Here is a 72,089-nt window from a genome sequence, read left to right on the forward strand (position 1 = left end):
TGTTTTTATAAAAAGAAATAAAAATTTTCTATTTTATAAAAAAGTATTAGCTGTTTAAGATGAAAGTTGACTTATCTAAAACTCTAGAGCTCTAACAGAAATTGTTAAAAGAGCATGGTTGTGGTTATATAATTATCTTAATTTTGAGTTAGGTTAATAAAACTCACAAAAAGGAATATAATTATTATCTAAAATTGTAGCTTTTCTTTGTAAGTAACCTAAAGCCAAATAAGCATATTTTCAGAGACAGTAAGTCCCTGGGCTTATTACCATAAAATAAATGATCTTGGAGTATATAAAAAAAGATGTGAAAGTGTTTTACTCAAAGAGAATTCAAGAACCTTTGTATATAGAACGTAGCTTCTGACTCTCAGGCATTGAGAGTGTTCTCCTTTTTACAAAAAAAATATGCAGGAGGGTGAATAACTTTCTGTAGTGGCTGATTTCATTTACCAAGACAAATTTCAGATTCCATTCCACCTGGACAAGGGGCATTACAAACCATACCAGGTTCTTTATGCTCTATTTTGAAAAGATTCCCTGCTGTAAATTGCTTTATTAGGAGTTTACTTAATGAGGTTCAAATTGTCTTCTTTGTAAACCTTTAGAACAGGATATATAATACACTTTGCTACATTAGATTTTAAAATAAAAAAATTCACAAAGAAGACAATGGTTTTAAGTGCTAGTCACACAGGCCAATCAATACATTCACAATTATAGCCTTGAACGGAACACAAAACTTCTACAACCATCCTTTTTAGTTACCTAAAACTAGGGGCTTCACAATACAAGAGGTGAAATAAGTTGTCATGATTATCAATGTCTGTACTTATTGTTTCATTAATCTGTGTACCCAGTTCTATTTACTCAGGATTCAGACAATGAGCAATGGAAGATGAAAACCACCAACAAGAAACCTTTCTCTCATGGAAATACTACTTATACAAAATTACTATTTACTATTACTATTTCTTGCACACAGGATAGAGAGCGCTGTGACTTTGGAGCCAGGTAAACCTGAAATTAAATTCGGACTTGAGGTGAGTGAGTGATCACATTTCAGTCTCCTCATTCTAGCAATATAGGGATTGTGATTTTCACCACTGAGAATTATTCTGAGAATTAACTAGGACAATGGCAGGGAAAGCCCTGACAATAAGCATTCATATCATTCACTTTTCCTCCCTATCTGCCTTTCAGCTCCCTTATTTTCTACTCAGATAAAACTGCATGACAAGAATTTGGCAGTGCAAAACACATTTCCTCTATTAAATCTGAGAAGTCATGGGCTTTTGCAAGCAAGAATAAAATATTTTTTAGTTAATGAACAAGTTTTCAATATGGAGAATAAGTGTATATTAAATTTGGTTGTCAAATTTTTAGTGTATTCTGAGAGTTCACCCAATTTCCTTACCAGGGAAAGCATTTACAAAAAAAAAGAATAATGTTTTCAGTTGCCTCAGGGACAACTGGATTTTATATTCCAAACAACAAAATCCAGGGGATGGGAGAGAAAAAGTACACACTTTCTGAGTTATTTCCTTTTAGGTATTTGGAAACCAAGTTTATGGAATTAAAACTGTTTAGGTCTGTGCAATCAATATAAATTTGAACAAAGCTAATTCAGTTAAGGCAATCATCAATAGTTTATAAGAACAACAAATATTTTTGCTTACTAGGGCTATTGGCCAAAACAAAATATTAATCTTCATTAGAAAGTCTCATGAATGTTCAAATTTCTCTAGGGCTTTAATGCTATTTCTAAGACATTAAATAGAGGGCTTGATTTTGCAGGTGATATTACAAATAACAAGCTAACTCCTTGCATCTCTTTAGCTTTTTTAGCTCTTTAGCTAGTTAAATCCTATAGACTTCTGCACACATTTCAATTCACCACAATTCCTTCAACCATGAATTTCCTTGGAGGAAGGCTTAGAAATTTGCTTATAGTCTAAAATTTCAGTGTGGAAGAGAATCTTGCTGCTTTTACTTTTTGTTTTAAAAAAAGAAAGCAATTAGATGTGGTGGTGTACATGTGTACATGTAAAAAGGAAAGGAAAGGAGGAGGGGGAGGAGGAGGGGAGGGGTGGGAGGGGAAGGGAAAGAGGGGTAAAAAAGGGGAGGGAAGAAGAAAAGAAGGGAAGGGAAGAAGAGAAGGGGAGGGAAGGGAGAAAGTCATATCATATGGATAACCATACCTTGGATCAAGAGAGCAACTTTAAAAAATAACTATACTGGTTAGGAGTGTGGTTCTGGCTTTGATTCCTCCATACTACATACACAGAAAAAGCAAGAAGTGGTACTGTGGCTCAAGTGGTAGAGCAATAGCCTCGAGAAAGCTCACAGATAGTGCCGAGGCTCTGAGTTCAAGCCCCAGGACTGAATAAATAAATAAATAAAAATTAAAAAATTAGACCAATTCCGTTAGCATAATAATGAAGCTTCAGGTACTATTTCAAGTGAGCATCAAATCTGTGGGCCAGATGTGATTGGTCTGTGGGTGTAGTGCGTGTGTCAGTGTCAGGGACAACTGACTGGTAGGCAGGGGTCTGCAGGGTTGTTCTAGCTTGTCTTGCTGTTTCATCTAGCTATTGAATACAAATCAAGAGTTGACTTGAGAATTCCAGCTGCATTGAGAAGAGGGAGGAAAACATTTTCCTGTTTATTTCAAAGTGATTTTGAATCTGTATCATGAAAAACCTTTTATACTTCTAATCTGTATCTTTTAAACTATTTTAAGCAATGATTAAAGGAATACATCACACAATAAGCAAACATGCTATAAACAAAATTCTAACCCAGTAGAGACCTCCGAAAGATAAATCTTTGTTGCTTAGTTAACCCGCTTTAGAATAAGTGACTGGGGCCGAAGACATCCGTACCTACAGTGCAGACTGAGGGCAGTGTCAATGAATGGGACAGTTCACTCACAGCAGAATTTTGCCTGAGGAAATACAGGTCAGTGTGGCAGGCCTTAGTTCTTTCAAGGGAAGAAGAGAACTCTGCACCATTATGAAAGTACTAAGAAAAATCACTTAGTTAAGGATTGACATTGTGACTGGCTTCGTTACTACCTGTTCTAATGACCTATCACTGCCAACGATAAAGTAAAAACATGAAATTCAAATAAAAACGGAGTTACACATTTATTAAAGATCAACAACTATTGGAAAAAAATAAAAACAGAACTGAAGAAATAAAGAATATCTCTAGGAAAAAGTTCTGGGGTTTAAAAGTACTCTGGAATTCCAAGGAGCTTACTTAAACACACAAATAAGAAAATAATTGGCCCTGCTGTCATTCACAGCTGGGTTACTCTGCAAATGTTACTTTGCTTCTCTTCAGGAACATTCAAAAATGTAGTGATATTCTGCAGTCTGCTGTTTAAAGGTAAGTGTGCATTTGCATTTTGTTATGCCTGCAGCCTCCTTTAGATGTTACACAACTCCCTATTATGGAATCCATCTTTTTTGAAATGGACACATTTAAAGACTCCGTGCCAGGGAATTTTCAGAATTGTTTCTCTCTTTCAAATTGTCTGATCATTTCCACATGGTTAAATCCATGTTCAATATTTTTGGCAGGGAACTGACACTGGTGACATTGTACCCTTCTGAGAGCATTCCATTCCATGGGACAATGGTTATGTGTCCCAGTACTAGTAGATTTTTATCACTAGATACCCACTAGATACCCACTAGATTTCTCTATTACCATCTCTGTTTTCATTACCATTTGTAGTCAATATCAACTACAAAGTTTTTGATCCTATAGAGAAGTAGCATAGATTATGGATGTGGTTATAAAACAAAAATTCATTTCTCGCCTCCAAGTTCAAGACCACCTGCAAGTCCTTAAGCCAAAGTGAACTCAGTCTTCATTTGTCAAGCAGAGAGCAATATCACCTCAGGGGACTAAACACAATTAAATGTGGTAATACAAGTACATGTTGTGGCCAGATGCAATGCAACTAGTAAATTCCTTTTATTGTCATCATCTTCATCATCATTATCATTATCTCAGAAATGGGGGGGGCTGATTCTTTACAGTAAAACTGCAGATTCAATGCAATATGTAATCCCATTTACATGAATAAATTTTATATAAAAGCCAAATAATAGATTCACAACTATGTCTGTCTTGCAATGCAAGTGTATTAGATGCATTAAAATAAGCTTAAATCTTTGAATTTATTCAAGGTGTTTAAAATTCTCATTATAATAGCCACATAGTATATAGAGACAATTTATAGAAAAGAGAAATTAAAGCTTTTCTATTGATATAGAAAAGAGTAAGGTTTCTACTTTTACTATTTATGAAGTAATTAACATCACTTGCCTTAATTCTCTTTGAAACTGTAATAGCCATTTGCCCTGTTAAAATCTAAAATGGTTTTCATTTAAAGACTGATTTTTCTATAGGCATGTGTTTGTGATTTAAATTTTTTTTCTTTATCAAGGTTGAACAAGGCTGGGCATGGTAACTCATGACTGTAATCCTAGTTACTCAGGAGGCTGAGATCTAAGGATTTAGGTTCAAAGCCAGCCCGGATACAAAAGTCTATGAGACTCTTATCTCCAATTAACTACCAGAAAACCAGAAGTGGCCCTGTGGCTCAAGTGGTAGAGGACTAGCCTTGAGCTGAAGAGCTCAGGGACAACACCTCACTACTGACAAAAAAAGAAAGAAAGGAAGAAAAAGAACATTTAACAATTTCAGGAACTTTCCTTTTTCTTACTAAACTACCGTGTAGTAATCTGGTCTAACAAAGTTTGCTTGAGTTCAATAGAATTTTATTAGCATTAAACACTCAGCCCTCTGGGATTGTGTGTGTGTGCTTGCTGTCGTTCAAAATTGTGAGTGATTCTCTACACAGTAGAAATGACAAAATACACTCTCGTGTCTCTGAATTTGGAGATAATGTCTCTTGAAGCCATCTATAAATTTAAGCTTCTGTATATAATAAATACAATCTTAACATATCTCCCTAAACATGGATTCAAAAGGTTTTGTACAGCGTGATTGCCATTTTTATTAGCTTCCAACGCATTGCAAATTGTTTGCTTTCCAGAGGCACACATACTTCACATTAGTCATTACAGCAATCAAAGGGAGAGAGGCCGAGAAACCCTTCCTTTTGCAAGGTTCAGAGGTCAAGGAGACAGGTCTCCACATGCTCAAGGACCCTGGCCTAAGATAAGCAAGATGAAGGTGGGCAGGGCAGGGTTTGTGTGAGGAGGGGTGCCCGTGTTCCTCTTTTTCATTTTTAGACAGAAAGCCATATTTTCCTTAGTCTCTCTCATGAAAAGTTCTCAAGTCTTGAGCATCATCTTTTCTTCAAAATGGTACCTAAATCTGAAGGTCATAGCAGAAAACCTGTCCAATCTAAACGTCATTGCAGAAAAGCACCAAGTTCTGAGAAGCCGGACCTCAGGGACCACAGATCCGTTGAGTGATTCGACCAGAGAAGCCTGCACCAGGAGCTGACTGACACCCCCATTCCAAGACCTCCATCCATCCCCCCCTGCTCTGCGGCCTGGCTGTCCCGGCCGGCTAGGGCTGACCTCCGAGTCTCTACCAGATGCTTTCCGAGGGCCCACCATGCCCTGTTCACCGCGGAGGACCCTGCTGTACGTTCAAGACGAATCTCTCCAACTTGGGCAGGGCTATGCCCGCATGGACGGGCCGGCGCTCTCCCACCCCGCTCACCCACCGCTCTGTAAGGCCACACAGGTCAAAACACAGCCTTCGAAAACAGTTGGGGAGCCACTTACTTCATCAGAGCCCCAGGCTCCAGACGCCTCTCCCGTCCATCCATCCGTCCATCCCTTCAGTGCAGGAGCAGGCTGGGGAGCGACCAGCTGTGATCACTTGGGGGTTAGACTGAGCCGCACGTGGAGGGAGGAGGCGCGCCCCAGCCCGCCAGCCATCACTGAAGCCTTCTGTACCCAGCTGGATCATGGAGCCCTGGGTTTAGGGTGATCACCCGTGTTGGTTTGTTCACGACTACAGGGATTTGCAGGGAAGCTGGGCTTTTAGTGGAAAAACTGGAGCCAGCAGTCTTGGGAAGCGAGATAAATTCATCGATGTCCCATGTGTTTGGAGTATTGTAGCTCAACAACATCTTGAAGGCCTTGTTTTTCATCGTATTTGAAGGCACTAGGAGACTCCTGATCATATTTGAAAGGGAAAGCTGGAAAGAAGTCTATAAAAGAAAGTTATTTCTTCTTGTCAAAAATCTCTTTCTCATGACTGCTCCCATTGCTCTTTTTGTTCACAGTGGTCATCACACAGTTACTTGTGTTATCCATGTTCCCTCATAAACTTGCATTATAATCTCACTCTAACAGTTGTCTCTGCTATCTTTAACCTCCTGGCACCTTGTCTATAATATGTTGATAAAACTGAAGCCAATCGAAAACCTGTTACTCTATACAATGTTAATTGGAATTTACTGTTCATCTCGGTTCACCACTGCATAATTATTTGGTGTGCCTAGTAATTATTCTTCTGGTAGTACATAAAGTCAAACATTTGGTGGTTTTAAAATTAGGGGTTCTACAGATGTCCCTCAGTTGATGAGTGGATCAACAAGATGTGGTATTTATACACAATGGAATTCTATGCTGCTGTCAGAAAGAACAACATCGCCCCATTTGTAAGGAAATGGAAAGACTTAGAAAATATCATATTAAGTGAAGTAAGCCAGACTCAAAGGAACATAGGCCCAATAGAATCCCTCATTTGTCATCATCAGTAGAAACCTTGGGCTCTCCTAGCAGAGATTTACAATAGAACAAAATCTAGAGACATAAGGCCATATAGAATGACGCTAAATGTAAGGACCTCCAGGATAAAGAAACAAAAGCCATATAATGAGTGATTATTGTCCTTAATGTACTATGTTATCTCTCATCTCTTTTGCCATCCCTTGGTTATCGCATATTGTTGCAATATTTCACCTTGTTATCTGATATATTTTATATGTGCTTAATTGGTTATTTGAAATTGGATAGGGAAGGGGGAAAAATCAAGGTGAGCGGGGGGAGGGTGGGAGGGAAATGGGCACCATGTCATGAGAAAGGGTATCAATGTTTGTGAAGTTATGCACCCTCTATCTGGTGAATATAATGTAATCTTTCTATTAATCACAATAAAAATACATTAAAAAATGAGGGGTTCTAGGGCCAAGATGGTATGGGTTCACATCCTAGCCTTGCATTCTCTTATCTACTATCAATATTAACTTTTCTGATTCTCAGTTCCTTTATGTACAAAATAGGAAAACAAACTATGTATCTTATAGCATTGCTATAAGAATGAAATGAGGTATTGTCTAGAAAGCATCTAGCACTGAAAATACACCTCATGCAAGTAATACATTCCTGAAAATCTCAGATAATGTGAAGTGGTGCTGTGGCTCAAGGGGTAGGGTGGTAGCCTTGAGCCAGAGAGGTCAGGAACAGCACCCATGCCCAGAGTTCAAGTCCCATGACTGACCAAAAAAAAAAAATCTCAGATAATGTAAGACTGACCCAGAGGATGAGTTGTGCTTCATTTTCTGCCTAAGGAGGAGCTTCCTGAAGCCAGGTTATCCACTCATTCCCTCACAGTTCATAATCACTTGTCTGACTAGAATTTGAAATGGTGATTCTTGAAAATTACTGAGTTCTTGGGCTGATTTTCAGAAAGCAGCTCCTACAGGGAGATGACCATCCCAGAGGCTCATTAAGGAAATCATGATGGAATTGGTATCTTCAACTTCCAGATTTCAGCAACAGCAACAAAACAATAAATAAGACAACAACAATAAACAGTCACACCATCAAGATGTTCTGAAACTCAGTTGGATCTTTTAGGATATCTAATGGCAGGGCAAAGACACTAGATTTTTCACAGTCCTCTTTCATGCAGTCTTCCAATTAAAACAGGTCTGGTTTTGAGGGGGCGTGTCTTTTAGCTGAGGCAATCTTGGGAGAGATGCTCAATGGAGCAATTCATATATCTTCCAGCAAGTGAGTGGAAAGCATTACCAGGATCACACTTGGTCCCCTACAGGACTGCTTGTCATCATTTCAAATAATTGACATGATTTTAAAGTGATAGACTTTGCTACTCTAGTGTGTACATTCCTTATTACTGTTAGTATAATACCTTTAGATAATTCTTGGATTTTCATGTACAACTCATTGTGTGTTGGTAAGGATTCAAAGTCATTTAATGTATGGAAAGTACTTCGTGTGATTCCTAGCAAGTATGAATGCTGGTTTGAGTGAGCCCTTTTCCTTAAGAGAAGGTCTAGGAATACAGAAGGACTCGGTAATAAATGGAGAAGAGGATGTTGGGAGTTAAAACTTACAGACTGACTTAAAGCACTGAGCTTGTCTCTGGCAAGTTTACATTATGGTATTTGACTAGTGGGTGTCTTGGTTTAGCTTTATGTCAACAGTAAATGCAGGTCTGGATTTTGGCACCTGGCAGGAAGCCTCAGCTAGACTGTGAGCACTCTTTTCTCCTTAGAAGGAAACTTGAGAATGTTAGAATTAACACTCTGCCCATATGGAGGATAAAAACATAAATAATTATAACAAGAAAGGAATAAAGATCAAGATATAATAAAGAACTCAAACTTGAATTACAGGTTATAGTTCCCCAATTAATCTTATATCATGCCAACATACAAATTTCTGTTTAATATTCTTATTTAAATCCTTACAACATGAATTTTTTTACTAACAACTTTTGTGTGTGGGTGTGTGCATATGCACACTTGGTCCTGAGGCTTCAACTCAGGGTGTGGGCATTGTCCCTGAGCTTTTGTGCTCAGGGCTAGCGCTGTACCACTTGAACCACAGCTTTATCTTTGGAGTTTTGGTGTAAGAGTCTCATGGACATTCCTACCCTGGCTAGCTTTGAACTACTATCCTCAGATTTCAGTCTCCTGAGTAACTAGGATTAGAGGCATGAACTACTGGTACCTACCTTTAACCACATTTTTTTTTTAAGTTTTGCTTTTACTCTACAAGTACTGAGTACAGCACCTGAATGCAGGGGATATTCAATATTGGTTGAATAAAAGAATGGATTTCAGAATTGGGTAGGGCACTAGAGATAATATAATCTTCATTTTTGACATGGTGAAAACTTTTCATAGTCTTCATTCTAAAAAATGTTCAATTGTCTTGAAAATGGATAAGGAATTCACAGGAGCATCTAGAGCTGTGGGTGGGCCAGTCTGGGAATTTCCTGGCTGGGTCTCTTTCCACCATAGCATGCCTCGTTTTGAACTCTAAGGACCCTGATAAATCTGCTCACACTATTACTTGTCCATCATTTCCACTCAGAGTTTACTTCCTTAGATATATTTGTTTGAGAAGCTGACAGATCATTTACAATTCAAAAATTAATGTGAATTTGACCTACTCACCTGCACAATCTTTTCCTCCTAGATGTTTATGAAACCTTTGTATGTATAATGTGAAAGATATCTTCTTGGATCATTCCTTATAATTTCAAGGTTCTTAATTATCTATTAATTCCACAGATTTGGAGTTGATTGTGCCTTCAACAACAAAATGAAGGTACCTAAGTTCAAATTTTGGAGTTAAAGTAGATCAAAATATTTTTGTTGTAAAGATATCCATCATTTAAGAGTAAAGACTTTTTTTGATCATCAATGATTTGTTCTTATAATAACATCACAGCATCCTGATGAAATTCTTTCTAGTCTTTTTATTTAGGCATATTTTCTACAGTTTAAATCAATACTCACAACATGGGCACTTGTTTTCGGGACATAATATACGGTTCCATGTTTTGACATAGCTTTTGCAACAATCATCCTCTTTCATTGTACAACATTCTTCCATTCAATGCTGAGCCAGCAGATGACTCAGCCATACCTCTAAAAGTGGGCCCGAATGCTTTTTCCACTCTGTTGATTTCTTAAACCAAACAGGAATGAGCATTTGGAGTTGAAGGGTTTCCCCCACATCTTTTCCATTGTTTTCTCAAGATAAGCTCAAAAATTAGAAAACACAAGTCATAGAAATGGGTATTTTTTTTTATAGCTCTTCAAGATCATATAGCCGAACCCCTACCTGCTTGGGGAATAGAATAGAATTGAATGAAGTAAGGAAGTAGCCATGGAAATTTCCTGCAATCAGTATTACCTGGTAACTATTTGAGTCCAGTAGTTTAAATGTAAAGATATATTCTGAGTCAGAATCCACCTTTTCAGCATAGCTTATGGAGGGAGAGTCATTAAAATTTTGCTTTATGGGAAGTTATTTCCACCAATCATGATAATGCATGCTTGGTAATGCCTGCTATTTGGAAGATGGAGATTAAAAACATGTGAGTTGGAAGCTGATAAACCAACTGGGAACTCATACACACACAATCATAAAAAGTGTTTTTCCCTTTCTCTATATAAACTCCTCTTCTCTTCTCTCCTCTCCTCTCTTCTGCTCTTTTTCCCTTCCTTCCCCTCCTTTCTTGTCTCTCCCCCTTCACTCCCCTTCTTCCTATGAGATGACAATATTGTCAGCTGGAGTTTAGATAGTGAAGCCTCCTTTTCTACTATCTACTTTATGTATGGAGTTTTTGTTTATTTATTTTAATTGGAAAATTGTCTAACCCATGAAAGTCATACAAAAATTCTCATAAATGTACTAACAGATTAATATTTTGCCACATATGCCTCTATGCATATGTATGTACTTTAGTACTTAATATTTGAGCCAAACCATTTACAATAAGTGGTAGAAATCATGGCCCATAGTTGCTAAAACTTGAATTTGCATTCTCTTAGAATTCTCTTGCAAATTCTCTTTTTTTTTTTTTTTGATTGATTGTGGGGCTTAAACTCAGGGGTTCTGTTCTTGAGCTCTTTTGCTTAAGGCTGACACTACCACTTGAGCCACACAGATCGACTTCCTGTTGTCAGGTGGTTAATTTACAATAAGAGTCTCAGACTTCCCAGCCCTGGCTGGCCTTGAACTACAATTCTCATCTCAGTCTCCTAAGTAGCTAGGATTACAGGCATGAGCTACGAGTGCCTGTACAAAAGTCATTTATTTAATAAACAGAGGCCAGGAATTGGGAGGAATGGCTGGATTCATCAAAAACAAATGTGAAAAGCATCTTTTTAAAAAAATAAAGTTTATATAGCAATTAAATTTCTCCTAAACCTGTGGAAGCTCAATAAATGACGATTTCAAACTGTGTTAAGATATGTTCCCTTGACCTGTCTTAGCCTGAGTAATTAATAAAATATTTAAGTTATATCTATACTACAAACTTCAACTCCTAGAGGAGTCAGTGGGATAACACAGTTGGAAAAATGAGCAGTTTATTGATTCTGTACATTCCAAACATTTTTGAGGCTTTCTTAAACTGTTTCTTAGACCATAAGCTGTGTGCAGTCCTCAGCTTGATCAAATGAACTTCCTCTCAGCCATTAAAATTAACATATGGCCAGCCAAGGTTTGCCTTCTGATTCACAAATTATCAAAAACATCATTCTGCTTATCACCATATCTTCAGCTCTGGAGCCATTTTTTCAGCAAGCCCAGACTAGTAAACAAAACTTGCTATTAGAGAAAAAAAATCTTAAACCTATTCTATTACAACTTGATTCTTAATATGATCAGACATGAGTTAGTGAAGTACACTTGTAGATTCTTACCCTTTAAGCAAAAAAACTCCTTCCTTATGTCTTTTGCACCTGCATTCATTTGTTTGACAAAGCTTGTCTCACAAACTCAATGAGAATACACCCGATTTCCTCGATCCTTTACAGTCAATACCTTCCTGATTGCTCCTATTATGATAGACATTTCTTAGGAAAATGTCTTCCTGTTTCAGACTCCTCACAGTTTTTACATAAGGCCTATTATCAAATCACTGGGCAGTAGTTAATTATATGACACATTTATTTTTTCCTTTGAGGCTAGGCTTGGCTTAATCAAGAAATGCATGCAGAAATCTATGTGGGGCTATCGGTTTTAAATTTGAATCTAAATGTATTGTCAAAGACAAAAGACATCTAGTCTCTTCTTTGGAGCTCAAGGTGAATGTCCCAAATCCACACCGGAATAAAACTCCTGTAAGCCTGACCATGAATTGTATGATTGTAGAGCACTCGGGCATGCGTGCTGGGACATTCAGTTTGGACTGTAGGCATTTCAGAGACATCCTTTTCATGTCCATAGATTTGGGAATGTGTGAGGAAGGAACAGTTTCTCTGTCTCTGTATTGTAGATGTTAGGAGCTGGATAAGTTGTTGTAGGAAGCCAACCTATGAATTGGAAGCTATTTGGGCATATTTCTGGCTTCTACTCATAGGTGTCCATAGTAACACCCACATTCCAAATGTGACAACCAAAAACTGTCTCCTACCTTCTCAAATATCCCTGGAGGTCAAAATCAACCTGTGGGGAACTTTTGCAATAGATATGTTGGGTCATTTTTTCATATGCTTGGAATAAACCAATCATAACAATACTGAGTTTATTGTCATATGTGTGTATGCCACAGATTGCCTATGTACCTGCAAGGTCACTTCACTCTCTTGGATTTGCTCATGTCTCTGTCACTATGAGTGGCTAGTACATGTGTATCAGTGTTGATTGTTAAGTATTTTTGGCTTTCTTCCTTCTGGAAATGTACATTTGGGCTTTGTTTAATGTTTCTTCAGTTTTGGTGGCCATATGAAAGGTGAATGGGACTGGTGTACATCGCTGCAGGTAGAAAACTTAAGCCAGTGTGCAATTTACCACAGCTACTTCCTAGTGTGGTGGCCCAGAGCTGCCCCACCAGTCTGGAACTGAGTAATTACAATGAACAAAGCTCCTGTATCATTCTCAGAGAACTTTCTATGCCATGTGAGAGCTGGTTCTGAAAGCAAAGACCTTATATGACTATGGATGAGGTCTGCAGGCCTTAGTCTCATTTGTAACAACGTCCTTATAAAATTTAATTAAGACATAAATTTAAGTGAAACAAAATAGGCAACACATAGCTATTATTTCTATTTCATTGTCCAGTTCCTCAATTAAGTCTCATCAATATTAAAGGAGGAACAATGCTTTGCCTCCTAGGTCAGGTCAAGTCACAGCAAATAGGCAAGAAATTACTACATAACTTTGATAAATATTTCTGTAAGGTATCCTCCTCTGAAGCACAGATAAAAATCTTATACTAGCTAAGTAGAATCCCTTCTGAAACCCTTAATACTTAGTTTTTGCTAACTAGCATCTACCTCTCATTTTTTATTTGCTTTTCATTTGACTCCTAAAGTCAATGACAATCTCATCTCCCTCCCTCTTTCCCTTCCTCTTTCCTTCCCCCTTCCTCCTCTTTCTTTCCTTCCTCTCTTTCATCAGGAACCTTACCTTATGCAATGTTTACATATCATGTAAATGAAGAGATGCCAATAAATATTTGGGGGGAATTAAATATTCATTCCATTAGCTTCACAGTTTCTCATTCATGTATATATTAAATTCTTAATGCTTTAAAAATGAATATGCTTTTATATCCCTAGTATGATCAAATTCAGTCATATCCATCAAATGCAGTCTTCCAGCCATTGCCATGTTGCATCTTTAAATCACCTCAGAAGACACTAAAAAATACCACAAATTCAAAACTGCCTAGTAGGAAAAAAAAAGTAAATTATATATAATATATAGAGTTCTAGAAAATTATAAAAATGCTTTCATTATCTTCTATATATTAAATTTATATGGAAATAACAAGTGCATTGTTTTATTTCAGGCAGGAATCCATACAACACTGAAGTATTTAGCAGGGAAAAATGTCACACTGAGCACATCAAGGAGGTTGTAAATGTATAAGCTGTCATTTGCTGAGAGGTAAGATTCTCAAGCATTCTCTTTACTTTCATTTATTTATAGCTCTGGTCAATTTCACAGCTTCAACCAGTACTGAGCAGGGAAATTGGAAAACTGCAGAATCGATTTGTAGACGTGAAGTCCTATTTTCTTTTATACCTCTTTCATCAGAGTTGCTATCATTCTTGTGTTGTGTGTGTTTTTTTATCAACAATAGTCTGAACACAGCTGATAACTGTTAGAAAATTATTCCCTTAAAGAAGAAGCAGAAAAAACAAGGTGACTGCAACTTTAGCATTTTTCAAAATTGCTGCTTTCTTAATCCTTCATCTTTGTTATATTTAAATATAAGGCGCTCTCTCTCTCTCTCTCTCTCTCTCTCTCTCTCTCTCTCTCTCTCTCTCTCTCTCTCTCTCTCTCTCTCGTATACAGCAGCCCTCTTCGTTTTGGGTTTCTAGGGAATGAACATTATAGTAAAAAGTAATAAACATTTAATTTGGAGTAAATATAGGCTCTTCAAATATTCTGGTTTGGTTTTTCAATCTTCATCCTTCTAAAATATCACTGTAAACACTAAATATAGGAGAAAATGGTTTTAAGGAGAAATCCAACTTGTTTTTCTGTTGCCTTTTCAGCTTGGCAATAGGTTTTCTTTCTTTCTTTCTTTCTTTCTTTCTTTCTTTCTTTCTTTCTTTCTTTCTTTCTTTCTTCCTTCCTTCCTTCCTTCCTTCCTTCCTCCCTCCCTCCCTCCCTCCCTCCCTCCCTCCCTCCCTCCCTCCCTCCCTCTCTCTCTCTCTCTCTCTCTCTCTCTCTCTCTCTCTCTCTCTCTCTCTCTCTCTCTCTCTCTTTCTCTCTTTCTTCCTTTCTTTCTTTTTTGGTTGTGGAGCTTCAACTCATGCCTAGGAACTCTTCCTGAGGGTTTTTTTTTGTTTTTTGGTTTTTTTTGTAAAGCTAGCAATTTATCATTTTGAGCCACAGCACCACTTCTGGTTTTCTGGTGGTTATTTGAGAATAGGAGTCTCACACACTTTCCTTCCTGAACTGGCTTCAAACCACATTCCGAACATTACAGCCTCCTAAGTAGCTAGGATTATAGGAAGAAGCAACCAGGCTTGGCACTAGTTTTTAATAGATTTCACTTAAATTTGAAATTAGATCAACCTTATTTGAAAATGTATGTGAATTAATGCACCTTCTATCTGGCAAATATCATGTTACCCTTTTATTAAATACAATAAAAAAAAGATGCTTCAAAAAAGAAAAAAAAGAAAATGGGAGAGTCTGGTTATTTATGATCAACCTTGAAACACAATCTTCTTTGTATTTTAAAAGAACATTGAGAGAATAAGATTATTCTCTCATTTTCCTTTTACTTATTCTAGCTGTTTTTTGAAACGTGCCATAGTGATAATGAAATCTTTGCTATGGAGTCCATTTATAGTGTGTCAAGTGAATGGCAAGCTTGTAATGGGAAAATTTTCATTTCTTGAATTTATATTCATTCATATATTCCATTGAGTTTATATTATACTCTTTTGTGTATTCTGTCCATTCTCACGTTTATTAATATTGTGGGTCAAATAATCAGATCATGTTCTTTTCATTAACTTAGAAATATTACCAACTTAGTTGTTAGGTAGTTGAAACAGAAAACTGTTCTGGGCATGGTGGTACATCCACACCTGTAATCTCAGTCCTGGGGAGCTTGAGGTTGAAATTTGAATTTAAGCCAGTTTAACAGACTACATAGGGAGATCCTCACAATTAAAAAAATAAACAGATAATTGGCCAACTGTCTCTTAAGCAGTAAGAGACATTTTTGCATAGTTGAAAAGATATTCAATGAAATCTGAATTTGGGGTAAATAATAAGATTTAAGTACATCTAAAATGATGCATGCTCTAAATCTGAGAACTGATGTCATAATATTTACCAATATTACAAGAAAAATCTTTACTATTTTAATACACTGAACTAATAAAAGTGGAAATTTAAAGTTATGATTAACAAAAGTTAAATCAAATTCATCCATGCAGAACTATACTGTAAAGGTTTTCATAAAGAAGAATGGTAAGTGTATGGGAATGTACATAAACTCCAGTCCCAAGTCTTGTTAGTTTTTGTAAAACTTTAGTATTTTGAGCTTTAAATTGTCAAAGGACTGGGAACTAACTTGAGTTAAAGTTTTTGTCTTTCTTAATTATAACTTAAATTCCAGAATCCTTTATTAAATTCATCTGGGTGTTGGGGTTTAGCTCAGAGCTAGAGTGCATGAGGCCTTAGTTTCCATCTGTACCTTCACGATAAGGAGATGAAGAAAAAGAGACATTCAGCCAAGTGCAAGTGTCTCACACTTTAATCCTAGCTAGTCAGGAGGCTGAAATCTAAGGAAAGCCTGGACAGGAAAATCCTTGGGACTTTTATCTCCAATAAATTACCAAAAATACAGAAATGGAGCTGTGGCTAAAGTGGTAGAGTGCCAACTTTGAGCAGAAAAAGCTCAGGGATAGCACTCAGGCCTTGACTTCAAGCCCCAGGGCCTATAGGAGAAGAAGGGATTAAAAGATAGAGAGAGGGGGGAAATGAAAGTGGAGAGGGGAGAGAGAAGGGAGAAGGGGGAGGGGGGGAGAGAGGAAGGGAAAGGAAAGGGGAGAGGAGAGAGGAAAGGAAGAGGGAAGGAGGGAAGGGAAGAGGGGGAGAAATGTGTTGGGGGTGGGGGAAAGGGGGATTGAAAGGAAAAGTTTCATTGTTTAATCTTTTGAAGTTATGACCATGTGTCTACTAAAAATTCCTTCCTATTCACGGATAATTCCTTATATGCAAAGGCCTAGCAGTCTTCAATACTTAGTCATTTGTGCTTCATATCTACTCAAAAATATCAAGTATCTATAATATGTCTAACGCCCTGTTAGATGCAAGAAACAGGTAAAATAAATCAAAACGGTGGACAATACATGTTTTTCTTTCTTCTAAAAGGTTTTCAGCCTATGAAGTAGACGAAATATGGGTTAGTGTCCACATGTTTTAGGTAAAAACAACTAAGAGTTTAAGTCTTATCTAAGAAGGCACCTATAGCAGATAAAGAATCAGTAATCTTCCCGTCTCCAGGTTCAAAGTATTTTGAGTCATCATCATCACTATTATTATTATTTTGTTTGGTTGTGAGGCTTGAACTCAGGGCCTGGGCGCTGTCCCTGAGCCTGTTTGAGCTCAAGGCTAGTGCTCTACCACTTGAGCCACAGCACCAGTGGTGCGTTTTGAGTGGTTAAACTGGAGATCAGAGTCTCCCAGCGGGGCTACAAACCGCAATTCTGACATCTCAGCCTCCTGAGTAGCTAGGATTGCAGGTGTGAACCACCAGCACCTGGCTTCCTGAATCCATAGCTGGTGGGCCCGGGGGTTGTAGAGAGAAGTCGGGCTGGAGTGGAGTGGAGTCAATTTGTGGAAAGCGGAGCACCCAGCCAAGGAGAGGCTATTTCAGTTGGGTGTCACCGGTCACTCACCATTTGCTTTGGGGCCTTCTGGAATTTTCCTTAAGTATGGGATATTTTCCTTGCCTTTTTTGCACAGCAGCCCTCCTGTCCATTTCCATAATGTTCTGGTTTTACAGTCCTCACGCAGAGCCTGGATTCATAGCGTAACCTTAGTCATTGGCAGGAAGTTTAAGGTATGGAAAGGTTAAAAAAAAATGAGCCAGAGGCCAGGAAAGAGGCCAAAAATGGGGGAAATTCGCTCTAAAAGAGATTTCCCCTGCTCCAGCTCCTCAGAATGACAGGTCTCCTCTGCCAGAAGACTACCTCTCCCGGCAGACCTTGCGTGTTCCGCCCCTGCTCCGCGCTCCCCACCTCCGCCCGAACCAGCCAACAGGGATCCCCGTCTTGGGCCTCTGCCCGAACCCGACCACGCGGGAGCGTGGGCAAGAAAACTACATTTCCCGAAAGGCATATGCCCATACCTCGACCAATCAGCGATAAAAATCCGTAATGTGGAGGCGGAGCCAGAATGCATAGGACACTCTATTGGTCAGGAGAAGCTTGGAAGGGCCGGAACCCGGGAGCGAGAGGCACGAAATGACATTTCCTCTTTAAATAGCTGGAGCCGGGCCCCAACTAGAAATGGCTGCGTCGGCAGGTGGGTAGTTCGGTATCCAGGAGGGGTTTTGGAGGGTGGGCGCGAGGGGAATAAATAGGGGCGAGGCACAAACTGCGAGCTCAGGAGGTCGCCATGCGGACCCGGAGAGGATGGCGAGGTGAAGGTGGCTGGGGGGACCGATGATGAATGGCGTGGGGGCGCCCGGGTACCCGCCGCCGCCCGCCGCCGTTAGCGAGGCGGTTGTGGGGACCCCGGCGGCCGCCATCCGCCCGGCTTCCCTCTGGGGTCGCCTGGCCGGCGTGCGGGCTCGGGGCGGCTCCGCCTCCCGCGTCCGGTCCGCGAGCGCGGCGCTTCGGGCTCGCCGGGCTCCGGCTGCTGCGGGGCGGCCTTAGAGCCGGCTCGGCCGCGGGCTGTGGCGCTCGGCGTCCCCGGTCCTCCGACCCGCCGCGGTTCTGGGGAGACAGTCACCGGTTTGTGTAGGGGAGGGGCGGGGGAGACCCCACCGGACACGTAAACCAAACTCGAGACGACCTGACAGCCCCCGGCGACGCGGCAGCTGTCTGGAACTCCTCCTGGTGGTTGTGCGATTTCTCTCCTAGATTTAAATAAGTCTTCCCCAACACCGAATGGCATCGCACCTTCAGATCCAGCCGGCGAGACCATGGACCCCTTCCATGCTTGCAGTATTCTTAAGCAACTCAAAACAATGTACGATGAAGGACAGTTGACAGACATTATAGTGGAAGTGGATCACGGGAAAACATTTTCCTGTCATAGGAACGTTCTTGCTGCCATCAGCCCCTACTTCAGGTATGAAGACGGTAGAAACTTGTATTGCTCTCTGCACCGGGCTCCCTTCCCCTTCACGGTGTCCCTATGTCCCTATGTTTATAGGGACAATAAAAGGAAACCAGCGAGGATGTATATGTGAATATATATATTACATAGATATATATATGAAATGCTTAAATATATATTTTATATATGTTTAAATTAGTAACAGGTTGTATTTTAATAAGCACGTGGTTCTAATTCAATTAGTGGCCCGTCTGTGTGTGTGTGTGTGTGTGTGTGTGTGTGTGTTTTATATGTGCCATCGTAGATGGCTGTCACTAGTCACATGTGACAAAACTGCAGTTCTTTAAAACTAAACTTAAGCATTTAGTAACACGTGCCTCAGACATTTCGAGTGTTCAGATAGTCCAGGTGGCTGGCTAGTAACGTCCGTATTAAGCAGCACAACGCCAATTTAGAATTCGTTCCAAAAAATACCCCATGATATGTATTTCTTTAGTTTGTGTAACTCTTTGAGAATTCGCTCAGTAGAGGGTTTGCTTTTTCTTCTGTACCTTTAATTCTGAGGCTTAGGGCCTGGATTCTGTTCTTGGACTTTTTCTTTCAAGCTAGTGCTCTCCCTCTTGAGCTACAGCTCCACTTCTGGCTTTTTAGTGGTTACTTGAGGTAAAGAATCTCTCAGGCTTTCCTGTCCAGTGAACCATGCTCCTCAAATCTCAGCCTCTTTAATAGGCAGGATTACAAGTGTGAGGCACCAGTGCTTGGCTCATAGATTGTTTTTAACAGGGGTAAAAGCAGTGGAATGAAAAATGAGTGGAATAGTTTCTGTATCTATTGATTCCCCAAACCAATTATTTTAATGCTTTTTTTTAGCTTTGTTGTTGTTTATCTTCATTCTATATTATGTATTTTGCTTATCATAAAATACTGAGAAGTACACATTTTAAAATTTGGGGCTGAAAAATAACTTCCCAGTTTAAGAAGTTTGTGGAAAAAATAGTTTCCTGCCTGAGCATAACTTTTTGTTTCAACTGCTCTCATTTATAAGCCTTTCAGGATCCCAAAGTGGTGCATGCATGAACAGTAAAACGTTCTCAGCCACACTGTAAATGTACCTTTTCCTGCTGAAGGTGCTTACTTGATAGGGAACTTAGAAGTATAACATTCCAAACAGTAGTTTCTGGTTCCTCTTCTCAGAACGCCGGGTTAAATATAGCTACTTCATTCTGATCCTTTGTGATATCACCAGTTAGACTTGACGAGGATAGGTCATTTGGAATATTATGCATTATCACAAGATAGTGAGCTGGGAAGAAAAAAAAAAGATGAAATTCACATAAAGAGAAAATAATGCTTGGTCTGGCAATGAAAACTACTGGTGATATTTTTATACTTAGGTTAAAATTTCTTTCTTTTTTTTAGTATTCAATCTTTTTTAAAATATTTTTATTGTATTTAATAAAAGGGTTGCATGATATTTGCCAGATAGAAGGTGCATTAATTCACATACATTGATATCCTTCCACATGTCTTGGTCCCCATTACCCTCCCCCCCACCTCCCCACTTGGTTTTCCCCCCTTCCCTGTCCAATTTCAAGTAACCAAATACAAATGTATCCAATATATCAGATTAAAATTTCTTTTGAAACTTTATTATATATTAGATTTGAGCAGTAAAAATACTGAAACTTTAAAGTTACTAAAATTTCATTTTCTACATTATATCAGTTAATATAGTTGTATGTATAGTGGGCTATATGTATATGTATTGTGGGCTTTGAAGAAGTATGTGTACCAAGTATGTGTTCTTAATTTTGAACAAATGCTTGGAAAATCCGAGCATAAGATAGGTGTGTTCAGATAAAGATGTGTAGCTAAAAATCTGAAGAATTAAGTTTTAAACCTAAGTTTCTTGGAATTAGTTCTACTCCTGATGTAGAATCTAAAAATCATACTTCATATCTTTTAAACTTATTTTACTTTATTTAGTATTTTTTGGTACTTGGATTTGAACTTTAGGTGCTTAAATTTCTGGGCTGGTGCTATCACTTGAGCCACATTTAATGTAGTTCTGAATCTTGCATCACAGGCTGAAAAATTAGAATAGCTGGGAATCTGTCATGGCCATTTCATGATCCCAGTGACTTGACAGAATTAGTATTTATGTGATTATTAGAAACTTTTGCCATTCAGGATTTTGTGAGAGGAAGGGCTTCCACTGTTTAGAGTTTACCTGAGGAACCTATTAGAACAGAGAACTCTTTGGACACTAGACTACTTCTGTCTGGGAGACCAGCTTGCTTCAGGCTAGAGTATTACCATAATAAAAGGATGTGAGGTAATGTTCTCCTACTGGAGCTACAGAAGTTAACTCTGTCTAATGAAATACTTTATTTTTCTTTTTAATTGGTAGCTGTATAGATAAGTCAGCACCTGAATTGAAAGACCAGCTCACACATAAAAAAAAACTTACGTTTTTTGTTCTTTTTTTTTTTTCCCTGAGTCCTGCGCTTGAGTTCAGGACCTGAGCACTGTCCTTGGACTTGTCAAGGCTAGCGCTTTACCACTTGAGCCTCAGCACCACTTTAGGCTTTTTTCTATGTATGTGGTACCGAGGAATTGAACCTGGGTCTTCGTGCATGCTAGGCAAGTACTCTACCACTAGGCCAAATTCCCGGCCCAAAAAACTTGTGGTTCTTAATAATAAAATCCTGTGATAGTAATCTTAAAAATTTGTACCGTCAAAGTAAAAATAGAACTCAAGAGATGAGTAGTCATTTAGCAGGAGCAGGCTGTGTCCTTCTACTTTTATGGTTTTTCATACTTCTTTTTAAAATACCTCCATATATGTGATGGAAACTTTAAAAGTGACTGGAAATGTTCCCATTTAAGGATATTTTAAAAATATTTTAAATAATAGCTCTTTAAAATAGGCAGGATTTGGAATCAGTTATCTTGAGTATTAGTCTTAGGTTAACTTCCTCAAGAAACAGATTAATTTCCTCGAGAAGTATCTATTATACATTTTATAATAAATATATTTCCTGAAGAGATTCTTGCGAGAAGTATCTATTATGCATTTTATAATAAATATATTTCCTGAAGAGATTCTTGCTATATTTTGTTTTATATTTAATTTTAAGGATTGACTAGAATGAATCATTAAAGGAAGGGTAAAAAAGATAAATGATTTTTGTAACTGATTATTACCTTAAAGAGACAGGTGTTAGCTGCTTACTATTCTGGCCAAGAAGGTTCTGATATTTTAATTTTTTTATTAAAGAATTTATTAACTGATTTTTACATCATATTTCAAACGATAGGTTTAACAAACAAGTATTCAAGAAGGGAATCTCTGCAATCACTGGCACTTAGATTTTAGAACATAATATTTAAATTTTTTTTAAAAAGTTTGGCCTTCAAGGAAGACGTTGGCATTTTAAAAATCAGTATTTTCAAAGAATCAGTGATGTGTTAATGTTAGATTTTCTTTAGAAGACATATTACCCTGTGATTATTTTTATGTGTATATTTATGTAAATTGGTGAATATGTTAAGTTTGAGAAGACTTGAATGACTTCTAAGGAAGGGTTTTCAAAATGTTCAAGGGTAAGTAAATTTCATATAAGTAATAAGAGACCTTTCAAAACACAATAGTAATTTTAAATATTTAGAGAATATGCACTTTTGAAGAACATCTTGCTTTTACTAATATGAAATTAAAATAATTTATTTGGGGTATAAGTTGCTTTGTTGTTTTCATTAAGATATAAATGAATTTTATTAGATTATATTTTTAATATATTATTTTGATACCTCTAGAGAGAGGAAAATTTAAGGTCCAGTGTCTGTAAAGTCAGTTTAACATAGAAACCTGTACTCTATCTTCTTTTGGTTTACTCTACTCTAAAGTATATTCTTCTTTTGAGGAGAGATCTGTGATTCTCTTAGTAGGGTCTTTGACTGGATCTAGGGTCCTAATTAATGCAAAAATTAGCAAGAGAGTTTACTAACAAGGGTGTTTACTGTTATTATTTTACATGTATCTGGGGATCTGAATAGCAGAGTGAAGTCCAAAGAAAGGCAAAGAACAATACATTTGTGAAGGAATGAAAGGGCAAGTAGATTTCTGGACTAGGTTAGCAGGAGATATGGAAGTTGGAAGACACGGAGACTCATTGAAGATAAGGGTTAGTTCAGAATTTGTTCAGTCAGACTAACTGTAGCCACAATGATTCCAGTTACTCTGGTGATCAAGGCTATTTGTAACCTTGGTGTGTGAAGTAAATCCCACTGAAGGCTTCCCATGGCTTGTTTTAGATTTAGAAAAATGGACCAATAGCCCTTCCTGCAGTTACAGCTTTTTTTTTTTTGTCAGTCCTGGGACTTGAACTCTGGGCCTGGGGACTATCCCTGAGCTCTTCAACTCAAGGCTACCAACCTACCCTGGAGCCACAGCACCACTTCCGGTTTTCTAGTGGATAATTGGAGATAAGAGTCTCAAGGTCTTTAGTGCCTAGGCTGGCTTTGAACTGCAATTTTCAAATGTCAGCCTCCTGAATAGCTAGGATTACAGGCATGAGCCACTGTGCCTGGTGCAGTTACAGTTTTTTAAAATGATTACTGCACATTTTGAGATAGACCATCCTCACTTTCTTCGGCAACTTCGGCACAGTTACCTTCTTTGGTAACTACATCTGAGAATAGTTTTTGGGATTAGCTTAATCTTTCTGTTAGGTGATCAATTTTTATTCTGTTCACAATAGCTTAGAATATATTCATTCAGCTTCTAAAAGTTGTCTGTGTGGTAACTATCCTTTTAATAATGTTTAGTTGCAGCACACAAATACTGACCACTTTTTCCTTCTTAGATCCATGTTCACTAGTGGCCTTACAGAGAGTACTCAAAAAGAAGTTCGAATCATCGGTGTGGAAGCTGAATCGATGGATTTAGTACTGAATTATGCCTACACTTCTAGAATTATTCTGACAGAGGCCAATGTCCAAGCTCTGTTCACTGCAGCTAGCATCTTCCAGATTCCTTCTATCCAAGACCAATGTGCTAAATATATGATCAGTCATCTGGAGCCACAAAATTCTATTGGCGTCTTCATATTTGCTGATCATTATGGTCATCAGGAACTGGGAGATCGATCAAAAGAATACATTCGTAAAAAATTCCTATGTGTCACCAAAGAACAAGAGTTTCTTCAGCTGACAAAAGACCAACTGATAAGCATTCTAGATAGTGATGATTTAAACGTGGATCGAGAAGAGCATGTTTACGAGAGCATTATAAGGTGGTTTGAGCATGAACAGAATGAAAGAGAAGTATACCTTTCTGAAATTTTTGCCAAATGCATACGTTTTCCTCTGATGGAAGATGCATTTATAGAGAAAATTCCACCTCACTTTGCACAAGCTATAGTCAAAAGCTGTGTAGAAAAGGGAGCAGCTAGCACGAATGGCTGTACACAGAGGCTTGGAATGACTGCTTCTGAAATGATAATATGTTTTGATGCTGCCCACAAACACTCAGGAAAGAAGCAAACAGTGCCTTGTCTAGATGTAGTCACAGGAAGAGTGTTTAAACTATGCAAACCACCAAATGATCTGAGAGAAGTTGGGATACTTGTATCACCAGATAATGACATTTACATTGCAGGAGGATACAGGCCAAGCAGCAGTGAGGTTTCCATTGACCACAAGGCAGAAAATGATTTCTGGATGTATGACCATTCCACCAATAGATGGCTGTCCAAACCATCCTTACTTCGAGCCAGAATAGGCTGCAAACTCGTATATTGCTGTGGTAAGATGTATGCAATTGGAGGCCGAGTATATGAGGGTGATGGGAGAAACTCCCTAAAATCTGTGGAGTCCTATGACAGCAGAGAGAACTGTTGGACAACTGTTTGTGCGATGCCAGTTGCAATGGAATTTCATAGTGCTGTGGAATACAAAGAGAAGATCTATGTTTTACAGGGTAGGTGCCAAAGTGATTGAGTTCCTATGTGGCTTTGAATCAAGCCTGGTTTAATTATATGAAAATAGGTAACATTTCCTGTTAACACTCTGGAATGTTTCTCAGAAAGAATTCATTGGTATGGTCTATTCTGCAAAGGACATATACAGAAAAGTCACCTTGTGAGTCAAAAAAGGTTTTAAATACTTAACAGTACTTTAAATTACTTAAATTTCATTTTTGTATGTTCTTGTATTTTGACCTATGAGGAATTGAAAAATTCTTTAATAACTAATAATTCAGCAACTTGGGAGAAGTAATTCAAAACTTTTTATAAGAGTAATCAATAAAGTAAGGTTAGAACATAGTTATTTTTGCTCTTTAGTATTATACATATAATCAAAGGATTTAGTAAATGCTGTTATGCAACTTACTGGATTAGTTTAAAAGAGAAAAAGGAATAAAGTATTACCTAGAATATTAACTAGATTTATACTGCTCAATTAAGAATATTAACTAGATTTATACTGCTCAATTAACAAAGAGTGTTTTGTTTTATTTTTCTGTGTTGATACTGGGGTGTGGATTTAGGGTACACTTGCTTAGTTTTTTTACACTCAAGACTGATACTCTTAACACTTGAGCCATACCTCCACTCTCAGCTTTTTTCTGGTTAATTGGAGATAAGAGTCTCTCAGATTTGTCAGTTAAAGCTGGCTTTGAACTAAATTTCTTAGATTTCAGCCTCCAAAATAACTAGGATTACAAGTGTGAGCCATCAGCATATAACTACTAAAGGTTTTTTTTTATGTAAGCCTTGTAATTGCAGTAGTTATGAAAAATCTCAACCTTTGTATTTAAGTTTCCCATTTTAATTTCACAGGTTTATATTTATTTTCAGAAAAGTTTGTTTTCAGTATTTTTTAACTGAAAAAAATTTGAAATACCACTTTATTTTCCTAGTCCCTTATTTGTGAATATATTTATATGCAAAACAGACACACATACACTCTTAAGCATTTGAGGTCCTATACTCTGGGAACGTTACAGTAAAAATAAAGCAAATGGGTGAGAATAAGGTTCTAATTTGTGAGAACAATGTTTTCCTTATTTTTTCTTACATGTTTTAGTTTCTGGAAAGTTGAATATAACATTGGTTATAGTTAAATTTTTCATTATACTACTATTTTTAAGTAACAGGAAAATTGGGATCTCAACAGAGACATAGATGCTTTTTTAAAGCCCTTATCCCCTTTTTTTTTCTTTTTAAATCATGTCCTTTATCCTATTCTTTTGACTTAAAGTTTCCTAGAAATGCCTAAAACTTTTTGGTCTAAGTTCAACATCAAGTTAATTGTCCAGAAAGAGCCCTATTCTCTAATGCCTTATTTTATTTACGTAAAGGCAACACATGGTTTGGATTTGTTGGTCTTGCCAAAAACTGGAATGTAAGAATGCATGTATAATACTTCCAGCATGACCAGATAGGGTCCGTCGCCCTTAGTGAAGTACACTGGCTCCCACTCCTGTGTTTTGTTGGCTAGCCAGTTGAACTGATAGAGGTAAAATCAATGATAAAGTTTAAGATTGGGATGTAAAAGTTGTGGTAATGCAGATTTTATAGCAAAATAGCATGGAATCAGTAGAATTTCAGGGCCAGAATAAAGATCATTTAGTCTGAGCTCATATTGCAAATAAGAGAAATCAGAGGCCCTGAGACCTTTTAATTGCTAATCATTGATTTTACTCTATTAAAGAAGACTTTAAAATTGCAAGATGAACTTTTATGATTGTTGTTGTTGTAGGGCTTGAACTCAGGCCTGAGCACTGTCTCTGAGCTTTTTTGTTCAAGGCTAGCGCTCTACACAGCACCACTTCCAATTTTCTTAATTGGAGATAAGAGTCTCACATACTCTTCTGCCTAGGCTAGTTTTGAACTCTGATCCTTAGATCTTAGCCTCCTAAGTAGCTTAGGATTACAGGCATGAGCCACCGCTTCTGGCACATTTAAAAGTTTTGTTATCTTCTTTATCAGGAATTCTGTAATAGGAGCAGGTGATATGCAAGCAAAAGTTGGGCGATTAAGTCAAACAACGTTACTCAATGCTAAAATGTCACTATTAGTAAGTAGGAAGTTGAATTTGGAAATAACAATAATAAACCCTCGTTTAGAACAGTTTTCAAGAGGAAGCTTTTTTAGAATTGGCATTTCTGATTGGAACAAAGCCTCTTTATATAAGTCAACCTGACATGAATAGTTGGAATACTGTGCTGTATGTGCTCCTGAATTTGACACTTTCTTAGTGCCAGTGTGACACCCCAAATGGAATATTCCATGCTGGACCTCTGTGATAGATCATGGTCTAATCACAAATACACTGAAAAAACTGTTTATGCATTTCATGGTTGGACTTGAGTTCTATCCTTAAGATATCTCATTTATATGCAGATGTTCCAAAATCTGAAATGTATCTAATATTCAAATACTTCTAGTTCCAAGCATTTCAGATAGCAAATATTAAATCTACACTGTGACTATTGAAACTTAATTTAATCTGTTCATATATAATTGAGATTTTAAAAAAAGATTTTATACAGATATTCTAATTAACAAAGGTATTTAAATCTTTAGGTATAATGTTTTTGTCTTTCAAGTTTTTTTAAGACATGGTCTCCTTTTGGAATTCATTTTCCTCATGCTCTGGAATATGTAATTCTTAAAGACATTTTTAACTGGCAGTCTGAGTCAGTATACCCTTTTATTGCTAAATTGGAATAGAAATGGACTGAAAATCCATTCCATAAACCATGTGTGTGTTCTGTATTTTTAGTGTTGCCAATTTTTCTACTGATATATATATATATATATATATATATTTTTTTTTTTTGTGTGTGTGTGTGTGTGTGTGTGTGAGTTATGGGACTTGAACTTTGGGCCTTGGTGTTGTCCCTGAGCTCTTCAGCTCAAGGCTACCACCCTACCCCTTGAGCCACAATGCCACTTCTGGTTTTCCAGTGGTTAATTGGAGATAAGAATCTCACAGACTTTAGTGCTCAGGCTGGCTTTGAACTGTGATCTTCAGATCTCAGCCTCCTGAGAAGCTAGGATTACAGGCACGAGTCACTGTGCTCAGGTAAATATTGAGTCCTGGGGTTTGAACTCAGGGTCTGAGCACTATCCTTGGGCTTTCTCAAGGCTAGAGCTCTACCACTTGAGCCACAGCACAACTTGTGGCTTTTTCTATGTATGTGGTATTGAGGAATTGAACCTGGACCTCCATGCATGCTAGGCAAGCACTCTACCACTAGGCCAAACTCCTGGCCCCAGAAATTTTTATTTTTGCATTATAGCAGCAAAATTTATGTAAACACAGCCAACAAGCACAAATCTGTATAATTGTGTCCTCTCTTCTAAGTTATAACAAAAATATGTAATGGCTTATCTATGATGGAGCCTCATGTATGCATTTTGGCTTATAGATGACCATTAGTTATGGTTTCTTTAGAGCTGGTTTAAATAAAATTCTTATAATACACATTGGGTCAGAGCAAATGGAACTAAGCTCTTAACTATTCTGCCATGATGCCAAACTAACCCCTGATTTGTACACTTTCTCCAAATCTCCTAATTGAGGTTGAATATAATATCTGGGTTATATTGTATTTACAAATGGAAATACTTGGAAAAGTATTCACTAATCTTTAGAGGTTGGCCTTAAAAATACAATGAGAACCAAACATGATAATGTGCATATTCTTTTCTTTTTTAGGGGAATTTTTCCTCTTCTATGAGCCCCAAAAAGACTACTGGGGTTTTTTAACCCCCATGACTGTGCCTAGAATCCAGGGCTTAGCAGCTGTATACAAGAACTCCATCTACTACATAGCTGGAACCTGTGGAAATCATCAGCGTATGTTTACTGTTGAAGCCTATGACATTGAACTAAATAAATGGACTCGGAAGAAGGACTTTCCTTGTGATCAGTCCATAAATCCATATCTTAAGCTGGTACTATTCCAGGATAAACTCCATTTATTTGTTCGAGCTACTCAAGTGACTGTTGAAGAACATATCTTCAGAACCAGCAGGAAAAATTCCCTTTACCAATATGATGACCTTGCTGACCAGTGGACTAAAGTATATGAAACCCCAGATCGTCTGTGGGACCTTGGCCGCCATTTTGAATGTGCTGTTGCTAAGCTGTATCCTCAGTGTCTCCAGAAAGTTCTGTGATACGTGACAGATCTTATGTGTATCAGTGTGACATCTCATATGGAGAAATCTTGTCAGGAGAGGCATTGTTGATACATTGAAGAAAACAGTTTTATTATACAGAGATGGGTGCTTTTAAAGATTACAGTGTAGGGATGGATTTGCTTTCACTTTTGTGATGTTTTCATTTCAGTAAGGAAAAGATAACAAAGTGCAATTATCATTTTTTTTTCCTGGCATAAAAGTGATTGTGTCATTTTATAATTTTGTGATAAGTCACGGAGCTACCAGATGAATCAGGACAACTATGCACTCTTTAAGAGCAGTTAGGATTACTAGGTACAGACATCCAAACTAGTTTGACATGATTTTTTTAATTTTAAATACGGGTAACTATCTGAGGCAATATCACCAGGACTTTATTTTGCTGTGACCTCTCTAACCCAGAGAAGCACTAACTTAGATCCTCATTCTTAATATTTATATATATTTACATTTTTGTGTACTGTTCTCAAGAGATTTAAACATATTCTGTTACTAGACTGAAATATCAGTTTCAGAAAGAGCTTGTAAACTGTTTAGTTTCATATTTCCCATATTTAAGTTCAGCTAAAGTTTTTAAAGTGGCAGCTTTCTGTCCATAACTTTTTCAAGTGCTAACACTGTCACTTTTTTTTTTTTTTGGTAATACCAGAAAGGGCTTAAATTTGTGGGTGGCTGGTGCTAGAATAAGAATTTACGTGTGTAGTTGATTGATTTAAATGGTCTGAACCTATGTTTATCTTTCAAGTTAGTATATTTGTTTCATGGCCATAGTATTTTACCTGTTGAACTCTTGTGATTTCACAAGGCTTGCTCATTGTGGTAGAATAGGTCAGCTATTAGTCTAACTGGATTTAGATAGAATAATAAGACTGTTATATACCAAGTTTGCACTACCAGAGGCCATTTTATTGGCCAATGTCCTTTGCTCTACCTGCCGGTCTAGACATCATCAGTACATTGTGTTATAATGTGAAGTTTTACAACTACTTTCAAAATTCTATTTTCAGAAAATTCCTGGAGTGTTCTAATAATTTAGTGGGTTTATGTTTCATATTATAGTTACAATTTCATTTTTTTTGCACTTAACCATGAGGAAAGAACAGCTTTATAGGTACAAAGTACGTATATTTCCCATGTTCAGCTGATGAATTTCCAAGTTAGGAATATTAACGTGAAGGACAATGTAACTCATGTCCAGAAGGCAGGTATTTGGGTCAATAACTTACTCTTTAGTATGTGTTTAAGTGATAAAAGATAGAAGTCTGTCCTTAATCTAAACAGTTTGATTCTCTTGAAGAAAACAAAGTGGCATGGTTTGTATTAAAAAAGATCTCTCACAAATTGTAATGTGATACTGTGAAACAAATTTCAAACATTGCCTCTTTACATCACATACCTCATTTTTTTCAGAAACTTTCCAAACTGCTTTACAAAGACCTCTATAAGTAGGAACAGTTTTCTGAAGCAAAAGTTCAAGGGGACAGCATTTATAGAGTTAACATTCAAATCTAGTTCTAGAAAGCTAGATATATGCTTTCTTCTTATTGGTCTTGAGAGTGTGACTAATATCTGTGAATAGTATTAACAGACATTTTTTACCTCCTCAGTTTTTCTTTCTTTTGTTTTCAATCTCTATGTTGTTTGGGGGTAATTTCTATAAGTTAGTTCAATAATTTTTTTTATAGCTTTGAATTGCTGATGAGAGGGAAATAATACCTAGTTTTTCTTTTCGTAAAACTTTGTTGAGTAAGATTTCCTGCCGCTTTTTGACAATCTTCTGTATTTAGAAAATTGTATTACTTGAAAACATGACATAGAATTTTGAGTTAGCAATGTATATGTGCCGTATTGTATATAAGAGAACAACACTGTGGTTCATTATTCTGTTGATCTGCACAACAGTTGTTCATTTTATTACAATTTATATTGAGGGTATGATCTAAGAATAGTGGGTCAAAGCCAAGGCTTAGAGTTTTCTACTGGAGTAGAATATATTTGAATTTTGTATGAAGAACTATTTGTTTACATTATATATAGCTGGGATAAATTGCCACTTTTAAAATTGTTTCAGAAGAGTTCCTAGAAAACTAAGATTGGTGATGTGTGGGTTTATGTAGATATTTAATAAAAAGGCACATTTTCATAGTAAGGTAAAACTAAAAAGGCACAATGGTAACTACAGAACTAAGAGGTCCCACTTTAACTGTGTTTTTGCATTTGAAGAATGTATGTAGCACTTTCCTATTTTTTTGTAATACATTGAAGACTGGACTTGATATAGGAAAGTAGAAATTGTATTCCTTAATTTTCATCTTTGTTTCCTGTTATCGTATAAAGTTGATGCTTTCTTGATTTTATTGGTGCATGAGAAGAAGTGAATGTGATCTGTGAGGAAACAGATTCCATGTAAAGCATATTCAAATGGCATTCAATGTTCAGTGCTCAGGTATGTAGTAAGTACTGTAGTCCTATGGGGGCAAATGTGTAGATATTTTTAAACATTTTGCCATAATTGCACAATTTTTTGCATTTTTATCCAATGTCATTGTTTCTTACAATAAAAGTTTTTCTGGTTTAAAAAAACCCACAAAATTTCCAGCCTTATAAACTTCTGAAAAACTAAAGAATTAAAATTTAGTGAAAATAATGAAATACCTCATTTCAGGATAAAATGGAAAAAGTATTTAATGCACTGAATATATGGCCAATGGTAGGAAATGAAATAATTGCTAAGTGCAGGTGGCTCACGACTATTTATGAGGCTGAGTACTGAGAATCACAGTTTGAAGCTAGTCTGGACAGAAAAGTACCTGAGATTTATCTAAGTAACAGCAAAAAAAAAGCTGGACTCAAGGCAGGGCTCAAGTGGTAGAGTGCTAACCGAATAAAACACTATGGGAGATCAAGACCTTGAATTCAAACCCCTTACTGGCATGTTTGCATGTCAGTAGGTAAATAAATAGAAAATTACCATATATAATTTTTAAGTTTAAAGCAAACTCCATTATGTCATTATTTCCTTTATACTAACTGTTCTGGACTAAAATGTCTTTGATTTCTCTTTTAGATATTTTATGTGATTAGAAAATCCTGTTGCTTCTTTGAAACATACCTAGACTCTCCTTGTTCCCGTCCACCAGTGTCTCCCTAGATGGACCTAACCCGTGCTGTCTGCCTCTGGACAGTTATCCTCTTGAAATCATTCTCCCATCTTCATTTCAGCCACACGACCTCAGACATGTTAAGAACTGGTTCTTTGTCTGGTTCTTCACAATCTGTATTAAAATGTGACTTTCCTGATAGTATTATTTTCCAAGTGGGGAACACCCACCCCATCTATATTTTGCTGCTTCTCCAATTAAAATATAAGTTTAGCAAAGTGAGGGCACTGGCTGGAAAGCACAAGTCCCTATTGTAACTTTAGAGCTTTGCCTGGCACACAGCTTTTAGTAAATGTTCATTTGAGGAAATGAATTTCCAGTTACTTATCAGAGTACCCTGAGAAGTGGTTGGACCAGTACTGTCATTAATTTTATCAGTTAGGAAGCAAAGACCAATCAAATTGCTAAAGGTCATGTTACAAAGGGCTCACCTGGGATCAGAACAAGATTTCCACTTTCACTTAGTGCCTAGAGCTGTTAGTTCCAAACAGAATAGATGGAAATGTAGTTGCCTTGTATTGGGATTTATGGTTCCCCCCCCCCCCACTATTTTTTTTTGCCAGTCCTGGGCTTGAGCTCAGGGCTTGAGCACTGTCCTTGGACTTTCTCAAGGCTAGAGATCTACCACTTGAGCCTCAGCACCACTTCCGGCTTTTTTTTCTATGTATGTGGTACCGAGGAATCGAACCTGGGTCTTCGTGCATGCTAGGCAAGCACTCTACCACTAGGCCAGACTCCCGGCCCCTATGGTTCCCTTTTTAGAGTTCTGTTTTCCTCAGAACTATGAGGACATCTATTAAGCTTATAACTGATTTATCATCCAGACAGTAGATGAAGTGTATCTTATTTGTTGTCCCATCTGCATCTCTTCCCCATTCATGATTTGATTATAATATAAGCCATTATTATGAGTTTCTGGAAGAAATCATGGAAAATTACTCCAAGTTTTACTTTAAATGTAGACTTTACAAGTCTAGTACAAGTGGTAGTACTGAGCTTTGAGCTCAGGGTTTGCTAAGCAGGTACTTGACCACGTGAGTCATGCACATGGACCTTTTCCACTCTAAATTTTTCAGTTAGGGTCTGGAGATTTTATCAATGACCACTCTCAGAGCATAGCCCTCATACTTACAAAACTGGCATTACAGACATAAACCACTGTTGCCAGCTTTTTTGGGTGACGTGACCTCCTGCTAACTGTTTCCATGCACTAGCTTCAAACCTTGATCCTGCTGATCTTTGCCTCCTGAGGATCTAGTATTGCAGGGATGAGCCACTGCCAGCCTGACTTTTCTGTCCTGACGTTGGAGAGAATATGGACATTCCATCCTCCACAATACCCTCTTACTACTCAGTCACTTCTATTTTTTTGAACAATTATCCTTCTAGATTAATTTATTTTTAAATTTTTTAAATAATTTTTATTGTGATTAATAGAAGGGTTACATTATATTCACCAGATAGAAGGTGCATTATTTCACAAACATTGATACCCTTTCTCATGACATGGTCCCTATTTCCCTCCCACCCTTCCCCAGCTTATCTTGATTTTCCCCCTTCCCTATCCAATTTCAATAACCAATTAAGTACATATAAAATATATCAGATAACAAGGTGAAAAATTGTAACAATATGAGATAACCAAGGGATGGCAAAAGAGATGAGAGATAATATAGTACATTAAGGACAATAGTCACTCATTATATGGCTTTTGTTTCCTTATCCTGGAGGTCCTTACACTTAATGTCATACTATTTGGCCTAACGTCTCTTGATTTTGTTCTATTTAAATCTCTGCTAGGAGAGCCCAAGGTTTTTACTGATGACAAATGAGAGAGACTATTGGACCTATGTTCCTTTGAGTCTGGCTTATTTCACTTAATATGATTTTTTTTTTTTTGCCAGTCCTGGGCTTGAGCTAAGGGCCTGAGCACTGTCCTTGGACTTTCTCAAGGCTAGAACTCTACCACTTGAGCCACAGCACCACTTCTGGCTTTTTTCTATGTATGTGGTACCAAGGAATCGAACCCGGGTCTTTGTGCATGCTAGGCAAGCACTTTAACCACTAGGCCAAACTCCCGGCCCTTAATATGATTTTTTCTAAGTCTTTCCATTTCCTTACAAATGGGGTGATGTCGTTCTTTGTGACAGCAGCATAGAATTCCATTGTGTATAAATACCACATCTTGTTGATTCACTCATCAACTGAGGGACATCTGAGTTGGTTCCATATTTTTGCTATGGTAAATAGTGCTAGATTAATTCATATTAAAGGTCTTCTACCTTCATTTATTCCTTTTCTAACTCTTTAAAGTAGATCTTTTTCAGTAGTCTACCAGTTTCCATCTGGCCAAGAACATGTTTGACATTTCTTATAGGCAGGCCTCCAAATGATAAAATTCAGTTTTCTGAGAAAGGCTTTTCTTCCTCACTTTTGGAGGGTGATTTTGCTGGATATAGAATTCCAGTTTTGTTCATTTGTCTTCTCATTAAATCTCAATACTTTAGTGGGCTGTGTCCTTAGCTGTGACCTTCACAGATGTTGTTGCATTTATTTTCCTGCTCCTCCCCTGCTGTAGCATCCCAATCTTTTTTTTTTTTTTTTTTTTTTTTGCCAGTCCTGGGCTTGAGCTCAGGGTCTGAGCACTGTCCTTGGACTTTCTCAAGGCTAGAGCTCTACCACTTGAGCCTCAGCACCACTTCCAGCTTTTTTCTATGTATGTGGTACCGAGGAATCGAACCTGGGTCTTCATGCATGCTAGGCAAGCATTTTAACCACTAGGCCAAACTCCGGGCCCCCCAATCTTTTTTTTTTTTTTCCATGAAGCCCTGACCCTTTGTTAACAAATCATTTTTCTGATTAAGAAGAAGGGAAGGCTGAAAGGAATTGGGATGGGAGGAATGATTTCCGCCCACCTTATGTCAAGCTGTGTTATGAATTTTTATAAGCTTTATTATGGAAAAGACTTGGTGTATTTTACAATTGTTCTAGCTCCTCTCCTTCAGCCAGAGTCCTTAAGGAGAGTTCTTTCTTAGATCTTTACTGTTTGAACCAAGTGGGATTACAATAGGTGAAACCCACAAAACTGTGAGGATCTCATAAGATGGGAGTTTCTGGGAGTCTGCTCAGCCTCCAGCCAATCAACCCAGATAACCATTGTGATTGTAGAACTTCTAGTTTAGGAGAGAACATTTTGACTCCCATCCTCTGGATTCACTGCACTCCACACTTCAGACTATGTGCAATATAAGTTTTCTGACAGCTCCAAGAAAAGCCAGACACAATTTGAACAGCCTTTTCTTTCCTTCCTTCTATTGGTTATTCACTTGTGTGCTAGTATTAGGGCTTGAAAATCAGGACCTGGGTGCTGTCCCTTATCTTTGTCCTCCCAGGGTTGGTATAATACTAGCTTCTATTCTGGATTTTTGGTAGTTAATTGGAGAGTCTCATGGACTTTCCTGCAAGGGCCGGCTTTTAATTGTGATCCTCAGATCTCAGTTTCCTGAGTAGCTAAATATTACAGATATGCATTGCCATTGTCTCACTTTAAAAGGCTTTTCTTATGGAGTGGGGAGAGATGACATGTAGGATGTTTGTACTTTTAGTTCTAAGTCTACAAGTGCTAGTAACATGCTTCAAATGAATGTGTTGATTGGATGAATGAATTAATCTTTAGGGTTTTTTAACATGCATTATATACTTCACAATAAAAAGTAAGCACCAGGTTCATATTCTTAATCATTGTCAAGTATATTTGAGTAATAACTTTCATATCCATGGAACTATTTGACATGGTGAAGGGAATGTTGACTCCCAAGTACCTCACAGCACAGCTTTCTAGGCCAAATTAAAATCATATAGCTTAATTAGAATCATTAATAATTTTGAGATTTAAAAAAATCTGACTAGGCCGGGAGTTTGGCCTAGTGGTTAAAGTGCTTGCCTAGCATGCATGAAGACCCGGATTCGATTCCTCGGTACCACATACATAGAAAAAAAGCCTGAAGTGGTGCTGAGCCTCAAGTGGTAGAGCTCTAGCCTTGAGAAAGTCCAAGAACAGTGCTCAGGCCCTGAGCTCAAGCCCAGGACTGGCAAAAAAAAAAAATCTGACTATTGAAAGTAAATTGAAAGGTGGCATGGTCAGAAAGCACTGGACCCTTAGACATGGTAAGCTGTAACCCCCTTATGCAATGTTTTTAAGTATAGGAAAATTAAAAAAGTAATTGAAAATTTCAGTGCAATCATTTACAATCATCCTTATGTTTATTTGAAATATTTTCTGTTGTCTAGTTAAGAGAAAAGAACAATAGATTCTTTCATTTTCTCTCCCAGAAATATGTGCATAACTATGACTTTTGTGAATTATGATTTCCAGTACTGAGACTTGGATTCAGGGCCGTGTGCTCTCACTCAGCTTCTTTTCTGCTCACAACTGGTCGTCTAACACAGGAGCCATGTCTCCAGTCCAACCTTAGATTTCTGAGTAGCTAAGATTATAGGCATTAATCACAGTAGCTAACAGATTCTTTTTTTTTCTGTACTGGGATTTGAATGCAGACCTTGTGCTTGTTAACCCTGCTACTGCTTGAGCCATGCCCTGTGCCCTCTGTCTTATATTAGTTTTATAAGAGGGATACAAACAATAGTGTTTGGGGATGACTGTGAGCAGATTACTTAACCTATCTGAGTTCAGTTTCTTCATGCATAAAACAAGCTAATATGATCATTGTAGAGTTTCTGAGGGTCAAATAAACATTTAAATCAGTTGTCACAGTGCTTGATACATAATGAATAGTCTGTAAGTATTTGTTGTGGTTAGTATTCATAACGACATGGCTGACTTTTAGATATACTTAAAGCAGAATTTTATAGAACAATATTCAGTAATAGCTAACATAAAGTATATACTAAAGAGAAATCAAACCATCTGGACTCTGCCTATAAGCCATGCATGAAGACAATTTTCACAGTTTTGTAGTCACACACTTCTCACTTTCATTTCTGGACTGTGCATTTTTTAAAGGATTGAAATTAAACAAATGGTATTGCAAGCAATTTATGCACGGCTTATAGCCCCTGGCTGCAAAACAAAGACCTTTCTGTTTGCTTTTAAGAACTGAAAAGGGACTGTCCTTATTTTACCCTCCATTTTCATTTAGAGATAAACATTGATCTCAGTCATTTTGGTCATGTAAGAAATTACTACACACTGGATGGTTTAAGGAAAAAAAACCTAAATACTTATTTCTTACAGTTTTGGAGCTACAAGTGGGAGATAAAAAATGTGTCTGCCTCACATAAGATCGTGTTTTGACTGTATCTTCTCATGGTGGAAAGCGGATGGATGGAAAGCAAACCCTAGTGCCTTTGTTTAATTTCACAGTGCTGAGGATGTGCTCAGAACCTTGTGCATGCTAAGCAAGTGCTCTACTACTGAGCCACCCCCACACAGGTCTGGTTTCTGTCAATGTTTGAGTCCCATTCATGCATGCTGTAAAGGTGCCACTCCTAATCCCATTACACTTGGGGTAATGATTTCAACACAGGAAATACTTGTGGGTAGCAGAAAATAAACATAGTCCATACAGTATGTAGTGGAATTTGGGTCCCCTAATTTATAGTTTGAAACATTTGATTGCAAAGTCCTGTGAGAGCGCCAGGCCAGATGGCTCATGCCTGTAATCCTAGCTACTCAGGAAGCTGAGATCTGAGGATCAAGGTTCAAAGCCAGCCTAGGTACTAAAACGCATGAGACTTTTTTTTTTTTTTTGCCAGTCCTGGGCTTGAGCTCAGGGCCTGAGCACTGTCCTTGGATTTTCTCAAGGCTAGAGCTCTACCACTTGAGCCTCAGCACCACTTCCGGCTTTTTTCTATGTATGTGGTACCGAGGAATCGAACCCAGGTCTTCATGCATGCTAGGCAAGCACTTTAACCACTAGGCCAAACTCCCGGTCCCGCATGAGACTTTTATCTCCAGTTAATCACTAGAAAATGGGAAGTGGGGCTGTGGCTCACTCTGAGCTGAAGAGCTCAGAGACAGCACTTATGCCCAGAGTTCAAGCCCCATAATCCCTGCCTACCCCCACAAAAAAGTCCTGTGAGGATAACAGCAAATGAGGTCAGAGCACCTTACAACCATGCTTAGGTGAGGATAGCAGAGAGAAGTTTAAAAAATGAGCTCTGACGAGAAAGAATAAAATGCAAAGGAAAAGGGCAGACATGAAAAAGTAATTAAGCAAACTGGCAGGGCCAGACATCAATTCGTGAATTAAGGTGGTGAGTGTGAGTGAAGGTGAGTTGGTGAAGGGCACAGCCTCTGATGGGGAGATCCCCAAGACACTAAAGCTCTTCAGAGAACATACGGCTTTTCAATAAAAATGGAAAATGAAGGATACCCACGCAAAAATTCATAGCCAATCTTATTTCTAGTCAAGGATGAATCTTTAGTACCCCTCCAGAGACAGAAGTTCACAAACACTTAGGTGCAAAGAGGCAGGGCTAATGGAAGACAAAGCCCTGTTTTATAAAAAGGAGTAGAGAAAAATTCTGACTCAGAAAAAGACACTCTCTGTGGCCTCTTACATTTCCAGAAGAGAATACAAATAACTCAGCTTGTGCAGCTTTTCATTGATCTGCCCCAGAGTCAAATCTCTTTCCCACCCCTGACCCAAAACATCTGGTTTGTGACAATGTTCCAGTATCCTGAGTCTCCTAAAGGATGTGATGGGTGTGGTGATGACAGGGGTCTTGGCAAAGGCATGCTTACACACAGGTGCTGCGGACCCAGGTCCTTTCCTGGCATGTTCTATGAGGCAGAGAGGGCAGAAAGATGATACGCATGGAATGACTTTAAAAAGGTTAGAGTCTTATGTATCTCAACCCCCACATTATACAGTTGTGTCTGGGAGGTAATTTTGATCACCAGTGTATAAAACTAAATTATAAAAACCTATATTTTCTCCTTTTATGAAAGATTCAGGAAGCAAAATATTCTTTTAAACTCATTCATAAAATGTGATCTACAGAAACTATGTACAATCAGTGTATATATACACACACACACACACACACACACACACACACATATATATATATATATATGGCTTGGAGGGGGGTTAAGAGATTTTATTTTGTAAACCTACATTTCATGATTCCAAAAAACAAACTTTCATACTTTCCCGAGAACTAAACTATCTAAATTTGATTTGCTGTACAGTATGACATATTTTGCATTTATCATAATTATGTCTGACAATAATCTCTCAGGTAAAATGTACAGGTAAAAAGCTATGAGCCATTGGCTAGTATTTTGTTCTTTCAAGGCACTTTCCATTTTTTGAAATGGTTTTGGGAATCTACTACTGGTCTTGAAGCTATCTGTCACTGCTTTCCTTTTGCTGTCTAGGTAAGAGAAGTCACTAAACGAAGACTGATGTACGTATGAGATAAAGTCTAGCTGTTCCCCCTCTTCTGGCAAGGGGCCCAGTTGAGGATGTAAAGCGAGTGAGCTCACTTTTGGAAGAGCGGAGTTTCAAGGATACCTATGTGTAGACTGCTGTGCTGCAGCCAGCCTGGGTGGGGAGACAGGAAATGGAGGAAAGGTAATAGGTCAGGCAAGAAGATGTGTAGCTGGCAGTCACCCAAATCCTGGTCAAAGCTCCAGGCAGGGAAGAAGAAGAAGAAGGCCTGGAGCAAGCCAAGCTGTGAAGGCCCATGTGAGGTACAGGAAAGGGAAGACAAGCCTTTCAAAGGAGCCAAGAATAGAGAGGGAACAGAACTTAGCACAGAGTGAAAACAGAGCATTGGAATGACAGTAACATCTGAAAACATAGCTATGCCTCTTGTTCATGAAACCTTCAGTGTTACATGAAGGCTTTAAATTCTGGCTGAAAAATTGATTGCTGATATCGAAAGAGCAGATTAGTTAATGAAGCAGAATACCTGCCCAGTGTCTCAGAGGAGCTTTCCTCTGATGTTCACATACTGGTCCTTTCAGGTGACTGCACCTTTGCACAAGACTTCGTTCTCCGCTCAGACACTGCCCAGGAACAAAGACCCTTAACCTCAGAAATGGTGAGAATCTACTGAGACCCTGCCTTCACATTTCCTGTTGTTTGGATGGATACATTTTCAGGCGTAGTAGTGACTGACACACATTTTTATAAGAGGCCTGCCATCAAACATCCAGATAGTTGTGAAATCAATTTGTAGCAGATAAGATAGACAGATGGAAATGTCTGATGCTGTTCTGTCAATGTGTTGTATATATCATTGCATCATTTTTACTGTGCTTCACATCAACTCATTGTTATCAAAATACATCTCATATAAATACTGCTCTTAGATCATTTAATTGATCAAAAATGCAAACTCTGTTATGAACACATGGGTACATATGTGTTAAAACACGTACACATACACACTGTTACTATCTCCTGTCTTCATATTCATGCAGCATTATTTTAATGCATGAGAGTTTCTTTATTAAAGTACTAGTTTTTATGCACACCATGTTTATTCTTTTCCAGGCTAGTAGATCCTCTAAGGAGTATTGCATCATCATTATCTCTTGCCATCAACCTTAGTGTTCAGGTAGCCAACTTGATATACTCCCTTGTTTTGCGTTTTACTGAAAAGTTTTTGAGATAAAAACAGTGCCCAGACAGGGTGTTGGTGGCTTACAGATGTAATCCTAGCTACACAGGAGACTGAGATCTGACAATCATGATTTGAAGCAAACCTCTGAAGGAAAGACCCTGACATGCTTATCTCTAATGAACCACCAGAAAACTGGAAGTGTTGTAGTGGCTCAAAGTGGTAGAGCTCTAGCCTTGACCAAAAAGAGCTCAGGGTCAGTGCCCCCACCACCAATTCATGACCCACCAAGGACAGAGCAACAACAACAGCAACAACAACAACAATAAAACAGTGCCTAGATAATTACTGCAAACATCTCTCTGGGGTATACCCTCCCCTTCCAGGAACGAATGGGCCAACTGAATATACATCAAAGAATGATCAGTCTATTTATTTTTGCCAGTCCTTGGGTTTGAACTCAACACCTGGGCACTGTCCTCGAGCTTTCTCAAGGCTAGCACTCTACCACTTGAGCCACAGTACCACTTCTGGCCTTTTCCTATGTATGTGGTACTGAGGAATCAAACGCAGGGCTTCATGCCCTGGCCCCAAATGACCAGTCTTATATATGAGCACTGTGGGAAGTTACTTTCACTATCACTAGGAAAAATGTGAATAATAAAATGCAAAGAGCAAGTAATCATGATATCTTAAGGAAGGCTGCCATAGACTTCTTGGTGTTCATAAGAGGGAGGTGGGAGCCTCAGCATGAGAGTAGGTTTTTTGTTGTTGTTCTGTTTTGTTTTTGGTTGGTTGTGGGGCTTAAACTCAGCCTGGCTGTTGTCCCTGAACTCTTCAGCTCAAGGCTACTGCCCTACCCCTTGAGCCACAGCACCACTTCCGGTTTTCTGGTGGTTAACTGGAGGTAAGAGTCTCTTGGATTTTAGTGGTTGGGGTTGGCTTTGAAAAATGATCCTCAGATCTCAGCCTCCTGAGTAGCTAGGATTACAGGCATGAGCCACTGTACTCAGCTCTCAGTAGCTTTTTAAACCCTTCTGTCAGCCAAGACATGTTAAGTACTTTTCTAATATTTAATTGTATAAAATATCATAGAATGATTTTAGATTTGGACTTCAAAGTCATTTTTCTCTTATGTACTTCCCTGAACTTCACTTCAGACATCATTTTCAATTCTGAATAATAACACTGAAAATCCACCCCAAGGAAAAAGTTATAGGAAAATATAAAAAATGAAGTCACTTTCTGTGTGCCTCCCACGGGTGAACCGACATTGTTTAACGAGGTGACCTTTGCTGTGAGAAAAGACAGCAAAACAAAAACCTGCCAAACTGTGATAAAATAGAGGTTTTAAATATAAAATGAATTAAGCTAAGAAGACCCATAAAGGTCAAAAGCATGGGGAAAATGGAGTTGAAACAGTGATTTGTTGACATGCATTGTACCAAGATTTTCCCAAGGTTATTTTTTTAACTCTTAATAACTATACTAGGAAATGTAATTAAAAAATTACTGGTGGCTCATCTCTGTAATCCTAGCTACTCAGGAGGCTGAGATCTGAAGATGACAGTTCAAAGCCATCCTGAGCACGAAAGTTCTTGAGACTCTTATCTCCAATTAACCACCAGAAAACCAGATGTAGTGCTGTGGCTGAAGTGGTAGAGCGCTAGCCTTGAGTTGAAGAGCTCATGGACAATGCCCGGGCCCTGAGTTCAAGCCCCATGACCAACCAAAAAAAAATTGTTGACTGATACATGTGTCGGTTCAAATGCTAGCCATGGAACAGCTCTTTACCATGCACCTAGTATGTGGCAATCAATGGGAGCACACAAGCGCAGGCTTTACTAATGACCCCTGATCCCTTGCAACTTCTATTTGTACAGAGGCACAGGTAAACCTTCAAGCAGTCCAAATAGTGAATCCAGATGCAAAGTGGGGACATGCAGGTAGATGCTGTGCCTCCCTAGCTCAGGCTGCTGAGCTGACCTCTGAAGACAAGACCAAATTGGCTAGACATAGAAAAGAAAAAAATGTTCATATGGATGCACAGAAGGTTTCCAGGTGGAAGGGAAAGGCTGGTGTCCATTCTCAAATGAAAAGAAGCTCGTTGTACAGGGAGTGTCAAGCTCGAGAGAATAAAGAGATATAAACAGCTGATACTTCATGATGAGAATTTGGCTCTTAGGAGACAGTTGTCAATGCCTGGAGACAGGACTTGTCACCAGTGTCTGAGGAGGTGCACTGGCCTTTAGTGCAAAGGTCTCAGAGCTGCTACTGAGCACACTTCGATGCACAGGGCTGTTCCTAATGAAGCCATCTAGGGGGTTCAGGTCTGCTTCTCAGCCATGTAAAGAATTAGAGGCAGAGGAGTAGTGAAGTAAGTTTACTGAAAGCAAAAATGGCATGCAAACACACAGAGAGGGGCCCTGGAGCCAGAGGTCCCTTGTCTTCTCTCAGGGCAGTTGTTATAGTACAGAGGTTATTCATGTCTTTCCTCCCCTGGATATCTTCTCTTTTGAAGACTTTGTAATTATTGCCTTATGGCTAACCTGGCTTTACTCACTGGTTCCCCATCTCAGGGTATGAGTACGGAAGTAGATCTGATTGGTCATGCTCAACCATGCATAAGGCATCACTTCAATCATAAGGCAGGAATTAGAGCAGGAGCCCAGGGCGTTATGGGAAGAAGAAGCACCATTGTAAGCAAGAGCCTAAGACACTATGAGAAAAATAAGTGCCACGGTGAGCCACATGTTATCTCTCATGTGTTATGTTGGTCATTATCCCTATGTATTAACAGTTCCTTTTTTACCCCACCCCCACCCACTATCACAAAAAATTATCTAGCCCTCAAAGTTACCTAGGCTAAGAAAGCCTGTTAGGGATAACTTTGAAGACATGTTGGGGAAGACATATTGGTGTTAGACTGCAAGGCTAACTGAAGGTATTTGGGATTCATTCTAGTATTTCCAAGGAATCACCTAAGAATTTTAAACACACATTTTTTTCTCATTGTGAGTCCAATTCTATCAAGAAAATTAGGTATTTTAAAATTGGCACTGAGTCAAAATGACCTGGTTATACTTGTGTTTCATGTCCCCATTTTACAAGAGTGGAAGGCGATCATTTGAAAATTTTGCTAACAATTTCAAAACAAATAGAAAAGATGACTAATTTGGTCCTTGCTAGTCAAAACTAATTTACAAAAACATGTGCATAATGTTTTTATTGTCTTGCCATGTAAGATCAAGCATGCAGGCCTACTCTCATAAATCTAAAGCACATGTGGAGAGCAAGAGACAGAACACGGGCCAAAGCTTGTAATTTCAGAGCAATGATTTTCTTAATTGAAGACAAAATTTAGGACAAGCATGGGGGCTCATGCCTCTAATCACAGTTGCTCAAGAAGCAAATATTGGGAAGATGTGCTCATCTGGGAAAAAGTTAGACTTCTCAACCAGTCAGTCATGGTGGTACATGGAAAGCTGTGTATAAAGCAACAGGATTATAGTAGAGGCTGGCCCTGGACAAAAAGTATGGGAAACTATCTAAAAAATAACTATAGGTAAGTGGGGCCTGGAGTTTGGCCTAGTGGTAGAGTGCTTGTTTAGCATGCATGAAGACCTGTGTTCAATTCCTCAGTACCACATATTTAGAAAAAAGCCAGAAATGGTGCTGTGGCTCAAGTGGTAGAGCTCTAGCCTTGAGAAAGTCCAAGGACAGTGCTCAGGCCCTGAGCTCAAGGACTAGGACTGGGAAAAAATAACTATAGTTAAAAAGGGCTGAGGATATGACTCAAATGAGAGAGTATCTGCTTAGCAAGCCTACAGCCCTGAATTCAGGCCCCAATAGTGCCTCCATAGTTTTGATACTTTTGACACCCATGACTTTTCTTTGCAGAATTGTGCACCTTTTACCCCCAAATGTTTAATTTCAAGAATTCTCAGAAACAATGGAGATACAGTGAACTCAAAGATGTGTGAACTCACAGATATCCATGCTCCCAGAAACATAATGATCAGCAACAAACATATGTCAAACATCTCAGGGCTTAGAACTGTCCAAGGGATGCCTAGCATATTTTCATCAATGAAGATCTCCTTCCAACATGCCCATTACATAAACTCATAAAATATAAGTCACATTGCCACACAGGAAAATGACTCTGGGTGTGTGCAATTTTTCTTGTGATCCATAATGAAGACAATATGTTGCTCTGCTTCCCACAACCTCTGTGATGAGCAGTCTGGCAACCCCATGCTTCCGGCTGATCCCTTCCCAGTAACTCACTGCTTTCTCCAAAATGAGTCATCGGTGTGATTACAGTGCGTGGTCGTATGAAGTGGGAAAAGGGTCTGTTCATGTGTGCTGAGTTCACCAGGTTTTTCTTCTATAATCAAACAGCAAATTTTCCTTTACCTTTACTCTCTTTCAATCCAGATGCTACAATTAGTCACAACAAATTGTTCCCCAAATACCAACGCCCCCCCCCCACTGCATATGCTCATTTAACAGTTTCTCTCTCTACGGATACACTCTGGCCAGTAGTTTAGTGTGTTTTCTCCTTTCTGATTTGCTAACACAGCTCCTCATTTTTATTACACAAGGTATGGGTGTCCACCCGATCTCTGCTTTGTAACTGTGATTTCTGATCCCAGAAAAAGTTCTCTGCTTTCAAGGGCTCATGTGATTTGAAAGGGCTCTGTATCCTCACCTTTCTTGTTTCTTCCAAGTCCCTTGGACATATAGCACAATATACTCCTGTGTTCCTAGGACTGTAGATTACACATTTCTGGGATGGGGGATGGGAGGCATTCTTTCTATCATAGAAATGTATAAGCCAAGTGTTTTAATGTATTGGTTATAATTGAACAACCTTGGAAGATGTATCTAACTAGAACTATTAAAGTTAGAATTGTTTCAGTTGGGCCTTGAAGTATGGATAAAGGTCTGTTTGTTGGAGATGAAGCAGAAGCCATGTTAGGTAATGAGAATGGAGTGTTTAGAGATTCAGAATATGAGATTCTGAAAGAAATGGGGACTAATCAAATTTGGGGTACATAGGATTAAGGAGTAGGTTAGAATCAGGGGAGAGAGGTCATGAAATATTGGATCAACAGTTTTTCCTTACTAAACATACTAAATTCAAAATTAAATACAGCTTTTTTGAGGCAGGGGCTCACTATGAATATCCACAAATTCCCCATCTTCCTGCTTCTACCTCCTAAGTACTAGGATTATAGGCATGTATCACCATGCCCAGTTAAATACAAACATTTCTTAAGGTCCATAAGAAAATTCTGCAGTGGGAAGGGGGGATAACAAGATGATTGGGAGGGGGTTCTTATTAGCTTAGAAAAGGTACATGCTTTTTATATTATTTCATTTTTGTATTACTGATTGAACATTTTAAATGTCAAAAGATCTAGTAATATCACAACTTTACTACCCGCCCTAATTTGTCCTGTCAATTCCCATTTTATTAAGGTATCCTTTCGAATATGCGCTAACCGTGCTAACCAGAGCATTCCTTTAAAGCATCGAAATTATATAAAACTCAAAATATCTGACATAGAATATCCCCTACAGGGTAGCTATAAAATGACTCAGGCAGAGGCATGATCAGGAGGAGCAGCTGTGAGTTTACCTGCCCAGCCTTGTAATCACTTCTGAACAGTCTCTCACATCTTGCTGCTCTCTGAAGCCATCTACTGGGATCTGATGAGCCAGTCTGTGGTCTTTGAAAGGGGCAAGAATCGAGCACATGGATCTTGGCTAGAGTGCAGGATCTGCACGTAGAAGGTGCATAGTATATACAACCATTGCCAAGATCTCCACATTGAAATTCTTTCTTAGCCTAGCTGTGGTGAATCGAAACTGACCTCTTGCTTTTTGAGAGACCTATACACTGTTAACACTAAAGTGTCAGCTTAAAAGAGCAAGAAGAAATTTGAGACAGGGAGGATGAAAGTGATCATTATATGTAAGTGGTATTTTTCAGTGATAAGACATTTTGGAGAAACTGCTTTATAGTTTCAGTCTATAGCCATTTTATGTTTAGCTATTGGTTTTCTTTCAAAAGTTAAATTCTAGGAAAAGAAGGCTGGATCCTCTCAAATAGGGCAAGTTGTGACTGAAGACCAATTATATGTGAACGAAGGGCAGAGGGGCAAGCGAGCTTAGAATAAGGAAAGTTTCATTCCAATTAAACAAGGGATCCTTGGAAACATCTCAAGAAATCTTGAATTACAGCCATGCTTGTTGATGCTGTAACATTTCTTTTTCCTGGTTGGGTGTGAGGCATATAAATAAGTAGAGAAATAAGGCCAGTGAATTGAGAATGCAAATGAAGCTTTTTTTCCCCTTTGTAATTTTTAAGAATAAAGAAGCTGTCTGAAATTGAGCTGAGATCACAATATAATTGGCCAGGGAGCCACAAAGCTGCAGTGATTTTGATAACTGACCCTGGTGGATAAAATTTCAAACCCTTCAAAATCCTTAGAAAACTAAAAAAAGAAGAAAGGAAAAAGAAGTGGAAAAAACAGATTGAAAGCAAATTTGTCAAGCTTTGAAGGGAAAACCAGAGTAAGTAAAGTAAGAAACGTTAACAGCTGAAAAATACCTATTTACCTTGTATTTTCCCAGAGTTTTTCTCTTCAGTTGTACATCTTTCTTAAAGAGGGTATGTGTTCATATTTCTGCTTTCTTGTTTTATAGAGAATTATAATTTTGAGACAGTCTGACTCTAAAGTTTTGTCAAATTCTAAGGCTGAGAGTAACACTGGTGGGGTGAAAAGGTGTCCATTCAGACCCTGAATCTATAACCTATATATCACTAGGCAGAAGGAAAGTTTTTGCTCCAAACATGGAATTCACAGAGTGAGCAGAGCATTACAAGAAATCAAGAGCTCATTGTGTCCAAGAATAATTTTTTTTGCCTTTTACTATCCATTGGGTTCACTTGTAGATTTACTGGCACATTCTAATCATTACAAATAAGGGAAAACATAGAGCTCCTCTATGAGCCAGCAATCCCAGTTGAGGGCATTTATCTCAATGATGACAAATCAGGCCACACTAAAGCCATCAGCACAACCAAGTTCATTGCCACAGCATTTGCCATAGTTAAGATATGGAATCAACTCAGATGCCACTCAGAGGATTAATGGATCAAGAAAGTTATATATATAGAGAGAAGTGCCTTGTGAATGTGTAAATCTGCAAATTAACATGGCAAATATTGCATCTTTTTATATCCCACATGAATGTTAACACTGAAATCAGCTCTTTCCCACTGACAGTTTTCAGAATAAGAATTATTTATTAGCTCTTCAGAATCTAAAAAAATAGGAAGCAAACAGAACTTAGGAATGGTTGTGGAAATGTAGTTAATGCTTTCCTGTATACCTTAAAAGCCAATGGCCTTTACTTTGTCAGAGGTTTTCAAAAGCTCTAAGAAATAGTGACACTCAGTTTTTCCATAGATTATATTCTATAGAATTGAGACACATACAACAAAGAAGTAGAGCCTTATTTGTGCTAAACTATTTGTAACAGATTTTACCTTTTCATCCCAGAGAAAATAGACTAGTTTTGAAAAAGAATGATGTGAAGGCAAAAGTTATTGTTACCACATAGGTAGGACCATTTAGGTCTATGTCACCTTCAACAGTTAATAATTTTTGTATTTTGTTTCATGTGTACAATAGGGAGAGAAATCTTTTTTAATATTTTTATTGTAATTAATAAAAGGGTTACATGATATTTGCCAGATAGAAGGTGCATTAATTCACATACATTGATACCCTTTCACATGTCTTGGTCCCCATTTCCCTCCCCTCTACCCCCACCACTCATCTTGTTTTCCCCCCTTACCTATTTCAAATAACCAAATACAAATATATCCAATATATCAGATAACAAAGTGAGATACTGTAACAACGTGGTATAACCAAGGGACAGCAAAAGAGATAAGAGATAACATAGTACATTAAGGACAACAATCATTCATTATATGGCTTTTGTTTCAATATCCTGGAGGTCCTTTCAATTAGCTTCACATTATATGGCCTTATGTATCAAGATTTTGCTCTATTGCAGATCTCTGCTAGTAGAGCCCAAGGTTTCTACAGATTATGACAAATGAGGGAAACCATCAAGCCTAAGTTCCTTTGAGTCTGGCTTACTTCACTTAATATGATTTTTCCTAAGTCTTTCCATTTCCTAATATGATCAAATAGCTGCTTTTTAAATTGCCCATTTGGCATTCTTTGTAACTAAACTTCAGGACTGAAGTTTTGTAACTAAACTTGGAATTCTTTACAACAACACAACTATGTTTATTATCTATGTTTCTATAAATATTGCCCTGTAAAAAAGTGTCCAAAGTCAAAGAAGTTGATGAAAAGATACAGTTTATGGGTAGGAAAGACGATACTTAAAAATCTTATCTTGGGGGAAAGTGGAAGAAAACAAGGGAGGGGAATAGCACTGTAAAAAAGAAATATACTCATTACTTATGTAACTCTAACCACTCTGTATATTACCTTTATAATAAAATGTTTAAGAATCTTATCTTGTAATATAATACAATGTTCCATGTCATAACACTTTTCATATGACTCAATTTTCTATATTCAACAGTCATTTAATATTTCAAACAATAAAGTGGATTTTTTTCTGTTAACTCCCCTACTTGATTTCATTACTAAGGAATACTATCACTCTGCACAGCCTAGCAAAACTCAGTCATATTTACAAGTTATTGGAAAGACAGACAAGCTGATATAAATATGTACAATGTAATGTGACAGACATCCACAATCCAGAATAATAAATCCATGTATGCAAAGCTATGTTCATTAAAAACAATATGGCCTTTATTAATATTGCATTTATATTTCATTCTACTACAAGGGAAGAGAGGATAAAGGAAACCTTATTTTGAAATCTGTACCTAATTTTACCTGATAGCACATTATAGCTGTGAATTAGTTCAGTTGTGTGAGGATATGCTATTGAACACGTTTGAGTATGTGGGTTTGTGTACACCTTACAATTGAAATCATAACTAAAATAATATTAAATAATTAAATAATTGTAGAACTCCTGAAACATTTCAAAGCATCTTTTAAGATATCTCAATAGTGGTGTCAGAGTTTGGGGACTTAGGGTTGGAAACAATTAGCACAAGCCTCAAATCCTGAGCTTTCATGTTGGTGTATAAATCCCAGAAATCTCTTAATCACTTTGAGACCAAGCTTTCATCTAATTTTCCCATGAAAGAGTTATCAAAGCAATCCTGCAGTTAAATTAGGGCATGCTGTAGTTCTTTGGAGGATAGATTCCATATTTACTTCTAATAAATCAATACATATCCTAAGCTGTTTAATGTCATAATCAGGCTGAATTCATTTTTCTAAAATGCTCTGCTTTGACATTAAACCTATATATTGTTATCATAGATAGGCTGGGCTTATTTTCTCTAAAAAATAAAGTTGAACACTCTAAAACTGAGTAATAGAGAATATTTTATAGACTGTCTCATATTAGATATTTCTGGTTTAGCTTTTAGTTTATTTAATCTTTCATCTAGATCAACTAAAAGTGTTTAAGATGGCATGGCTTATAGTAAGTAATAAAGGAGATATAACATCCTTACTTTTTCTCAGCAGTCTGGTTAAGTATAGAAAGCCTTGTGTGTGGCATTTATATCAGTCATTTGCCTTTACATTTATATTAGTTATTTGACAGACAAATTACCAGCTTCTATAAAGATCACAGAAACAACTTTCACTTCTGTGTCAACTTCATGAAATGAAACCTATTATATATGTATATATATATAGAGATTCTTTTCATATCTCAGATTTTTAAATTTAATTTTATGGTGAGATGATATACAGAGGGATTACAGTTACATACGTAAGGTAATGAGTACATTTCTTGTTAAATGTTTACCCACTCTCTTCATTTTCTCCTACTTTCCTTCCCTCCTCCCAACTTGAAAAGTTCATTTCTAACATAGTATCTGTGAGTATCGCAGCTACACTGGTTCATCCTTTGTCTCAGACATTTCTTTTTAATACAGTAAAACACTATCCTTAAAAACTCCTTTCCATAAATAGGCAATGTAGAGCTAGCCAGCAACTTCAAAAGCATTAATGCTAATGATTTTAGCCATTCTTGAGTCTTGACCTTTATTCACATTTTCCTCATTATGATAATTTTGTCAAGCAATGTATGAAAGCAAGTATCACAGCATTGACTTCCACTTAATGTAGTATTTGTTGTGGGAGTAATATTTGCATTCTTCTGTTTTCCTGTTTTGTCTCTATGTTGATGTGGAAAAGTACTTTAAATGTAAAAATATACTTATTTTTAAATGTTATAAAAGCACTTAACATGAGTTTATTTTCCTACTAATCTTCAGTTTATAAGAATAGTTAAGTCTAGGTACAACATTGTAATATTTACTGCTACTGGCCCAGGAAGGCTACTAAGGGATGTGGTAGTATTTGATAGGGTGCTACAGGAAAGAATTTTCCTCCCAGAGAGTTTATATCTTTTTTGTCTATTTTCATACATATTTGTTGTATAGCTGTATTTAAGTATTTGATGTAAACTGTATAGTGAACATTGTGAAGCCTTTTAGCCCAAACTACATTTTGATCCATATTGTGCTGCCACAGAGAATTCTTTCATTGCTGTGATATCTGTCTTTATGTGTCTTTGTGTAAATATATATGGAAGGTAGGGCACTTTGCTAAGTATTTCCAAATTGCATTCCCAAGTGATTATGCCACATTATTCCCCTGCCAAAAATGTATCAAGCTCATTATTTTGTATAATTAATAAACACAAATAACAGAAAGCTAAAAAAGATAGCTCATCTTGCGATAAAGTTTAGACATTGTGGGGTTCAGGCACTGTGGTTCTTATTATGTAGGAGGCTTGGTACTTACTACCTAGTAGCACAGACAGGCGATATAATTGTCAAAATGAATTCTATACAACAACTGGATTGAACATGGCAATTTAAAATGTAATTATTCCTTAAGTATGAGGTGAAGAATTCCATTACTCTCTATTTTTATATTTTAAAGAAATCTTTACAGAGCAAATGAATTAGATAAATTCTCAGGAATATGCTCTGAAGTGTAAGCAGACATAAATCATTACCATAATAATTTAAATTATAATTTATCCATTAAAGGTGGCTAGAAAGATTCCTCATTAAGAAACACTTTCAAGCTGTGTGCAGTGGCTCACGCCTGTAATCCTAGCTACTTAGAAGGTGAGATCTGAGGGTTAAGGTTCAAAGCCAGCCCAGGCACAAAAGGACCTGTGACTCTTATCTCCAATTAACCCCTAGAAAATGGGAAGTGGGGCTTGGCTCTAGGGCAGGACCGTAGCCTTGAGCTGAAGAGCTCAGGGACAGTGCCCAGGCTCAGTACAAGCCTCATGACCCACCAGAAAAAAAAAAAAGGAAAGAAAGAAGTAAAAGAAAGAAAGACAAGAACATTTTCATAGCACACATGTATAAAGATATTTTTATATTTATCCATTCGTCAAACATTTAATGATAGACTATGTGCTAGGTGCTGGTAATGTAACAAGGAAATGACACGGCCTTCATGAAACATGGTAGGCAGCCAATCTTTCCTTTCCATATATGCTTTTTGGGACATTAGAAAAAATCTGGGGCTGGGAGTTTTGCCTAGTGGTAGAGTGCTTGCCTAGTATTCATGAAGACCAGGGTTCAATTCCTAGGTACCACATGTATAGAAAAAGCTGGAGGTGGTGCTGTGGCTCAAGTGGTAGAGGTTAGTCTACCAGTCTGGTAGTTCTGTCATCAGCAATAACCTACAGAACTGTGTGCATGTATGCGTGCATTCAATAAATTAAGTTGTGATAAAAGATTGACATAAAGAAAGAAATTGGGTTATAAAATTGTGGGGATAGCTCAGGCTTCAGACAGATAAGCTAGAAAACATTTCACCCAAAAGCTGTTCTGGACAAAGAAAAGCAACGGCTCTGGCCACAAGACTGTCAGAGGAAGGTTTCCCAGGCAAAGGTCTATGCAAGGAAAAACTATGACTGACAAGTTCCATGACTGACAATATGGCTGGAACAGTTAGTAAAAGAAAGAGCTGTAGGGAATTCAGCGTCTCAGATCATGCAGACAGTCCAGTGATGGGATTCCTCTGAAGCAGGGGAAAGAATCTAGAGGCAAGTGCACTATCATTGCTCAGCAGGTGAGCAATGACCATGGTTCCAGTGGGGTGATCAGAAGTGGAATAATTCTGGTTCGATTTTGATGGTGTAGCTGATAGGTCACTATCAGCCAAATTCAGATGCAAGAAAAAAAAGTTAAGCATAACACTATTGTTTGGGGCCTGAAAATAGAAGAAAGTCGTTTCTATTAGCTGGAAGGTATAGGCAAGAGCAAGTATGGGTTTTGAGGAGACACAGTTGGATCTCCTGTTGAGATGTTAAGGAGAAGAATATACAGACTATGAGGCAGAGAGTGGGAGACTGAAATGTGGGAAACCTCCAATGGTAGATGGTGGCTTGAAGTCACGAATATGGATGTGTTCAGATGGAATGAGCGTGCAGATGGGCAAAGAAATCAAGGTCTGACAATAAATCTGTATAAAATTAGTACACATTAATGAGGATCATGGCTTTTCGGGTTAAGATACCATGGGGCCTATCATTTCCTTGTTAATCTCTGAAATAAAAACTATAGCAGAAAGCATAAAAATCACAAGCAAAGATGTATTGTTCTGAAATATCGTCTATGATTTTGCAACCTATAGTGTAATGTACAAAAGTGTAATATATGATGACATAAGAACACTAAAATAATTCTCCCTCACCGCACATGGTTTATGAGGTCAGAGACACATGCCGATTCTTCCTCTCAGCCAACTTTTAGTGAACAGAGTGCAAGCCATTTCATGGATGTGTTTTCAGATCATTTGCTTGTTACTATTTACAGTGGTTCATTCCCCATTTTTATTTGTTGCAATTATAATAAATTCTCATCACAATTTATAAGACTAGTTCAATGAATCATGAGTAGTTCCGTGATGCAGAAAAGTGTTAACAGCTGCATGCATACAACTTTAGAATTCCCTTTGGAGTATATGAACAGCACTTCAGGATCCGTATGGGATTTGAACCTGGTTATGGGAAGGTAAGCGAGTCTTCATTTTGAGAAGTTTTCTCAGGCAGTTGAAAGTAAAGCAAGGTAAAACATTTGAAAAGAAATGAAAGGGCCTGAAAAAAATTAGGTTAAGTGAAAATCATGTCTAGAGAGACAGAGGTTGCATGATTCCTATCATACCTAGGAGCTAGAATTGGTTAATAAATACACAAGTAAATACTTTGGGTGGTATGCAAGTGTACATAAAGGTATTAATTGGAATATGGTATATTTAGGGGATAACTTGAACAGTGTAATTTCCAGGAAAGGCAAGATCATAGTTCAACAAAATAAACACCAGGAAATGGGTACTTGAAATGGATAAGGTGGGGTAAGAGGAGGGGTTAAGAAAAGTGAGGGAAAGGATGTGTTGAGTAGGATGGTTGAGAATGCTGAAAGGAGTGATAGCAAGGAAGACACACTGTATTTATAAACTGCATTCTTATACGGCAAAAAAGAGATAATCTATACTATTTTTTCTTAGTCTTCCCTATGTTATCTGTCTGTTCTGAACAAGGGTTTTAGTTTTCTGACTTTTGGTGATGAACTTAAGAATATATATATATATATATATATATATATAAAGTCTCAGTAATATATTATTCCATATGTCTCCCATATTTAAATATATCACTTCTTAGCCCAAATACCCAGGTTTGTGGAGAAAATTAAACAACGTATTGAATGTCTTGACTGACAAGACATGTGACTCATTCTCACGAACCAGCCATCTTTCAATTTTCAGAGGAAAAAAAATCAATGATATTATTGGTCTTACACATGCACATAAACACATGCATACACACATAGACTCACATACATACATATATGCATAAATCTTATAAGAGAGCATAAAATATTTTTCAGAGCCCCACACACCAGATGAATGGAGAAAGAACCATTAACTGTGATCTTTTGGTTTGTACAAACAGTTTTGAGGTTTCTGAGTATGGGATGCAGCCAATGATCATTGTCATCTTCTTCTGAATACAAATATATACAGTCTCTCAATTCATCCATGCTCAGTGAGAATTTATAAGAAGCCAAGAATCACTTGCCACCATTTTCATATCCATATTTTATCCATGGTTTAGAAAACCTTATTTGCTTATTTTTCCCCTTAATTTACATTCATGGCATGATGATTATTTTTTATTACCCTGAGTTACACAAACATTTTAAGGAATATGGCTTGTCTTCCAAAGAAACCCAGGATTTGATTTATAAAGTTTCTCTCTTGTTTTGTGTGTTCTGTGGAATTCAGGAGACGAAAATTCTCAGTTGCAGTTTTCAGCGAAGTACCCAAATACTGGCTGATTCAATGAATTGCTAAGAGAAATTAAATATGCAAATCATTTCACACACACATTTATGTAGGAAAAACACCTGCCCATCTCTATCCCAAGCAGACCCTCTTGATTAATATGCATGTAACCCAGAACTGCCCATTTTGGGTAATAAGAATTGTAAATGAACTTGGCTTGTTTTCAAGTAAATCTCTGGGTCTTCAGCACTGCAATTAAATGTGGCAGGTTAGATGCTCATTTCATGTTACATTAACTCCCTGCCCAATGAAAGAAGTTCCACTTTGGTGTTCAATACAACTTTTTCTTTACTTTGTGAGGAAAATGACGGTAGCTAACACAAACAATAAGCTTTAGAATGGAAAGAAAACCATCTGGTAAAATCGGGTGCTTTACGGAGGTCTTTTTTTTTCTTTTTGTAGGGGAAGATGATTTGGGTTGAGCAATACATATAACTGAAAACTACAAGCCAGTAGCCTATGCTTCACCAATGAATAGCATCTACTTCTTTTGGGCAGAGTACTTATTCAATTTAAACTGCATATGTCTTATTTCACCCAGGTATATGGGAAGACTTGGAGGTATGCAGCCATAAGTAAGTTATTTCCCAAGCAGGGAGAAATGAAAATTGAGAAGTAGAGTTCAATATGTAGTTAGCCCTTTACAAACTACATCTGTTCAACCAATCATATACTGAAAATACTTGGAAAAAAACTGGGCTTTAGTTTTTAGTTTGCTTTACCTACTATTTTTGTTTGAAATTGGCAATGGCTTTTGCTATCATTGTCTCTATGTTTCTTCAGCCATCCATTTATAAGCTCACTCATTTTTATTATAAAAACTGTTTCCCGTTCTGATATTTAAAGTTCAGACATTTTCCTTTCAAATTACAATGTTTAACTTTCAAATCTATCTTTTCAGAATTCTAGTCCTTCATACACACTGAGAGTTACAAGCCTTTCTGGTCCATTCTGTCTGACTTTCTTTCACATTATGTGATTCATCTCTCTTCAATCACTGTCTTTCAAATATTTTATTCCCCTTTAATGTGTTCACCTTGTCTTACATGTGCTAAGCAAAACCTCCATGTGTATTTGGACTGGCCCTATAGCCCATCTTTTCCATACCTGAACTTTGGAGAAGTACTGAATACAAATCTATAAGTTTGAATACACACACGCATGTACACATACACACATGCACGCACACACACACACATACACATGCATGTGCACACACACATGCATTTGTGTATAGCCACTGTCCTTAAACAGCTTGAACATTTCTCCAACAGTTCTATTTTCCATCTTAGTTGTGTCCACTCATGCCCATTTTACACAGGACTTAGGTCAAATACTCTCCATTTCTGTCAAGTCTCCAATTGCCCATCTCAGCAGCCTCTTCACAGCCAAATAGAAGCAATCAGAGGAAAATTGCCTCAACTCCATCCCACCAAACTCAAATACTTTCTTTTCAGGCTCTGTACTTGCTTGCTTGGAATTTACTTAACACCAAAGCCTGCGAGTGGACTTTAGATGCTAATACTTTACTAGGAAGTACAAACTCTGGGAGAGGGTAGGAAAAGGTGGGAAAATCAGGGCAGGATGGGGAAGACAAAGGGTGATGTGCCACTCAGCTGACCACAAGATGCAGAGATAAGTATTCATGCAAAGTGGGCTCTTTTGAATGCCTATACAAATACAAATACAGACAGTCCCCAAATACAGTGTTAGCTCTTACGAATTTTCAACTTTATAATGGTGTGAACGACTTATACATTAAATAGAATCCATACTTTATCTGCTGAATTTTGATCTTTTCTTGGGCTATTAATATATATGATATGATTAACTCTCAATATTCCAGGGAAATAGCTCCCTGTCAGTCATGTGTGCTATAATGCTTAACTCTAATGACTTGTAGACTAGGGGATGTATATCTATTTTCAACTGGCCACAGGGTAAGTTGAGGAGCATCTATATTCTAGCATCTATATTTCAATGAAATAAGGAAGGAGAACAAATACTGTAATGGCCTTCTTTTATCATCTGTCTTCTACTGGCCAAAGTTTTCCTTAGAGGAAGTTCTCAACTTTTACACCTCTCTCATGAGTCACTTGCTACCTTTAATATTTTCTCATTATTTGTTTTTTGCCAGTCCTGGAACTTGAACTCAGAGTCTGAGAACCCTCCTTGAGCTTTCTCAAGGCTAGCGCTCTACCACTTGAGCCACAGTGCCACTTCCAGCTTTTTTTGCGTATATGGTACTAAGGAATCGAACCTAGGGCTTTGTGCATACTAGTGCATGAAACTTCCTAGGCAAGCACTCTACCACTAGGCCACATTCCTGGCCCAAGTTTTTTTGGAGGTATATTTTCCTATTATTATCATCTTTTTAGAATTCACACATATATTTGGCTTTTCTAAGCTGATTCATCCCTTAGTCTTTCCAGCTGTTTCTCTCTCTTTGTGATTTATTTTGGATAATTTCCACTTTCTACAACTTCAACTTCATTAATTTTTCCTTCTGTAACATCTAAACTACAATTTTCCCAGACAATGTTCTTTTCATTTCAGACACTGGCTTTTCATCTCTAGAAGCTTGATTTGGATCTTTATGTTCTTCATCTCACTGCTTAAAAATTCTTAATTTTTCTTCTGGCTCCATGATATATGATGTACTTAAGTAACTATTTTAAGATCTTTGCCTATTAATTGTGTCATTTGAGGATTTTTCTTGCTGAGTTTTGATTTTATCCTAATTACTTGCTATGTTACCCTGCTTTTTGTGTGACTGTAATTTTTTTATTTGTCATGTTTCTTTTTGCTTAGACAAGATTTGAGTATGTAGTACAGACTGTCCTTTATCTTAATCCCTCGAGTATTAAGTTTACAGACTATCATGACTGGCCCTGTGTTGATAATTTCTTTTTATGGGATATTAGACATTGTGCATTTTAGCTCATCAAGTGCTAGATTTTTTTTTCTAAAATCATTTTCTAGCTTTGTTTTAAGACATAGTGAAGGTGCTTTAAAACAATGTGTGCCTTTCAGGATCTGCTTTAAAGGTTTGTGAGGGATGTCTGGCACCGTATTGGCCTAATTTTCTCACTGCTGAGGATTCTTCATTGATACCCAGGTATTAATGGATAAAGATCCTGTGTTCAGGGCCACCAAGATTATGCGGCCATCTCTGGTTTACAAGGAGACCTCCCAGGACCCAGCATAAACTGTACAAACAGCAAAGATGCATTGCAGAATCAGGACAGAACCAAAATATACAAAAGGAAGAGGTGCATATGGTAAAAGGTGGAGGAAACTGGGTGAATGCTTCCAAAGGACTTTTTCCCAGTCAGTCACATGGGAGAAGATCAGTAGTAACAGCAAGTGGTTGCAACATTTGGGAAATGTTGCCTACAAGGAAAGCTCATCAAAGATGAGGCACCCAATATGACAAGTGATTGTTGTCCTTAATGTACAGTATTTTACCTTGTTATCTGATATATTGTATATATGCTTATTTGGTGATTTGAAATAGGATAGGGAAAGTGGGACAACAAGATGAGGGGTGGGAGTGGGGGGACGGAAATGGGGATCAAGACATGAGAAAGGGTATCCATGTTTGTGAAGTAATGCACCTTTTATCTGGTGAATATAATGTAACCCTTCTAATAATTATAATAAAAGTATATGAAAAGAAAGGTGAGCCACCCAGTGTTGGGAGTTTGGCCTAGAGGTAGAGTGCTTGCCTAGCATGCATGAAAACTCGGGTTCAATTCCTTGGTACCACAGATGTAGAAAAAGCTGGAAGTGGTGCTGTGGGTCAAGTGGTAGAGATCTAGCCTTGAGAAAGCCCAGGAACAGGGCTCAGGCTCTGAGCTCAAGCCAAGGGACTGGTAAAAAAAAAGATGAAGCACCCAACATTTTCAAATTGGAGGCTGGTCATGAGGGCAGCCTCCGCCTGGCAGGTCTCAAGATTATTGATTCCTGGAAGGAAAGTATTTGATAACCAACTGTATTATTATTGGTTCAAGTGGAGTAGGCACAATGAATCATTTTTAGCATGGACTGTTTGGAACCCTTGTGAAAAATAAGGACCAGGCAGACTTTTATAAGGATAAACAATCCCAGGTCTGATACATTAACTCTTTGGTGTAAGTTTCCACAGCATCTTGTGCTTCTAAAAGTCCACCACTCAACCTTTTCTTCCCCAAGATCGCGGAAGAAAGATAGAATGTGACCTCTGTGAACAATGAAGGAAGAATTGTATTTTGTTGAATATCATGTCTCCTGTGTCCAGCACAAAGTTTGGCATAAAGTAGCTGTTCAATAAATGTATGCTAAGTGAAAACAAGAAGTTAATACGGTGGGATTATATAGAACTTTCCTACAAACTACAAGGACAACCAGGCAAATGATATGAATCAATATTCACCAATCAGAAAATTTTCCTAAAATTAAAAATTTGAGTTTTTTCATGATGAAAATGATAAAAGTTCAAAATAGTAATGCACAAAGTCAGAGGGACAGTTGAATGGTAACTCTCTTACATTGCTGACAAGAGCATGTACTGACAAGAGCATGTAAGTTATATAAATGAATAATTCAGCAATATGTGTCAAATTTGAAAATGTTCACAATCATGCTTCACAAAATTCCACTTATGATAATTTATTTTAAGAAATCAATAATGACCTAAAAATAGAGATAAGAGCTGTAGCATTACTTATAAGGCAAATATTTATAAATTTAATCAATGCTTGGTGATTAGGGAAGGCTAAATGAGTTATGGCATATAAATACAATGAAGTATTAAGAACTCTACTATAGATTGCTTTCAATAAATATTTAATGACATGGAAGTAAACTAACCCAGGATATAAACTGTTCATTTATTTTAATCCACATTCTTGATTTATATAATGTATATATTTATTTTAAAATGCATAATGAAGTTGAGAAGTAGATATGCTAAACTATTACTTTTAAACATGTTTAAACATGTAGACCACTGTTCTTTCTTTTTATTATTCAGTGCTTTCTAAAAGGAATAAATTCTGTAATCAGAACACAAACACACACATTGTATACATACACAAATAGTTATAGACTTCCCAGCCTGTTTCATTGGTTGATTGGATAATAGCAGCCACTGGGGGAAGATCTCATACTAGATTATATACAGGAAGTTCCAGGATGAAAATGAAGTCTATTTGTTACCACAAGATCCAACATGAGAATTTGGGGAATTTAGTCTTATCTGGTTCTTTGCCTGTACCATTCACCACTATCAGTATTTTACTTAAATGTACACTTGTGAAGGTGTATATATATATATACATATATATGTATATATACATATATATGTATATATACATATATATGTATATATGTATATATATATGTACATATATATGTGTATATATGTACATATATATATGACATTGACATAGGTTTAAAGGATTTGGGGACATACACAAACACACACAAAGGCAGGGAGGCTTAAAACGATTCTTATTTCTGAACCCTAATAAGGAAGTCTGTGAGGGATTTCTCTCAAAGATTTACTAAAAAGAATCTTTACTGACAAGTTGTATTCTCTGCCTCATTTGTCATTTTCCTAAGTGATTATGCTCATGTCTCAGTCAGACTCTTATAAACAAGGGATATTTTTATCAGTCACACTGGAACACTGGATCACTCAAAGCAAGTTTTTTTTTTTTCTGAAGTTTTTGGTGGTACTGGGATTAGAACTCAGGCTTCATGCTTGAGAGGCAGGCACTCTGTGACACAAGGCACTCCTTCAGCCCTTTGTGCTTTCATTATTATTGTGTTCTGGATAGGTGCTCCCAGTTTTGCTTGGGCTGAGCCTTGTACCATGATCCTTCTTCTTGTATCTCCCATATAAGTGGGATTACAAGTGTGAGTCATCACACTTGGCCCCCTCTCTGCCTTGGCTGGAGTTCTTCCTAAGGCAAGCTCTCTGTCAAAGATTTGGATACAAGTAGCTCACATGAAGGAAATCTCAGGAGACAAGGAGAGGACATAGGGGGTGAGTGGGAATTAGGTCCCGGGTGGTGTCTGTCCCAGGTGTTCATGACCAGTTGTTTTGAGGACAACTGGAGCTGATTGTGGCTGGAGACCATCTAGAAGACCATGTGCACATATCCCCAGAGATGTCTCACTTCAGGATGGGGAAGCTGAGGTCTAAAGACAGTGAACCCATGTAGGCATCTATCTTTTTTTGAGCATCGTCCCAGATGCCTTAACTGTCAGCCACCTCCTGTCATCCTCATGATGAGGTTGGACAAGAATAAAGGGAAAAAGAAATGGATGCTTGGAGATGGGAGCTACCTTCAGATGACATTGGGCATAGGAGGTGGCCCTGTCTCCCCCTCTGTATGGAACAGGGGAAGAAGCAATCCCTTGGTGGTTCTTCCTCCGGATCCTTTCTCCCCTGCCTTTCCCCCTCCCTTTCCTTTTCTTTCTTTCCCTCTGTTCCTCTTCCTAGTCATAAAGGCTCCATCACCTTCCCTACTGTCACTGGAGATGGAGCCTTTGAGAAAACCTTGTGAAACCACTCTGTAGTTGAAGGTGACATCCACCTTTATAGTTGGTTACCTCATACTGGACCCTTGGTCAGGAGGCTGCAAACAGCCCTTCACACAAAGTTTCCTCTGAAAACAGCACTGTAAACAGAACAAAAACTGGATATTGGCATGGGGATGGATAGACAGGAGAATGACTTTGATCTGTCACTCACTCAGGAGAGAGAGCCTAGCCCTAAACCAGGGATGGTTGTGAAAGTAATTTAACATACATCTGTAATTCATTTGTCACACTTCTCCCATTGCTGGCAAGCCATACGATTTTTAGAAAAGTTCATGGGAATCATGTTCCCAAAGAGAGGGGAGATAGAACTAAATGGCTTCATTTATTCCAAATAGGTGAGTGTTAGCAGACAATTTTGATTTTGGAGTCAAGGTTAATTTAATGTTTCAAATTTGTCTTTTAGAACACTGTATAAAGCCAAAGATTTTCTTTTTTTACCAAATATAGAGGAAATATGTAGCATAAAGGCTATTTTTCTTTTCTAATATGAAGATAACATAAAGATAAGAAATATTAGATAAAAGACATTTTATAATTGAATCCCATGAACAAAAAATGGGGGAAAATTCTGGGCACAGATAGAACTTAATGTCCTACAAATTATTTATATGGCCAAAGTTATGAATATAGGGGTGACAAAAATTTGGGGAAACTAACTTGCTTGCCAAGGAATTTCTTATTCCTGTGCTTATTAGAAACACAACTTCTCAGGCCCCAGTTAGAATTTGTGAGGTGGAAATCTGTGTTTTATCCAGCCTGCCATGTGTTACATGCCACATGTTAAGAACCAATGACTGGGAATAATCCTACCTATTCTTTTCCACATTATGGAGTATACTAAAATGGTTTAATTATAGCACATAGGGCAGATAGCTGAAGCTATCTGGGACTGTGCAAGATGCTTAAGTAACTTTTCTCAACATGTCTATAATCTATTCACAACACATGTATCAGACAAGGCAAAAAGTTGTCCACATGGACTCTTCCCACATTCTTCCCTTCTTTCCCACTATGTTATCAGCCACGATGGTATACATTCCTTACCCTAAATTCCAGAAACCAGAAGTGTGTTGTTTATTAATTTATTTTTTATTTCAGACTGTTGTCAGATTTTGAAAGATTTGCATATATATAATAAGATACCTTGGGATAGAACTCAAACCTAAACATGAAATTGATTTGCTTTTCCCCCATGCACCATACATCTGCCTGAAGGTAATTTTATACAATATTTTGAATAATTTTGTATATAAAACAAAGTTTCATACTATAGAATTTTCTTTTTTCTCATTCCAATTGAGTATATCTTTTTTTTCATATATTTTTTATTGTAATTAATAGAAGGGTTACATGATATTTGCCAGATAGATGGTGCATTAATTCCCATACATTGATACACTTTCACATGTCTTGGTCCCTATTTCCCTCCCCCCCACCCCCACCCCTCATCTTGTTTCCCCCCATTCTATATCCAATTTCAAATAACCAAATACAAATATACCCGATATATCAGGTAACAAAGTGACATACTGTAATAATATGAGATAACCAAGGGACAGCAAAAGAGATGAGAGATAACATAGTACATTAAGGACAACAATCACTCATTATATGGCACTTCAGTTATTATCTGTTTTCAAAAAAATTCAGATTTTTGGATTTGGGGATGGAGAAGTTCAGCCTGTTCCTGTAGCCAGTGATGGGGCCGTCACGGATATAATGCTGCTGAAAACTACAGACCAAATGTCTTCTCTGTTCCCTTGTGCAAGTCAATTACGGTGACATACACCTGTAATCCTGTAGAGGATTACAGTCCTGCCTCTGGCATGAAGACTGTTTTAGACCAGCTGGAGTTACACAAGGAGATCCTGTCTCAACACAAACAAACCAAAAAAACCACTCAACACAAACAGCAAAACAAATAAGCAAAGAATCTACGCAACAAACAAACAAATGCTTCAATCATAAAGCTGAAGGCAACTTAAGGAACAGATCTTTGCTTCAATTACATTTCCCAAAGCAGTTCTAGAGCATCCATTTGGGCCAGTACAGTCAAAGAATGAAGGAATGGAGCAGGGCACACAGTTGTACATGTGCTGGTGTTTGCCAATGCATTGCTTCTGCTCAATAGATATTTTATTCTTTCAGGGAAAAAGAGGAGAGTTTTTTGTTTTTGCATCAGAAAAGCTTAGACTTCATCACAGTGGCAAGCAGAAGCCAAGGGAGGAGCGATCTCCAATACTCCAATGGGACAACTGAACAGGACCTTGTTTCCTTTGTAAGTGAGGGTCTCAACTTCACAGAGGAATAAATGATTTGAATAAATGAATTTATAATCCATGATGGTAATGTCAATATGCTGACTAATATGTGGGGAGTTATTACAAGAAAACACTTGGCTTTAAACTGAAAAAAATACATGCATATTCATTTCTTTAATCTTTTGTCCCCCCCCCTTTATGGTTTATCCCCTGTTGTTGCTGTTTCTGACTTTGGTACCTGGTATACTGCATATACATTTATTTGTTTATTTGAATTAGGAAAAGGAAGGGGGAAAACAAGATGATGAGACAAAGAACAAATGATGAACCAATATAACAATATTCATAAGACAATATCTTGGAAATGAACTTTACAACTTGGAAGGGGATGGGAGAGGGAGGGGTAACAATATTCAAGAAGTAATGTACTCACTACCTTACCAATGTAACTGTAACTCTTCTGTACATCACCCTGACAATAAAATAGAATTGATATATATATATATATGCATTTTCACATTGAAAAGTACCCAGTAATATATTTGAAATTTCAACTACCACAATAAACTCCCTTAAGAAGATTTGAGTTGATGTAAAAACAAGGCTTTGTGAAGTTTTACATCTCTCAAGAGTATAACAGAAACTTTCTCCAATTTTATGAATCATTTAGGACCATTGAAAATCATTCAGCTATAAACTAAATTGGATAAAGAATGTCCAATTAGGAACAACTTCCAAAATATTCCCTTTTTTTTGAAGTCATCAAAAATAGTTTTTCTCCAAAGTCTCAATAGAACACAGACATCATCTAGAGTATTACTTGCTTGCTTCATCATCTCCAATTCTGGGGTAAGATAACTGGATTTTGCTATGACATTTGTTTTGTCAGGTTAAGTTGACATTGTAGTTGCTTTTGAATGACCTCAACACAGGAGACTTTGCCTGAGGTTAAAGATACACATAGGTGCAAACAATTCCCTGAAGTGCTAATGTTCAAAGTTGTGTTCACACTTAATATTCAGTCAATTTTCTTTTCTTATTGGGATCTTTAGAAAAACAGGTACAGCGCTGATTAAAAAAACAGTTTAGTAAGTTAAAACAGTTTAGTAAGTTAATTTCTGATACAGAAATTAATGAGAAAATGGGACCTCACCAATGTTTTCACTTCAAACCTGTCTCTCAAAAATAAGCATTTGAAAGTACTCAGCACGTGCTATGCTGTGTTAGCTTAGAATGCTTAGGACACTGAGAGTACATCTTCCTTTGTCTCTGATAAATCCATATCTGAACTTGCTTTGTGCCTGTATTGGATGGGTAGGTAGGTGGCAAAGGAAGGGTCTCTTAAAACCAGTGCCGTTGCTTTCAAATGCAAATATACTCTTGAAGATTGTTTTTTTTTTTTTTACTTAAAGTAATTTCAAAAAGGCTTAGCCAACTCACTTGCAAGGTATTTCTCTTCTGCAGCATGAAAGAGAATAAAGGAGGAGGGAAAGGTGACCAAAAAGAACAACTTCTCAATTACTAGGCACATCTAATCTAGCTATTTTCATGGAGTAAATCATCGTAGCAAGACGGTAGTAACGGGGTTGTTGCTGATTTCAAACCACTGCAGCATTCAGCATTTGCTGAGCACTGAACATGTAACAGGAAACAGACCGTTGCACTATTCCACTTAATCTTAGTGCACTCTAAGGCACTATCATCACTCCATTTAAAAGATAAGGAAACTGAGGTTTAGGAGCAATAAATAACTTACTCCCTGTGAGGGGAAATTTTCTGAAGAAATCATATCTGTGTTAGAAATCCTATGTTGTCTCTCATGTCCTTTGCTGTCCCTTGGGTATCTCATATTGTTACAGTATCTCACTTTGTTATCTGATATATTGAATTTATTTGTATTTGGTTATTTGAAATTTGATAGGGAAGGGGGGAAAACCAAGACGGGTGGGGGGGGGGTGGGAATGGGTACCAAGACATGTGAAAGGGTATCAATGTATGTGAATTAATGCATCTTCTATCTAGCAAATATCATGTAACCCTTTTATTAATTACAATAAAAAAAAGAAATCCTACAGACTGACTGACTCAGTAGAACTTTGTGATTGTGGAGAGATGGAATGCTGCAGGTAAAACGCTAATATTATCTCAGGCTAATTTTAGTTCCTTTCCCAGCCATGTTTTACCAACCTCCTAACCTTTGTAACCTATCATCCAGTGACTGTCAAGGAAACCTTTTGGAACACTGTAACAGTTACTTGCTGTGTAAAGCACTGACTCCTTAACTTGGGCCTTTAGATAGCTAAAAGTAAGGAAAACGTCTGGGATCACTGCCTTCATTTTGCATCTGTCCTTGTTCTAATTCTTTCAGCCACATTGGAATCCAGAAAGAACAAGACTTGATGACATTTTTACAATGGAGGATACTACCCCCAAGGAAAGAAACAGCAACATTCTTTTTCAGGACAGATCATGTACCAGGTAACAATAACTTGTTTCTTCTAGCCAGTGATAATGGCGGTAACAACTTCTCTGGACCCCCTCTATAAAGAGCAACCCAGCCATATTTAAATGCTTTTAATAATCATGCATACCCCTATTCTTTGTCTTAGTTCTTTTTCTATTTAAATCTCAGGCTTATGTCTATACCCTGAGAAGGTCTGAAGTACTTACTTTGTCTTTCCTATAGCTACCTGTAATAAATCCCATTTTTTCTTCCTTCCACCATTATGTTTGCCTACTTATTGGGTATACAGGAGTGGTGCAGGAATCCTAGGAGTTTGGGCCTGAGGCCTAAAGCTCCCATTTCAATGTATGGTTATGCTTTGCAGACCCTTAGCTTCCTGCAATCCTAAATCTAAGAATGTTACAATCTGTGAAGCCTGTAAAATAGATTTCTATGCCCTGCTGTCATCAACCTACCTCATGTATCCACCAATGTATTTGGTAAATACATTGACTTATATATGACTTTTTTTGGGTCTGAGATTGTAAAAAATTCATGTAGTCTCTCCCACAGTTGAACAGAGCATACAGGGTAGCCTGAGTCTATGTTCTGGGGTCATGGTCATTCATATTCAGCAGAGAAAAAACATTTCTTATTCTCTTTGGGGGAAAATATGTTTTAGGCATGGCTTCAGTTAGTAGAGTTCCAATCATTGAGTGAAAGTGTCAGGTACTGAGTTCAAGTCCCAGTCTCAGACTTAAAACAACAATAACAACAAAAGAAATACATGGTACCTGGGTACTAGTGGCTCAAGCCTATAATCCTAGCTATTCAGAAGATTGAGATATGAAGATCAAGGTTTAAATCCAAGTGAAAGGAAAATGCTTATTTTTTAACTAACCAGACAAAAAAAAAAGCCAGAAGTGGAGGCATGGCTCAGATATTGGAGTATGAGCCCTGAGTGCAAAAGCCTAGCGAGAGCATGAGGCCCTGAGTTCAAGCCCCAGGTTTGGCATAAATAAAAAAAATAGAAGAAATGCATGGAAAAACTAGAAAATGTACAAGTACGTTATGTATACCCTCTCTATGTCCTGTGTAGCAAGGGTGGGTTGAATGGCTAAAGTGCTCAGTTTCAAAGCCGATGCACAGCATGAGTTGGTTTGCCTTTGAATCAAAACACACCCCAATTTTGGAGTGGGAGCCTTCTGAAAATTCTAAACTACTCATAAAGCCCTTGATGCAATCTGGAGCTCATAAAATTTGCTCTGCCTTTGATTCTACTCCAAACTGATTTCTTGGATCCGTAAAACAGGCCTTACTTGGAAATAGGCAGGAGAGATCTTTGGAATAGCCACTTTGGGCTCAGCCTTCTGCAGGAAGCCCAAATGCATGCTCACCATAGGCTCCCATGGGCACAGCCTCCCTGTTTGCAGATTTGGATGGCATTTTACCAAGGAAAGTAAAATAAAGAGTTAGAACAATTTTCTAAAGCAGCTTAAGCCAAAACCATTGACAAATGATCCTGATGTTCTACAACCGACTCATTAGCCAAATAATTGTCCAACTCCTGATTCTTCCTCACCTTGACAATTTGTTTTAATTGCATCCACAGAGAGAGTTTATACCGGAGGGAACAACTGTAAACAATCCAGCAGCAATATGGCTCTGAAAGGAAATGTCAGTTTCTCAGATCAGAAGCTAAAATCTTCCAGGCCTTAACATCCTTAATTTCAACAGGTCATGGTCACGTGTGCATCATTTATTTCTTTGAAGGACAATCCCAATTATCAAATGCAAGTTTCCAGCAGAAAATTCCTACCTTTCTTTTCATTCAAGCTCTCCCATTATGTGAAAACAACACCCATTGGAGGTTCTTGCAGGGTGAGTGGAAATGAAGCCCAAGGTGGAGGCATTTAATTCAATGACTACACTCCTCCCCAGAATAAATGTAATGCTTTTTCTTGTGTGCTGTGAAGAATAACTAATGAATGATTATAAACTACGCAAACAACTTAGAATGCACATAAATGATGGATCTCATTTTTCTCCTGGGACTTTCCTTCCATTTTAGATGGAGTACAAAGTCAGGGCTTTCTTTCTGTGCTCTGTGAAGTAAGCCCAATGGCTTTTTGTAAGTAACAAATGCTCCTCAGCTAATACTTATATTGAGTTACATATGCCTGTTGTCCATGGAGACTGCTTTTATAAATGGGGCTACTACGTGTATTCCAACTTCTGTGGCAATGACCTTGTCACTTTAGACTATATGAAGAATGAACCAATGTGAGCTAGGCTCACATTGTACTTCTGTTCCACAGAAACAGTCACTGAGCACAGACAATGTAGAACAGTTTTGTATCCAAAGAGTGGATGAAACAGTTAATTGTTTCGGCCTTGTGATGTTTAATTAAAGTTTAATTAAATTTTACAAAGGCCATAATAGATGAGGTGTGTATCTTGGGGAATTTACTTTTGGGTTATCTCATCAATGCCATGAAACTCACTGGGGTTCTGTATAGTGAAGAAAGGTTTGACTTGAGAGTTACATCATCACTTATGATGTCTGTTTGACCTATCTAACCTTGAAATTCAGTGTGCCATCCTTATAAAGAATAAGAAAAAATACACAAAATTGAAAATCTACAACTTCCCTTGGCTATATTACATTACCAAATTTTCAAGCAACTGTTTATTGCTCAATTAGGAGAGGAAAGACAGCTAGAAGGAATATTTAAATGAAGAGGGTAATGAACTGTTGAGTGCAAACCAGCTTCACTAGTGTAAGGACAGGCGCTTAGTGGGCTCTGTGGTCTTCTAGCTTTCAAATCTGAGAACTCTCTTCTTAGTGAAACTCTTGGAAAGACAACCTGGTTGGTGACTCTGGAAGTGTGAAGGGAAGAGCATTGTGAAATGTGCCTCGAGGCTTCCACATAACAAGTCTCTTTGCTAAAGGAAAGGGTAGAGATACATGAGTGAAAGTCATAGCCAAAGCCACAGGCCCAGGGAACACCAAGATTTACTAGAAGATTAGAGCATGTTTCTCTTACCCTCCCTAGACCACTATGCTAACGGGGTTCTGGAATAAAGATATGGTTGAACAAAAGGATGTGAATTTTCTCTATGGAGGAGAATTTAGAGAAGCCTGAAGTCAAATGAGGAGACCCCCAAAAAGGACACTAGAGAAATATGAATCCTCTGGCATCTATAGGTACAACACATTTTAAATACATTCTAATTCCTGGCTAGACCAACGGAAGTCCACTCGTACAGGACTATTACATTCATTTCTTATTATCTAGTGCAAATTGTCTACCTTTTAACAAAAAATCCAAGGCATTCCAAAACACAGGCAAATGACAAAACAATACAGTCTAAATAGGTAAATAAAGCATCAGAAACAAAGTAAGGCTAAGTGTAGTGGCTCATGCCTACATTCTTAACTACTCAGGAGATGGAGGCTAGAAGGATTATGGTTGGAAAAAGGTTAGATTCCCATGTCTTTATGGTATTGTAGTACACCTCTGTAGTTGCAGCTATGTGGAGAAACATGATGATTGAAAGCTAGCTCTCAAAATAACTAAAGCGAAAGTGGGTTGGGAGTAAGGCATAAGTAGAAGAGAGCCTAGGAATGAGTCATCAAGCCACCAGATTTAGTATTGGAGAGAACTGTGCCAGAGGTTGACTTTCATTGTTTACAATTCATCTTACTCAGTATGGCAGTCATCAGCCACATGTGTCCATTTGAACACATTTGAATATAGCTAGTATAATTGAGAAGCTTAAAATTTTAACCAAATTCAATTATTTCTGATTGAAATGTCCATGTGTCTAATAGCTGCTGTATCAAGCAGGCCAGCTCTAAAGCATGACAGGAGTACTTTCCTGACCAGTCTATTGCTACAAAATATCAACAGGAAGACAAACAAGTGCTACATTTTCCATCCATATCCATTTCTCCAAGATTCACAATACATACCAGTATTAAAATGATCAGAGTGCTCCTTCAGTAAAGGAATTGGATTGACTTATTAAAAATTTTCTTAAACATGCACCAGCACAGAATCCCATGTCCTAAGAGCTCATTAGAATAGATTCAAATTTGGATGGTCACCTGATATGCAAAAATTCTCCCTGTCTTTTTCTGATGCAGGAACTTTGTGCTCTGATATATTTTTGGGCACATGCTAAACCACATGCTACATCACAGTGTTCAAGGAGTGAACACAAGAATTGGGCTGGACCAATCAGAGGAGAACCTGAGAATTAAAGGATGCCATATGTGGAAACTGAAGTCTCTTGCTTCTCATACTGTAGATCTAAAGCTAAAATTCTTTTTTTGGGGGCCAGTATTGGGGCTAGAACTCAGGGCCTGAGCACTATCCTTGGGCTTTCTCTAAAGAAGAGCTCTACCACTTGAGCCACAGTACCACATCTGCCTTTTTCTATGTATATGGTACCAAGGAATCAAACCCAGGTCTTTGTGCATGCTGGGCATACACGAAACCACTAGGCCAAACTCCTAGCCCCTAAAGCTAAAATTCTTAACCATTTAATCTGTAACTTCTCCTTGCATGGAAAAATTGTTTATGACAGGGAGAAGCCAGTATGTAGAAAGAGAGACTTAGATGAGAATTGGAAAGAAAAGAGGAGGAAAAAGCAAGTAATTGAGAATAACTAGAAGATATATTATCAAAGCATTGAAATTTCTACATTTAGACATTGCTGAAGCTTCATTTACATGAAAAACATTACACTAAAAATATTGATTCACTGATACAAACCCAATGCCAGTTTTACCCTTTAGGCTTTGGAAACTCATGACCCAAACAACCTCAGTAGTAATTTTTAGTTGCTGGTTAGCTAACTCAAGTTTTAAAGGAAAACAACCAACCAATCAACCAACTAACAAGAAGGAGTGGTCCCTTTATCAATGAATTATATGCAGACTTTATGAACATAGTTCTCTTTCCTGTATAAAATCTATATAGATTCCCAACTTCCAGGAAGAACAAGGAGCTCAGACACAGTGTGACATTGTGCAGGGGACCAGTCAAGCACAGACTGGTTTGGTGGCACCCAGTTTCAAGGGCTGGAGGGTTGTGGTTCATAGCAGTCTTAGGAGTCATTGTAGGCTAGCAAACCTGGCGGTGTGAGGTCTCTACACCTTGTTCTGCATCAGGGACGAAATGCTTACCCAAGAAATCAAGAAGCTTGCTTAATAACTTGTTCTTTTCTCCAGGAGTGTCTCCCAGAGAAAAGGGGCTTCATTCATGCTGTGGAATATTAGAATGAATGAAACTCAGACTGTTGCCATTCCTCGTTAACATGGTACAGTCAGGCTGACTTGAGCAATTCTTAATAAAGCGTATTTTCAGTACATTACTTCATGAATGTGGTCCTTGTAGACTCATATTTTCAAGGGTTACTTCTGAGAAATCTAAAAATATCTTCTCTTGGCATTTGCCCTGGAACAGTATGCCACCAAACATATCAGAAGCTGTCAGAAGGCTGGGTGGAGCCTGGGTTCTAACT

The 72,089-nt window shown here is 37.8% G+C and overlaps 1 protein-coding gene across 2 annotated transcripts; it reads left to right on the plus strand.

The window, feature by feature from the left end:
* Positions 1-17,893: 17,893 nt before the first annotated feature.
* Positions 17,894-31,673, plus strand: Kbtbd8 (kelch repeat and BTB domain containing 8). Of its 2 annotated transcripts, XM_090323793.1 has the most exons (5): positions 17,894-17,993; positions 18,554-18,764; positions 23,621-24,735; positions 28,485-28,917; positions 31,310-31,673. In XM_090323793.1, exons 1-5 carry the CDS (start codon positions 17,978-17,980, stop codon positions 31,311-31,313), a joined length of 1,779 nt encoding a protein of 592 aa, XP_090179919.1. In that variant the 5' UTR covers positions 17,894-17,977; the 3' UTR covers positions 31,314-31,673. The 2 variants fall into 2 exon arrangements, with proteins under 2 accessions (XP_090179919.1, XP_090179908.1); XM_090323782.1 differs by having other exon boundaries at positions 28,485-31,671.
* Positions 31,674-72,089: the final 40,416 nt, after the last annotated feature.

Source organism: Megascapheus bottae, chromosome 2, assembly GCF_031878675.1.
Source record: "Megascapheus bottae isolate mThoBot1 chromosome 2, mThoBot2.hap1, whole genome shotgun sequence".
In the NCBI taxonomy this organism is placed as follows: Eukaryota; Metazoa; Chordata; class Mammalia; order Rodentia; family Geomyidae; genus Megascapheus; species Megascapheus bottae.

Excerpts from the sequence above, each read along its gene's own strand:
- Kbtbd8 (XM_090323782.1), top strand. Across the intron at positions 18,765-23,620 it reads GCCATCAGCCCCTACTTCAG|ATCCATGTTCACTAGTGGCC; the intron begins GTATGAAGACGG and ends TTTCCTTCTTAG. Across the intron at positions 24,736-28,484 it reads GAAGATCTATGTTTTACAGG|GGGAATTTTTCCTCTTCTAT; the intron begins GTAGGTGCCAAA and ends TTTCTTTTTTAG.